At 42.6% G+C, this 68,992-nt stretch overlaps 2 protein-coding genes across 2 annotated transcripts; one reads left to right on the top strand and one right to left on the bottom strand.

Annotated features, from left to right (window-relative positions):
* Window positions 1–1,927: 1,927 nt before the first annotated feature.
* On the bottom strand, window positions 1,928–4,013 carry GPR148 (G protein-coupled receptor 148). The gene has a single exon (XM_079315565.1). It carries the CDS (start codon window positions 3,394–3,396, stop codon window positions 2,341–2,343), a length of 1,056 nt encoding a protein of 351 aa, XP_079171691.1. The 5' UTR covers window positions 3,397–4,013; the 3' UTR covers window positions 1,928–2,340.
* A 19,102-nt stretch (window positions 4,014–23,115) lies between these two features.
* AMER3 (APC membrane recruitment protein 3) lies at window positions 23,116–64,928 on the top strand. The gene is made up of 3 exons (XM_079315552.1): window positions 23,116–23,209; window positions 29,890–32,940; window positions 59,835–64,928. Exon 2 carries the CDS (start codon window positions 29,911–29,913, stop codon window positions 32,920–32,922), a length of 3,012 nt encoding a protein of 1,003 aa, XP_079171678.1. The 5' UTR covers window positions 23,116–23,209; window positions 29,890–29,910; the 3' UTR covers window positions 32,923–32,940; window positions 59,835–64,928.
* Window positions 64,929–68,992: the final 4,064 nt, after the last annotated feature.

Below are 68,992 nucleotides of genomic sequence, written 5' to 3'. Positions count from 1 at the left end.
ACTCTGTAACCTGCTGCACAGTAATATTCCATGGGAAGAAGCTGTTTACAAGCAGTCACTTAAGAAAAACATATCTATCTGATGTTAAATCACTTAAAGAGAATTATCAGCTTGCAATGATCTTTCTTAGAAGACCATTTCCACAGAGCTGTGTTTTGTTTGCCTGGTTCTTGTGATGTCACTGTGGGCAGGCTTTATACCTACATAAACTTGCCACAATCATTGATTCACCTGCTCTGTCTTTCAGCATCCTTCTTTATGTTACCAAACTTCTCATTGTATCTAAATATATCCAGGAGATGTGTATGTAAGAGAGAGTTGCAGAATTGGCAACAGAATCCTGTCCAGGTTATACATTCATAATTTTCAGAGGTCAGCAGGAAGGCCAAGTACTGTTAACCTGCTGTTACACAAAGTCACCTATGGCTCCATATATAATTACCTTACTTTATGCTATTTACAAAGTTATCTTTACTACTTATCATGAATATTTCCAACAGAGGCAAACATGAATGGACTTTGCATGGACAAAACAACCTGTGAGTTACCAGCATCTTTGTCATTGAGCACTGGCGTAAAAATTTGGCCCAGGATATGAAAGCCTGAGGATTCACAGATACCTCTTCCATTCTTGATTTTCCCACATGCCAAAGGGGTTCTGCAGAAATAACCTGATCCAGTTTGCAGATATTTTCCTCATCCTTCCTATGTATTATGGAAGACCCCTGTTACAGGTTGAATATAAAGTATACATAGATAGCTGACAGAGGTCCATGGTACATTCATCTTGGAGAAAAATAAAAGCAGCCAGTAAAAAGCAACTTCTAAATCCTTTTATTGAAGAGGATTGAGAAGCACAGAACCATGGTTAAAGCAAATATGCAATATTGCAGTTGGTTCACTTGCAAGAATTTTACCTTGGAGATACTTCTCATAGAAGAAGTGTCCCTTAGCAGCAAAGCCTCTAAGATGTCCCTGCTCATTCCCCCACCTCTGAACTGAAATTTGTTGCACCCCCAGTTATGCTGATGTAGCTGTTTTCAGAACATCCTGTAAAACAGATCTTTTGGATAATCTCAGTTAAAATGAAAAAAACACTTCTCTTTGAAGAGATATTTTTAACCTGCAACCCCAGAAGCAGTTGCATCAGCAAACAGGAGAGAGCAGACACTGCAATGTGAGAAAGAGTAAGAAGGAGTTTGGGAATGAGGAGAGCAGATCAGCAGGGACTGCTCAAACTCACTTTGATGCCAAAAGCATTTCATGCAACCAGACACCCATCTCCTCCTGGCTCACACTTAGTGGAATTCAGATGAGTGTGAAACAGCCAAAAACCACATTCAGCACTTTCTGTGTATTGCTTTAAGCAAACAGAAGGTGGAGAGAGTCTTCACAAGGAAAGTACTGTACAGAGTGAAATCAAGGACCTTTTTTAAAAGTCCAACATATTTTTACATAAAATGTTACAAATTCTAAAAATATTATCTTTAGAAATACAGAGCTGCTTTCTCAAGTCCAGGAGACAGAACAGCACTTTAAATTTCCCACACTGATGTTTATATCTAATGACATTTTGGTTTCTTCAAAGGTCAGATATATGTTTCGCTTGTCCTCTATAGGTAGGAGGCTGATCTAGAAAACCTAAAAGGCTCTTACAAGATCTCATTTTTCTTACCCCAATACACCAAGCAGCTCTGCAGCCTCTCCTCCTGACCTTCCCCAGGCTTTGGTGGCAGGTACCCAGCAGCAGCTCTGACAGGGTGTAGCTGTAAACTGAGATCATGCTGCTGGAGAAGATTTTTGTGAGGCAGAATGGGAGCTGCCTGGGCAGAGACTCAGAAGAGGTGTTCACACTTAGTCCCTCACCCTGGGTCCTGTCTGAGCCATGGTGTGGGTACCCCTGTAAGAATATACTGTGTGAAAGAAATGGTGGTTGTTTTAGCAGCATGTTTGGTTAAGGATCCTCTGCTGTAGATGCTGTCACTAGACCTGTGGTTACTCCTTTGCTTTGTATTATCTATTTTTAATTTTCTTTTTTCCAGAAAGGCATTTGCAACAGGTGGGTGAAAATGACCTTAATTCAATATCTCCTCCAGAAGATCCTGCCTTTCACATCAGAACAAAGCTTGGAGCCTCATCCAGGGTAGCATTCACTATATTCTCAGCTGTGTTGTGATGAAAGATCTGTGGCCTTTTGGCACGAAGGAGGCAGTGATAAACCCATGTCTTCTTACCATGAGTTGATCACTTCTCCACTTCAGAAGCTGTGTGATTTCCATCAGTCCTGCAGGATAAGGAGGTGAGGACAGCTCCTGTGCTGTGAGTGTGCCCTGTGCTGCCTCAGGATGGTGGTGGAGCAGGGGACACCAGGCGAAGCTGCTTCCTCCTGACAATAGATTTGAGAGAGGCTGAGATCTCTCTGTATCGAAGCCCATACAGAAAAGGGAACAAAACTTTAGGAAGAATTGTGAGGACATTGCAGACTGTCAGGGAGACCAAGATTCCTGTCTGCAGTCTGATGACATTAATGCACAAGAATGATTCTACAAAAATGGCCAAGAGTGGAAAGAAGTAAAAAAATAACACAGTGTTGTGCATCAAGAATGTTACACTGGCTCTGGAGCAGATGCTCTCCCATATACCCGAGTGTTTGGTTTTAAAATACAGAAGAGCATAGCAACAAAATATTACAGCCAGGCAGAGAATGATAAATGTGGTAGAAAGCCAGAAACAGAGTTTCACAACATCAGTCCCATTCAGAACTAATATTAGTATTACTGGAACTGAGCACGTTTCCAGGGCACAGGGCACATAGCTATTGGTAGTCCACAGCACCAAGAACAAAATCGCAGGGAAAGCTCCGGAACACATCCACAGTAAAACAATGATTTTTTTAGTTCGTGAAGGAGGCAAAATAACAATGTAGCGCAAAGGAAACAAAACAGCGATGTAGGTGTCCAAGACAATTGCAACAGCTGTGAACAGCCCTCCGCAGTAAGCCACTGCCAGCAAAAATAGGAGGAGGACACAGGCTTCCTTTGGGAGGTACAGGTATGCTGCATTGAGAGCTGCTAACAGGGTGTAGAACAGCAGGTAGATCAGATCAGAAAGCAGAGCGTTTCCCAGCAGCATGTACCTTGTTTCCTGGCGGATTTTAAACCGAGAGAAGATCACAAATAAGAGGGCAGGGATGATGAGGACACCTGCCACGAGGCACACAACTGGAGAGATTATAAACATCTTCATGTTTGTGCCTGATGGGGTGAGAGACCACTCCTCCAGCAAACGGAGCAAAGTTGTGTAATCCAAATCTGAGGAGCTGTTGAAGTCTGTCTCCCTGAGGCGGAGCACAGTTCCATTCGCTCTCCTTACTGAGGCACAGCCAGGCAGGTCCATTTCCTCTGGATTTTGGGATGGATGTCCGACCTGAAGAATGCAAGATCTTCTATGCTGAGTCCTTAGAAAGGCAAATGAAGCAGAGGATGCAAAAAGCCCATGGAAGCAAAGTGATTTCTGTAGCAAATTCTACCAGCTCTCCTCAAGGACACAAAGTTCAAACTTGCAACTGAATTCTGTGATGCCAAAAGATGGTTTTGCCTGAAAAAGGGGTTTTATTTTCTTTCTGCAAAATCTAGTGTTTAGAAAAGAGAATGAATCTCTGGGTGGCTTAAAATAGACTAAATCCCTCAGCTAGCTCTTTGAACAGAAGTGAATGTGTTGATCAGTTTCAGTAATTTGAGTTTTTTCTCATCACATTATCACTCCAATGAGGCAGATGAAATATTAGCCTGATTAAACAAATATGCGATGATACAGATCAACATTCCACGTGTACTGATGTAGAAGAGTCATAAATGTGATTGGGTGGTTTTGTACCAATTTGCATGCAACAACACAGTTGATTTGAAGTGATCAATAAAAAAGGCTCTCAATCCTGTTGTAAAATTGTAGCACAATCACTCTGGTGAATGAAATTATCTTATTTGCAGACGAAAATAATTTTTGGTTCAGTGAATCAATCCATGTTATTCATGAATAATAAACCTGCCCCTGCTTTTTTTCATGTGTGATATACAAATACTGAATTCTTATCTATTGCAGCCTTCCAGTCAATCTGTGCATTGTCAGGGATGTGTGACATACACTGCCCTGTACCAGCACACCCCAGGGCACACTTGGCACTTTCAATGTCCATTTGGAGACTGATTCCTGGTTTCCTGGCCCACACACTGTTGCTGCACTGTGCTGCTTTTAATGCCAGATCTCAGTATCAGAGCTGGCGGTGCAATGAGAGAATTGTGAAGGATCTGGACTGCAGAGAAGGAACATATTAAGTTATTCCAGACATGGTGTGATTAAAAAAAAAAAAAAAAAAAGCTGATTTTTTTTTTAATAGGTTCACTTAACCTGGCATTATTATATTCATTTTCTTCCCAGTGCTACCAGCACACAGAAGTGCAGCTTCCCTTCACAGGAGCAAGGGCGCAGCTCACCATGCAGAAAGTCAGAAAGCCCTGCTGTGCCATGGACATGCTGCCTCAGGGCATGCCAAGTAACAAAGCAGACAGCTCATGAAACTCAGCATCAGTCATCAAATCTTGTGCACATTTCATTTCCTGTCACACTGATAGCTGGCACCCATGGAACTGGATGCTAAGACAGTTGGCAGGGTGTGCCATATGGAACAAAAAGATAGAAGGAAAAACCAATGATAATTTTAAGCACCACATTTCAGTTGCTATGGTGTCTGGGGTAGGAAAAACAGAAGGTGATTATTTTTGCTCACTCAATGCTGCAACCACTGAAAAATGTGTGAGCAATATTGGTGCAATTATACATTTGGCATCAGTGTCATGCCCTGCATCTATAATTGAGTCACGACACAGTTAATACCTTAAGTAGACAGTAGCACTCAAAAATGCTGAATTATACTTTTGTTGCAAAATAGAAGGCAGGGAATGAAAACTCAGGTGCATAAATCACCTGCAACTGTCATTTCAGATCTCTGTTAATAGTGGGGGTGTTTGCTGCCTCCCAGCTCCTGGCACTCCCAGGATGTCCTGTTAATGGGCAGACTCTCTAATTTCCATATTAAATCACAACTATATTTTCCACCAACTGCTTTGGATTCAATGTGAAAAAACAATAGTTCATTGTCACATCAGCTGCACACCTTTGGCTGATAGAGAAATAAATCACAGAATGGTTTGGGTAGGAAGGGAACTTAAAGTTCTTCCACTTCTAGATGAGTGGCTGAAGGCTCACTCAGCTGACATCCTCCTGACAAAGGGAAGGCACCTCATGGCTTCAGCCCACCAAGAGCACCACAGGGCCCACATGGCAGCACAAGTGCACAGCCCTGTGTGTCCTGTGCTCAGCTACTCCTCTGCCACAGCTGGCAGCCAGCCCTAAGGCATGAGCTTGCTCAGTTTTACCTGTGCTCCTGTAGGAACACAGGAGGGCTTTGGTTGGACAAAAATGGACAACAACAAATAACTGGAAGAGAGATTCAACATCATCAAACCTGGGCAGGTCCAGCCAAAGCCACTCCCCTCAGATTCCCAAAGGGGCTTTTAACTGCTTGGTGGAGTTGTGCTAGATTTAGAAATGTGAAATGTTGGTGTCTTGGCACACTGATATAACCCAGAACAGTTTCTGAAGATTATCTGTTTCATGTCTCCTTTAATATTCTTGACCTCAGGAGGCATTTCCACATCTGGGCATTTGCAAGGGGCTGGCAGCTCTGAGAAGCACTCCTGAGGATTCTGAACTGAGCTCCTTCTGCCATTGCATCTCAGTGTTCAATAGTTTGTGGTGCCAACCTGAATGATCCTTTTGAAATTTCCTGTAAACCTGGCCTTAATGCTCTGGTTATTGATTTTTTAAATGCTCTCTAGTAAATTTATGTTAGGTGGATGCACTTTTTACGTATCTTGCTGATGCAGACACACAGTATTAGCAGCCTTTCTTCTGGCTCTTACTCTGGCTCAATACAGTCTGTATTGATTTTCAAGCTGAACCACACACTGGTAATTACTTTACTCATTTCTGCTTCAATAAGCATCCTGCTGAAAGCTTTGTTAATTGTCTGATGGGTTTGGGAGATCTCAGGTTGCATGCTGAGCACTGTAACTCCTGCAATGACTGCATTACATTGTATTCTGTCACTGACTATAAACAGGCACTGTGGAAATGAGCAGAAAAGGTTAGAAATGTGACTTTGCACACACTTAACTGCATACACAGAGAACACACATTCTTCCTGCTTCACAGACTTTACCAGAGGGATTCAACAAGTCAACAGCCCACTGCTGCTGTGACAGGGAGCACCAGACAAAAGGGAAGCAAGCAGAACAATGCTAGGATTTCCCCAGCCCTTCATCCCAAGAGACTGTGCTAGAAGGGGATACCCAGAGGAATGCTCACATTCATCTCTGAGGCTCCCTGGTGCCATCATGTCTCTGTCTCAGTGTGGTCACAGTGCTTGATGTGGCTGTCCATCCCAGCAGCTCACACCATGTCCCAGCCCAAAAAGTGCATCCTGTGCTGTGGGCCTGCCCCAGAGACTGCTGCTCCTGGCCAGGAACTCAGGGAGAGCAGGGAGAAAGGCTGCCTCACATCGCCTCAAACAGAAGTGTTTTGGATGAGACAGTTTGGTCCAACAAATCAATATTTTTACTGGGATGTTGTTTCATGGGTTTATTTGCAGCTGTGTTTAGTAGCAGAGCCTTGGCCTCAGAGTTTCTTCAGCTTCCTTCCATGAATGCCTCCCACCCTTTCTAGACTTACATAGGGCCAGAAGGCACCTTCCTTGCTGGTGAAGCTTTCCCAATCATGAAGAAGTGCCAAGTGCCCATGAGCAGGCCAACTCCTCCCAGAAGGAAGAAGAAACAGCCAGGTTTCCTGCCTGTATCCGTATTCTCACTTTGGGCAGATTAGCTGCTGCTGTCACTGAAGAAATCAACCAGAGCAGTTTAACTGTGGTGTTTCCCCTTTTCTTCCCCTTTAAACAGAAAGTCAGTTAGAGGACAACGTTTTCTAAACCTTTGAGATTCCCTCTAAACTTTTCTGCAAGTCACAGGGAGAGGTTCAACACGCCTCAGCTATCTGTCCCCACGTGGCTCCAGAAGGATTGTTCAGTGCCTTGCTTGCTATTTGCTGTAGATAAGAGACATACACACTGCTCCTGTAACTGTACAAAGTTCACAAATCAGGCTGAGCAATTACTAAAGTTAAGGAAGTAAAGAAATGGGTGTGAAAACTAAGCTCAGATTACAATGCTTTGAAAGGTCAAAGGAAACCTGGAACAAAAGAAAACAGGGATTAGAAAGTGATGGTTTCAAGACATTTTAATGAGGCTCCCAAACAAAAGAGGACATTGAGAGAGACTGGGAAGACTCAGCATTAAATCCCTACATCATTTTTCTAATTCCAAATACCATCAAACCCTGGTAATCACAAAGTCAAAATAAATTTTGTAGCAAATCAGCCCTGCAGGTGCAATATTGAGGAATAAGCTGGGTGTCAGAAGAACAGAATTCCTAAATATTGGACAAATATTTAAATGAAAGTTTACAGAAGTAACAGTGTAAGCCCCAGACATCTCCTGCTTTCCTGCAGGTCACTGCATGGCCTTGACTGCTGTGAGCTGCAGCCAGCAGAACTCACTCATTTTCATTCCCCAAGCCTGGCAAGGCAAAGAAAGACAGGTTTTCCTCTTTTGTGCTGAAAAGACACATAAACATGTTTTCCTGTCACAAGCTGCAGATGTGACCAGAGATTTATAGCAAACAACTGCTAATTTTCATGGTCACTTATGCACAGACTCACAGGACTCCAAGGAAAGCCACCCTAGACTGTTCCTTTGATTTAATGATCTCTTCTGCCTAGTTTTCATAACAATGCATCAGACAAACAGCCTACTAAATAAGGCCTTTTTGAAAAATATTAGCTTCTTTCCTTGAACAGTTTCATTTATAAGGAGAAATCTTGCTTAAATTTTGAACACTATACAACTACACTGGTGCTAACAGGAGTTATCTGCATAAATCAGTGCTTTAGATAAAGAACAATAACATCATTCTTATCTGAGTATTTAGCAGCTATCAGAAGAGATTAAACCAATATTCAATACCACACAGAGTGGTGAGCAGAAATAAAAATACACATCTGAATTTGTGACTCCTTGACTCTTCCTTTAAGACAGGAGAAAGCTCCTTGAGAGAGGGCTTCTCAGATGGGGGAGATACATCCACCAAATTCCTTAGAGCACCCATCTGTCTCAGGCTGTCTTTCTGGTGGTGGCTGGCACCACAAATTTTATGTTCCTGTCCTGTCTCACCTGCAATGATCTCCAGCATCCCCTAGGAAGGGCTGCTGCAGGCAGCCAAAAGCAGAAGTTATCTGGCCCTGGCTCTGTTTTACTGTGTTTTGTCTCATGTAAAAAGCCAGGCAGCATAGGAGAGGTGTAGCATGATAGTTTCTTGAAGGATGGCTTGCTGAGAAGGGATACAGATGGCTGCAGCATGTTAGGTGCAAGTTAAAATGAATACCTGAGAGGAATGACAGATTTGTCTCTACAAACAAGCTGTGGGTCTGCTGGGAGATAAAACCAGCACTGAGAGATAAAAGAAAATATGGGAAGGATTCCACTGATTGATGAGTAATAAAAAAAAATATTCGCCTTTACAAACAAACTGTAGGTTTGCTGATAAATGAAATTGGATAAAGAAAGAAACAATGGGGAAAAACCATGAATTCTATAAGAATTAAAAATTAAAAGGGAGGGTTATACATTAGAGGGGAATCTCAGGTATCAGGTGTTTGGGAAGTCTGTGCCTCTCAAGTGCCTCAGCCCATGGAGAAAGAGAGAGGGAAATGCAGTCAGGAAATTAGGATAAAAAGGAGGCTGTGTCCTCCAAAAATTTGAGAGATCCCAGGGGAATGCCCTATGGCCTCTCCCTTTACTGGATAAAGTAAAAGGACTCCTCTGTCTCCTTTTTGGACATAAACCTCTGGTGTTTGTGGATTAATTTTCCTGACACACAAAACCAGAGATGGAATTTTAAAAGGGTAGAAGAGACAGGTTGGCATAGACAGGCTGTTTCTTGATGACAGGCTGTGAATGCATGTCCATGGCACAGGGCAGCACAGGACACAGCAGCATCCTGAGAGGAAGGAGCCAAAGGCAAGATGCTCCCTCCCAGTTCCCTGTACCTGGGAACAGCAGCACTGCCCAGCTGGCACAGACACAGAGCCAACACTGATTGTGTGCAATAACTCTGCCCACAGGGAGATGCTGACCTTATCTCACACTGATGGGAGCAGGTGCCAGGCACAGCCACAATATGGCAGAGAGATTAGCTGCCAGCATGTGCTCAACACGGGTCACAGTCCCTAATTAGCCAAGCAGGGAACATGCCGTGGGCTGCACACACAGGGCCATTCACAAGCTCCCTTGTCCCTTCTCAGCAGCTCCTTTGTTACTTATCCAGCACAGGTGCTTAAAAATTAGATTTTCTCCATATGAGGCCTGACTCTGCCATGTTCTTCTAACAATGGCTTTGTACTGCTCCCACTCATTTCTGTAGCAATACCTGGTCCTCTCACACTGGAGGTTCAGCCTACATGATAGGAAAACGCTGTTGGGGTAGGAGTATGAACACAAATGTTCCAAACTTATAAAGAAAAGAGATTTTTGTTTTCCTGAGGGGGAGAGCAAGATGTTGCTTTACTGCTGCTATGTAAGCTCATGTCAGTCTTACTCTTCTGCTGACCTCCACAGGCACAAAGAGGAGGGCACATCACCCTCTGGTATGTCCAGAACTTCTCACCAAACCAGCTCACAACAACGAGAGTTTGAGTTATGGACAGAAGAGCAAGCTGAGATCTTCACTGAAATACACAGTTAATTTCATTTCTAGTTAAATTTTTTTGTTTCTTTCTTCTCCAGTCCAAATTCTTGCCCATTAAAAGATGTTTATTAGAAGCACCAGAGAAGAGGCATCCTGTCTTTTCCTGCACTATTAACCTAAGCAGCACCTAGAGCCAAAAGCAGCTCCAAACTGCCTCCAGGTATCTCAGAGACAGCTCAGCTGTTTCACAGGCAAATACCTGTCTTGTAGGAGTTCATTACATTTACAGCTACTGGGGTGACTAGAAACCAGACTACTTTTCTAATCCATTCTCAGCATTTTCTCAGGAATTCTTGGTCCTTTTAATTGAGCTGTTTTTTCCCCTTCCCAGAAAGCAGCAGCATCTTGCTCCAAAGAAAATATTTCAATGCCAGCCCAGCACAATGGATAGCAACTAGGGGAAATACAAATGTGCACAAAACTGCTAGAGATTACAAAATATTCAAGGCAACATATACAGGAAGAACACTTGAGAGAATTAGCAATCCTTTTCAATAAGCTGTGAGCTGAACCAGCTCAGAAGTGCCCCAGTCTCTCACTGAAGTCCTGCAGTGATGCTCTGAGGCAGTTCAGGGGCACACACTCTTGTGCAGCTCCCATTCCACCATCAGATGTTCTAATACCAGCTGCCCCAGGACTCTTCCCCCTTTCAAACACCTGGTTTCCCTGGGAAGCACACGATATTCTTGTGATTTTGGATCTTGCTTGAGCTGTGTTCAAACCAGCACAGTGACATCAGTGCCAGCTCCAGCACAGCAGCTGTGGAATTATGTGTGCCATTCGCCAGGACACCACCTCAAACCCTGCCACTTGTGTCCCTTCATTCCCTGCTAAGTATCTTGCCAGTAGCTTCCACACCAATTTCTAAGCTTCTCTAGTTATTTTTCTCTCCTGCCTGCTACTGGAGATTGGAATGATGGTGAAAATGAGACTCAGAGAGCCACTTTTTCATCCCCAGCTCTCTGTTCTAAACGTCTTCTACAATGCCTATTTGTGCACCTCTTCAGCTGCTGGGAAGACCCTCTGTGAGGCAGTTTCTGATGTACAGTACTGAGCCTCACTTTTAGTTGAATCCATTGCATGTCTGAGGCTGTTTCTGCTCTTGGCAGCCTGGGAAGCTGAGGAGTCAGTGTAAGGGGAACCCTCTTGCTCCCACAGTCTCAAATCTGCACCAGCAGCCTCCCAGAATCAATGAATGGTTTGGCTTAGAAGGAAGCTTAAAGACCATCTAACGCCCCTGCCATGGGCAGGGACATCTCCCACTGGACAGGTAGCTCAGGGCCCTGTCCTGCATTGTAATTGTCCAAAATCCCTCTTTGATCTCCTCTGGATGCTGGAAGGCTTTATAGGGTATCCTGAAGCCTTCTCCTCCCCAGGCTGAACAGCCTCAGTTCTCTCAGCTTCTCTTCATCAGAGAGGAGCACAGGCTTTTCACACAGGTCAGGAGTTCTTGGACCCTGCTGTGTGCTTGGGCTGACACAGGAGCTGCCTGCCATGAGCTCTGCACAGTTTCACAGCCAGAGTCTCACCCTGACACTGCTAAAAGCATCTCAGCAGCCCTGAACAGAGAGAAAGGTGTGGAAGGACAGACCACAGGAAGGCAGGGGCCCTTGAGGCTACACCCCAAGCTGTTTACTGGCAAGGTTCCAGGCCCTTTCTGTTCCCAAAATAGAGAGAAGTCTGTCCCATTATTAACCATCAATAAACAGCAGCTTGGGGACTTTCCCCCCCACCAGGCAAAGCCTTTCAGCCTGTTGGGGAACAGCTTGCAGTGGGTTAACTCCCTCTTTGTCAGACTCAAGATGGGGCCCTTGGAGCCTCACAGGGTGTCTGCAGGGATGCAGAATTATAAAAATGTATTTGTTTTTGTAAATGAACTGGAAGAGTCAGCTCCTCCTCCCCACCCTTCATGCTGTCCTTTCTGTTTTTAGCACGCTATAAATGACCAGCTTCTCTGATAACTTTTGCATAATTGGGACTGATTTCAGCAAATGGCCCAACAAAAGCTGCTCTGAGCTACTAAGTAATTTACTGAATTTGTTCTCAATTAATATAGCAGCCTTAGGAACAAGAAGTTTGTATTCCTTTTTTTAGGCACAAGGAGATCTCTAGCCTGATGAAGAGACATCCAGAGCTTAAGCAGCATCTAATCAGCTGAACACTGGAAAGAAACATGTTCCTACACTCATATTCTTATCTATTTTTCAGAAGACCCCTCCTAATCTAGAAATTTTTATCCGTTTTCATCTGCTCTGGAATTTCTCTTTTTCTGTCTCCAGACTATCCCTTTCCTCTTCTCATGGAAATACCATTCCTGCTCTGAACTTTTCCTTGGTGTGTTGAGGATTTTTTGGGTGGAGGGAAGGGCTTTTCTGTGCAAACCTGTCCTAGAAGCTGATCAACTGTTTCTATGCAGTCCAATAAAGACAGTAACAAATGCAATATCCCAATGCTGTGCCTTGGATACTGTGCAGGAATCCTTCCAGCCATGAGAGGATGCACAGAGGAGGAGAGAGAGAAGGGATGGCTGTCCAATTCAGTGTGCTCTGAGCAGGCAGAACGTGGGAGGCACCTCCAGCTGATCCAGTTACACACCTACCTTCAAACACTGAAAAGGGTGGCTTGGCCTGGCACAGTTTGTCTTTTCTTTGACAGACCTGGCCTGGGTTTGGCACTGCTACAGTGTGAGAGTGATGACATTTATTATGACAAGCCAAGACTGTGTACAAGAACCCTTCTGCACAGACCAAACTCCCATAATTGCAAATGTTGGATCAACCCCAAAGCTTGCCTTTTCTTTCACAAATTCACATCAGCAGCAGGGCTTAAAATTATTCTATCAGCAATTCACTTGTCCATGTCTATTCTCAGCTTCTGTTTCCAGCCTTGAGGTTGTCCAGATTGTCCCTTTGTCCTTTTAAGACCTCTGCACTAAGCACACTAATCTTCAGTAAGCAGTCAAATCTCCCCATCTGTGCTTTTACTATTTCCCTTGGCACCATGGCATGACTTCTCTATTTTAATTAACTGGAGACGGATGCCTTGTCAGGACTTAGCTGCTCTGATTTCTCATTATGTTATCATAATACCATTTAGCAATGCCACCCTTCTCAGCTAGGAAAACTGACTCCAGCCCCTTGAAGCCAGCAGAGTGAAACACAGAGCACTCACCAAGGCCCACAGCAATATTTGGTCTCATTATTGTTAACCTGCTGTATTTCCTTCCCACTAAATGCACCAGTTCTGCCTACTCACAAAAGCACACTTCAGGATATGTTTTCTTCTTTTGTTTTTGATAGTCATGACCACTTAATTTCAACTTTTAACCCCTCTGAGCACTGCTTGAATGCCAACCACATGCACCTTATTAAAAGCAGTTTTAATTTGCTCATTGCCAGCTGCAGTTGGTGGTACCCCACAACACTGTTTGCCCTTTTCCTGTCAAGCAACTCATTGCTTCAAATTTTCCTGAACCTATTTAATATTTTGCAGCCATTTGAATTCTGAAGTCCTCACAAATGAGAGGGAAGGCTTTTGCTTTCATGTCCTTCCAAACCTGCAACACCTCATCCTCTGTCTCTTCCTCAGGCCTGTTTTGGTCTCTTAAATTGCTGTGTGATTGCTGCAGGTGCTGTGAGTTGCTGTTTGTGCACAAAGCACCAAGTCAGCACCAGGGACCAGTTTCACATGAACTCCTGGTCAGCTCTTTGGTGAAGCTCCCTTTGTCAGCACCTGCACAAGCAGCAGAATTAGACATTCTGTGCTGCACATCCTCCCTCAGGTTCATGTACCCAGCTTTGTAGTGGTTTTAGTGTGACCCTAATGGGCTGTGAGCTGTCCTCTGGGAATAAGGAGTGCTGAAAAGGCTGCTCAGAGCCCAGGCAGGAACGTGAGACTTGTGTCAAGCATCCAGCAATTTGCTGCTAGGCAGCATCAGCAAAATGCAAGGAAGGTGTAATTTGGACAAACAGCTGGGACTTGGAGGAACAAATACAAGGAAGTATTCTCTGGCACACCCCAAGGAAGATGCCTCCAAAAACAGCCTCCTGTGGGCCTGTCATAGGCTGAATAATCAGAAGGGATCTCTCCCAAAATTCCCTGATCAAAATCAACACTGAGATTGTTTGTTGTGGCACTTTAAATGTTAATAATGCTAGTTTACATCCTCTAAAATGTAGTTTTATGTTTCTCCACACTTAGGAAACCCTGCCAGATGTAAATATTTTAGGCAGAATAGGTGCAAGAAGCACCTGAGCAGGATGTAATATCAGTGTTCTCTCTTTTGTTCATGGACTGCATGAGATTCTCACAGCCTAAAGCCTCAGGTCTCATTTTGTGGATGAAAACCACATTCAGCAGTCACTTTTATAGCTCCCACATAGGAGAAGACAGGATTTTAAGCATATATATTCAGGGTACAGGTTGACAGTAAAAAAAGTCGAGCTATTTTAATGTAGGAAGACTGCCCAGTTTCAGGACTTAAGGTGACTTGAGCTTGCCCTATGTGAATAGTGGAAAAGAGGGTTTGTTGACAACACTCAGTGAAATTCAGGGCCAAGAAATGATTTCCCTGTGCTCATGGACACACTTCCAATGTTGGATGTGCAGGGCCATCTAGTGGGAAGTGTCTGTGTGCAACAGCAGCCCAAACACAGGCAGGGTTTCACAACAGCCTAACAAAGACATCTTTGGCTGCTACATCTCAGAATTGCATTTTGCAAGTTTTTCTCTCCCTGCAGCATCCCCAGGAACAAGCAGTCAAGCCTGTCTTGCTGCAGCATCCTGTTCTACAAAAGTGTGCATTTCCTAAAATGAATATTTTTGGACTAATGACTTTGGGAACTTTGCTCAAAAAAAGGAAACAACAACAAGACCAACCCCCTCCCCCCCCAACCCCTCAGTTTCAGTTTTTGTTCTCATTAACAGAAGTGCTAAAAAGGCACTTGTGTGATGGAGCAGAAAGGCATCAGTTTATGTGTAACACTCCATCTCTGGTGTAGAGTTGAATAAATCAGATTGAGGTGCTGGCTGGGACTCAGTAATTTTTCACAGAAATATCAAATATTGTGGGTCAGATTCTCTGGTAAAATGGCTGTCATAACCCAAGGAATATGGGCATCCCTTCAGATTAATTCCCCCATCTGTGCAGTGAGAAGGGTGAGAAGTGGGGGTCTACAGCACTTGCAGGGTTGCCTAAAAATCCCACTGTGATTCAGGAAAACAACTAGGTTTTCCAAAAGCATGGAGAAATCACTCATATTTAAGTTTTTACCATTTTCTCATGTTTTATTTACTACTACATTAAAGCTTATAAAAGCATTGCTGCTTAACAAACAGGTTTTCCCCCCCTCTGATTTATATATGAAGCAATAGTTCAAGCACTGTAACAAAGCCTTCTTCTCTGGGACCTTGTTAATCAGCTGCTTTTGCTAAGATGTTTACCTGCCAGCAATGCAGCTTTTCTGATTCCCAGTTAAATTGGAGTTTCTTTTCCAGCCTTTTTCCCCCATGGAGCCCATTACACAGCCTGTCTCTACCTAGTTTCATGAAACCTTTGAAGAAAGGCAGTGTTTTCTGAGGTCTCTCTCACTATGTCAAGTTAGGCTAAACCTGGCTAATATGCATAGTAGTTATTCAAAGAGTGGGGCAAGTAGGCAGGTACAAATAACAAGATTTCATAAATCTTTCTGATCTGGAAATTTAGCTAAAAAGCAGCTACAATATGAAGATAAATGTTCCTGTTGAAAACTCCTTAATGCTGTGCAACCAATTATTCCATTCCATGAAAGCTAACATTAACTATTTCTTGTTCTTTACTTCAGCTTGGACACTGAAGGGATGTGACAGGCCAGCACCCCAATAATCAGAACTAAATCAGATATTTCACCTGGAAACTGCAGCATACATCAGGTAGATCAGGCAAAAAATGCACAACTTCAAATACCTGTTGTTGAAAAAGGGATAGGGAAAACAAAATGATTGTCAGAGAATCCAGGAGCCCTGATCAGAGTGTCTCAGGAGCACAGTGCCAGGCACACAGACTCAGCTGATGGACAGCAGGTGGTTCCTGCCCTCCTGGCTGCCCCCTCCTCCCCTCTCTGCCACAGGCTGCAGCACCTGTGGAAGGAAGGTCACAGCAGGTCAGAGCTGCCCTCCTCCCTGACTCATGCTTCTCTGCATATTTCCTGGGTTCTTCCACTACTCAGGAATTGCAGCACCTGGTTATTTTAGGTAATTCCCAATTACTGGGGCAATGCTTCCCAATCTGGAGAGGGCTAACCTGGGTTTGACCCATGCTGGCATTAGGGAAATATCTGTAAAAGAGACAAGGGCAGGGAAAGCTGCCTCCTCTGGCTGATGTGCAGGGTTTTGCTCCTCCCCACTGAGCGAGGGGATGCAGCAACATCTCTTGCACAGAACTCCATACTAAAGCAACAAATGAGGAACTCAAGGTCTGTCATCATCGTGCTTTTTCTGTGACAGCACAACAGATGTACCTGTGTGTGAGCCCAGACTTCATTCTTGACTGGGCAACTCATTTAAAGAGCTGAGGAAGAAGTTAACTCATTCTGTGGCTGGCTTCTGTCCACTTTGGGACACCACTCAGTCAGCTGTGAAAGAGCCAGGCTCTTTGAGACACTGCCAAGCTCCAAATGACTTCACAGCTATAACTGTGCAGCCAGCAGCACTCCCCACTTCACTCTCATACACCTCCCATTTGAACTCTGCAAATTCATCAGTCACTGCTGCCTTTTTTCTTTTCCATAGCAAAATCCCAATGTATCAAGTGCTCTGAAGATCCCTAAAATGTCTGATTTTCAAGAAAAGTTGGACTCCCTGTAGACTACCTGTTTCAAACCAGGTACATAGAAACAGAGGTATTGAGAATAAACAACCCTTTTTCAAAGGTGCACGTTCTGGAAGTGCATTTTAAGGCAAGAAATTGCCCTCTCCAAGACCAGGTTGGATGGAGCTTTGAGTAATCTGGTCTAGTGAAAGATGTTTTCACCATGACAGGAAGGTTGGAGTGAGATGATCTTTAAGGTAGTTTCCAACCCAAACCATTCTATCATTCTATAACCTCTGTATTAAAGCTCAAGAATAATTTCTGAATCTCTTTCCCCAAATCTAAAGTGTCCTGTTTCACAGGCTTACCACTCTTTTCAACACAGAGCAACACAGAACAGAGCACCCACCCCACACTAACACAGTCCCACTAGCAGGGCTCAGCTCCTGGCTGTCTGTCCTCCCAACAACAGTTCCCAGCTCCCAGCCCTGCACTTGGCTACTGCCTCAAAAATGGCTCCTGAACATTCATTAGAGAAACATGTAAAAAATGAAGATGCTTGAGTCCTGCCTAGGCCTATCAGCTGGCTTAGAAACATTAATAACCCCTCTGTGAAAAATCAAACCTCTGTGAGAGATTGTTTTGTTGCAGAGTGATGGCAGCAGCCAAAACCATAAAAGGATAAAACCAAAGAATAGTACTCAGCAAATTATCCCTCTCTAAATAGTCTGCCAGCTACAAGACACATAAAATACCATATTTTAAAACCTGTTGGCAATTAGTGTAACTGCAAACCAAATTATGACCTTGGCATTGTCAATGCTCATGATCCATTAATGGAGCATGCTGAGTCCTTTCAGTTTGACTGCTTTATTTACTGTTACTCAAAAATATATTAATGGTTATATTTCACTAGCATAAAAGCCTTGCTTATAATCCATACTCTATCACACACAAACTTTTGATGATTTTGAGGAACACAGTCAGAAGTTTCACCTTCCAGCTGTGATGGCAGCTCAGGCAGCAGCAGGCAGGAGGCTTCTGGAGTTGACCTCTAGTAACCCAGGATGTGGAAGGCAGGAGAACAAGAGCAACTAACACTTCCAAAATTAGCTATCTAACAAACTGCATTTAAAACTGTGTGTTTTGTTCTCTTCTGGGATTTACAACTTGCTGCTTCACAATGAAATCTGGCTGTGACATTGCCACTAACAACATAAATCCAACATACAGATTTATTTCCAAAATGTATTTTCCACTGAGTGAATCAAGCAGAAGCAATGCTAACCACACTGTTACCAACTGCACTGCTGGCAATTTCAAAGGCTTTATCTCTCATCCATCTCTCAAATGTTCTTTTGTTTGCCTGGCAGACCAGTGGGATTTTGCACACAGCATAGGGCTACTGCTCACAGTTTACAAACTGGCTGTAGTGCTCCTCTTCCTCAAGGACTAACCCACTGCTCTCAGCCAAGATGTTTCTTCCCTCAGAACAGGATTTGATTTGGTTCCTGCCCTCCATACCAGCCATGAGGACTCCTGTACAGACCCTGTGACAGGTGTATCTTCTGCAGTGTGAGCAAGTCAGCTTCTAAGCACCATATGATTATTTATTTCACTGGGATATGAAACAAAAGCAGTGAAAGGGAGCAGCAGCCTGTCCTGCTCACAGCTTGATGTGCACTATCCCTGTGTTTAGACCTGAGCCTGCTGTGTTATTGCATTCACCCTCACTAATTTTATCTGACTACTCACTTTTCTCTTATTTAAACCATTTTGCTTTGAGGCCTCCTTTGATCCCAACTTTATTGTTTGAAAGGCTGTCCCCTGAGAGCCACTGGAAGAGTTGCAACTTCACTGATGGACTGGATCTATTATTTGAAGCTGTGTATCTATGGCTACTTACAATCCTATCCCTCTTTTTTCAGCTTCCTGGCTGAGTCTTTAACAAAGTTCTTCAGAGCATTTGATGTACTTAGGCAGAGAGCAATATAAAATTAAGTAGGGAAACCAAGCCAACACAAAACAGTAATAAAATATTTCCTATAACCTTCCCTCAAGGCATCACAACAGCATCTTCCTCAGCAGAGCTGAGAAAATTTTGCTTATAGGTTGCACTGGGACATTTATGGAATAGCACATTTTGCCATCCTCATGCTTTCAGCTGAATACTTATTTTGCCTTCCAGGCAGCAGTGCCTGTTAGTGCAGTTCAATAAACTGGAGGTATTCTTGCCTCATCTGGACAGATGCCAATGACATACAGGCATATCTGGAAGGAAAAAGCTTCTGAAAACATTGTATTTTAACCTTTCTGTAGTCAGGTCCCTGCAGTTTCCTGTCCCTTCCAGGTGTTGTCTTTGGTCTCTAGAGTGTTGGAGTTTCTCATGATTTGGTGAAAAAATTCTTTTGACATAGTTCTTCATAGCATATAATGCAAATAATTTTTCCATGTTGATTTTATAGACAAATTTATATTACTCTAGAGCTTTTTGTTTAAAGCAGAAAGTTTAAGGGCAGCCAAAACTACAGCACAACCAGATGGAGAAATTTCTTCAATACCTTCTTTTTTTCCTTAAAAGCCCTTTAAATTCTTTGGGGCAACAAGCAGTTCACAATCAGTCACCCCCAGCCCCCAGGACAGCAATAATGAGACTGTGATCAGTCTCATTCTGGAGGCACTGGGCACTCCCTCCTGCCCCTGTTGGAATCATTATCAGTGCTGGGAGGCAGCACAGCCAAGCTTTTTAATACCATAATTTGCACTTGTGACCCTATCTGCTGCATTTCATCACCCCCTTGGCTGCAAATATGGCAATGCCAGTGCCTCACAGGGAAGAGAAGCAGGAGATGTTGAGGCTGAGTACCCTTGCAGAATCTGTGGCTAAAAATCTTTTCATTTCCTTTGCTAAGTATTGATGTTATTAACAGCAATTCATGATTCTAAAATTTGCAGCATGCACTAGCTCACCAAGCACTGAGAAGAGAGTGGCAATTAACTTAATGAAAGCCCTGGGATGCAGTCAGATAAGTAGCAAGGACTGCTCCCTTCAACCTAGGGCAGCCTCCTGCTAGCAATCTGGACAGAAAAAGCTCCATATCCCATTACCAATTCTCTTCATTGTGCAAACCCAAGGAATACTGATAAGAATCCATGAATAATTAAGTTTAACCTGATGTTAGCAGAAACTGGATTGGGGATGTTAGACTCTTCATTAGTTCACTGGCAGGAAATAGCCTGGATCAAATTCATTCTGTAAGCAATTCCTTGGACACAAATAGAGCTAGTTCAGCAAACACTTTAGTTCTGAGTCTCAGGGTTGAAGAATCTGCTACATTCTTCCATGGAAGAAAATTAAAAATTCGTATAGATTGCTTTTTGTGGGTTGCTTGTGCTAATAGATGTCCTTAATCACTGCATGCAAACACTTTCTACCACTATGAGGAGACTGAGGTTTCCATGTTTTGGGAGGCTGGCCTTTCTTCATCTAAAACTCTCTCCCAGTGTTTCCATGCTGCCCCCATGAGGATTTTCCTCCTCCTTTCCCCAAGGATCCCTGCCACCCTACTCTTCCCTCACCAGGGACTGTGCATTCCTTAGTCCCTCTTCTCTCAAGGACCCTTTTCCTCCTGGCCATGCCAAGGGCTGTGTGCATCTGCTAAACAGATGGCAGCTGTGCCACGTGCCCCTCATTTACAGGTCTTTGATTTCCCTTCCCTTTTATGCCCACTGATGTCCCAAACAATTCTGGACAGGCTGAATTAATCAGAATTAATCAGAGAGGACGATTAGGTTCTCCAATGGACAGCACTTTGAACCAAGCTGATCAACAGCTGTGGTGAAATAGCTTGAAATGAAGTGAAAGCAGAAAAGGATAGTTGAGGGAACTGCAAGTTGAAGTCTATTTAGGAAGTAAAAAAACCTCTGGTGTAATGCATAAGGGCTGCCATGGATCAGCTGCTGTTTAGCATCCTGTGCATTTACCAGTGCCTGCAGTGACACTGTGGTTCAGGCCTGTGCAGGTTATGGCCATGGACAGCTGTGGCCAGCTGTGGCCATGGATGGCTGGTGGATTTAAGCTACTTCACATGAGGAAGGGAAATAAAAAGCTCTAAAGCTGGAAATTTCTGTCTGAAGTAAACATCCTAAAGCCTGGAGTTCTCTCATCCAGAAGATGCTTTACATCAATCTCCAAGAACAGTTCTGGGTATCTCCAGGTCTAGAGTGATCCCCTCTAACTTCTCCAGCAAAGGGACAACAGCTGCCATTTGCTGGAAATGGGGACACTGCATGAGAGCTTTCCCAGTTCCTGAGGAGCAGCAACAGACTTCTAAAGACTGTATGTATGGAAACTACCTGGAACCATGTTGGAGGTAAAAGCTCCTCCCTGTCTAGATTATTTTCTCCAAATCTTTGTTTTATTGAGCTCAATTTGAACATAAAGTAGGCTGTAAATGTAATTTTAAGTGCTCTCTGTTGCCTACATCCTTCTTCACGTGGCATATTTGGGTGTATCTTTTCTGATGCCTTTACCTTTAAGCCCTTCAGAGTTCAGAAACTCTGTTCCAAAATTGTATGTATGAATAACTTCCAAATAAAAAAATCTAGGCTCCTAGTTTTGCTCAGACATCACCCTAGAATCAGCACCAGAATCACAGAATTATTTAGTCTGGAAAAGAGTTGTAACACCATATAGACCTAGTGATAACCCAGCACCATCACAATGCTCATGGCTAAACTGTATCCCCACATCTGCCTGCTTTTTGGACACTTCCAGAGATTGGCCTCCTCCTATATTAAAATTAATATCTCATGCAGAATAAACCCCATCAAATCTATTTCTAATTAACGTATTTCTTCTCATGATTGTTCTTAATCTACTTGCCAGAACTACTAGGATTCACCCACAACCTGTTCTTTCCTCCCACCAGTCTCTTGGTGAAGACACACAAAGGCTTTCTACGTGTTGCAGGTTGGATTTAACCCAGGGTTTTCCCCCAAGGTGTAATTTTCCAGTCTCTGCCATCAGGGACACCTGAGTGCCTTACTGCCTGACACTCAGAGCAGGAGCACTCTGTTCTGCAGGCTTTTAACTTAACAGAATGATTTTCCAGCTTTAGAAGCTTAGACAGCACAAAAGTTCATGCTCCTTTCCTCCCTTGTCTCCAAGGTTCAGCAAAAGCACACAATGAAAAGGAAGATGAGAACAGGTAGCAGGTTAAGGCTTTTGTTCCCTTTCTGCTGTGATGTGGGGACAGGAGAGATTAGCTCTCTGACTGATGCACCTGCTCCAGTTGTGAGGGAATGCTCATTTTCAGTTTGTGCAGAGCTGGAGATTTCCTAAATGGCTCCATGGACTGGCCTTGCCTGTCTCAGCCATCCAAGAGCTGCCTGTTTGCTGCCTTAGAGCAGCAGTGAAGCAGCCCCTCCACCAGGAGAGCAGCTTCCCTGCAGATACACCAGTCTGCACAGCTGCTGTGCTACCCTGAGTGCAGCTCTGCACTCACAGCAGAGCCACCAAAGTGGATTAAGCCACTGCTCCATGGCACACTCTGGCTTTTAGAGTGCCCCCAGCAGAGGTGTTTCAATGAGCAGGAGGCCTTGAGAAGCTGGTGGAAAGGACTTAGATAGGAATCAATGGGACAATCAAGATATGATCAGTTTGGGAGCCCTTCAGGGGAGACGGCTGGGGGAAGGATGCCAGCTTTACACTTTTGTGAAATTAGAACCCTGGTGTTTGTGATGGTAATAAACTCATCTATATAACAAAGGATGATGTTGTTAACATCAGATGTTGCTTTTGCTGCACACTGAAGCAGAAGTAAGACTGAAAGGAGAATTTGGTAAATGATGCTTGTTGAAGGTAGTACGAGGCTAACACAGGCACTCCAGCCTTGGGCAGCTGAAATAGTCATTCTTTCCCCTCACCCCACTTTGCTTCCACACAAAATCCCTTCTATCTTCAGCTTTTACTCAAGCTCTAAAAGGGTGGCACAGTCCAATAGCCTGCATACCCTGCCAGTGAAGCATCACACTAACCAAAACACATTCAGATCACTTTTCCTGAATCCTAGTGTGAAACAAAGCAACACGTGAGAAATGAAATTAATTTGGATGTATTCCTCCCTTGAATAAGCAGTCATGTAGGGAGGAACCAAAATGCTGGCTCAGAAACTCCCGAGCTTACCTCCTTGCTTTTATTCCTAAAGCAGAGGAGGCATTTCCATGGCATCAAGCAGATGGCTGAAATAAGCATCTTTCCTATATCAAGCTCCATGTGGAAGCTTAGAATCTATGTAAGGTACGAAAAAGCTACAAGCTGGAGAAAGGAGGGGGTGGAGATGAAGGAAGAAGGAGGAGGAAAAGACAGGGGGTGGAGAGTAACACTGGAGAGCAGCAGTGGTCCAGCCCCTCAGAATCTGAAAAGCATCACAGGAGCCTCTGGATAAAGACCAGCTTCAGGAGCAAGGCTAGGAGACAGAGGATTTCTGCTCAGTGATAAAACATGGTGAGTAGAATTTTTGTGATCTGCCTTGTTTGCTCGGGTGCAGTGGCATTTCTTCTGCTCTGACACTCACAGTGACTCTGAGTGAGTATTATTTTGGGATGATGTTTTTTTTAAGCATCGGTTTTTTGCTTCTTTTTCCATACATCTGGCAAGTCTGTATTTATAAAAATGCATGTCCTATCTCCTATTAATGCAATAAATTACTGAGGACAGCCAAAGCTGTCAGTGTTAACACTTTGCTGTCTGTACCAACAGGCTGCTGGTCAGGGCAAAATAAAAAAGCCCTGTTTGTTTCTCAGGTATGCAGTGGAAATATCTGCTGTGCTGCCTTCTCTTGGCAATACAGTGATGACTGGGAAGCTCCCTGTGCAGGAGTTAAAGCTGCCTTTTACATGATGTAATTAGAACATTTCGAGCCAATTACGTTTCTTTCAGCCTCAGGTATAGAAGAAAACTGAGTGAGGGGTGCAGAGGTTTTGTCAGAGGAGCCTCCTTTTGTCATGGGCTCAGCCTCCTTCTGCCCTGTCACACACCCCGTGTGGGGCTGGGGGATGCTGTGGGTACCCAGATGGGGCTGGGGGATGCTGGGGGTGCCCCAGATGGGGCTGGGGGATGCTGGGGGTGCTGCTGTGCCCCCAGGGATCCCTCCTGTCAGCCCACAGCAGGACAGTGTGATGGGAGTAGAAACGTGGTTAATTTTACTATGAAAAATCCCGAGCTCCATGAAATAGTTGTCAGGGCTTAAAGGAAGGTTCAGACTTCCCTATAGCACACTGCTAATAAGATTAAGCATTTAACTACACATCTTCCTAGTATTCTGCTGGGGAGTGTAAGATATTACTTTGTGTGCTCAGTGGAATGAGAGTTGAATAAAAAACACACACACCAATGTGCTTTTTGCTGGTTCTTCATGAGAAAGCCTGACCTAAATGTATATGCAAATAATTAGGCATCCTGGGTTACCCAGAGACAAATGATGAAGGGGAATGATAAGATGCAGGCACTAAGGATGATGAGAGGAGTACTCCTAAGGAGAGGCATGATCTCAATGCAGGTTTGTGTGTCACACAGGCGCCTTTAAAAATAAACATTCTGCTGTTTCCTGAATCACGACTGTCCCTGATTACATCCTCCATCCTTCCCACCCTGTTCTTTTCTTTTCTAATGGAGATGAGACAGTAGCAGGGTAATCAGTTTAAGGGAGAAGATGAGCCCTGCTTTAAAATCCTCTTTGGTTTTCACCAGAAGAACTGTTATGTTTATTTGCTGGCTAGAAACAGTGTTACAATAACTGCAGTGAGAATATCAATACCCTCTGGCAAGGAAGCTGTAGTCTGCTTTGCAATTAAAAATCAAATTAACAGAGTGGAATATACGTTCATGATTATTAGTAAGTATTTCTATTATTAACTTTCATCTTCTCAGATAGAGAGTTAATATTTTTGCCTGTAAATAAACAGCCTTATCCCAAAAATCTCCCCCTGCCACACACTTTACTGGGAGCAGCAGCTGCTCCTTATGCACTGCTAATTGATTAGATACTAAAGATTAAAATTAGTGCTGTTCACTGACTTTAAAAGTAGCTGTGGCTTTCACCACCTCATGCTTACTTGTTTTTGTATTTTGGGACTTCCAACTGGTGGACAGTAAAAATCCTGCTGAGGTTAAGAATTGGGAGAGTCTCCCAGAGTGCTCTGTTCTTTTCCCCTTTCACATTACATGCTTTATCAAGAAATATTTTTTAAAAAATTCATCTTAAAATGCATAGATCTGAAGCTTAATGTCTGTCCATATACCCAAACCAGAGAGATGCTTTCAGGAAATTTAATTATGCTACAATTTCTGATTGAAAAGCAGGGTAAAATTTTCAAAGGTATTTCTGGTACTCAGCATCTTAAGTTTGATTGATATGAAGCCACTTATGGAAAAGGGATTTTGGACTCACTCCAAACTTCTGTCTGAAAACACAAAAGCAGTACAAAGAGAGGTTTTTCCTTATTTTTGAATTAAAATGCCTAAAAGACTATTGAGTGTTTATCAAATTTTTCAAAGGAAAATGCTTGGAGGGAGCTGAAATTCAGGTGCCAAGTGACATGCAGAACTCTGGTTAGCAAGAGACAGCAAGGCACCATCTCCACAACCTGTCAACTGTAAGAGTGATATAAATGTAAAGAAAAACACTACTATCTTCCCTTCAAAACCACTGTATTTCACCTCTTTCTGTCTCCAAAAGAGATGATTATACATAAAATGATATATATATATACATTACACATCAAACAAGCAAGTAAGAGAGGTCCAAGCTGGATAGCTGGTAAGATTCTGAAATAAATGAACCCAAATTACATCTTTTTTACTTGAGCAAAATTATTTTTGAGCCAAACTTGCTGAAGCTGGAGACTTTATCTAAATTTCCTCCTTGTAATGGTATTATTTCTATCCATGCAACCTCACTGAAACAGATACTTCTACCTTCCCAGTAGGATGGTATTCCTAGAATTACATGGAAGAGGACTGATGTTTTACCTTTTCTTTGAAGATAACCTAAACAAACCTTTCTACTGTGTTATAACCTAGCAAAATACAACAACTTTGACCCAGCCAAAAACTCCAAGCAAGGCTGTCTCACATTCCACCACAGAGGGAAAGTTGTAGGTGGCTGGCAGAAACTGCTGGGGCCATGGGCATAGGCAAATGTGACTCCTCTCTTTGACTCACATGATGGAGGAATATCTGGACAGCTTGAATCCTGCCTCCACCCCTTTCCTAATAAATATCTGCTCCATTGTGCCACTCTTTGGCCCTTGTGTGTTGGGCCTAGGGAGGATTTAGGCCACTGAATATGGCTGTTATTAACCAGAACAGTTACCTAACTCAGTCTTGCTCAGGTCCTCATAACCCAGATCCAGAAGCAATTGCTCTGATTGTCCTAAAATCAAGTCTCCTCAGCCCACAGGAATGTGTTCATCTTTCCATTCTAAAACTTTAATTTACTTTTTAGATGAATCACACACATGGTAAAACCTCCTGGTTTTGTGACAAGGCTGTGACACACCCTGCCCAGATGGTATATGTCTGAGCATGAAGTATCTCTGCATTTTATGAGCAATACTATCCAAATTCAGAAGCAAACCTTATTTCCATTATCGTATCAGCCTCAAATCCAGATCTAATTGCCTGCTTAGACACCTGTGAAATTCAAAAAGTGAGCAGCTGGTCTGATCAAGCCACATAAAAGTACTGTTTACTGTGGATGGGAAGCCTCAATGCTGCTGCTACACCCAATCTTATTATAAAGGACAACTAAACTGTAGCCCAGTGTAAGATTTGAGCATGTCCTCTATTCAAACACAATTTTGCAGATACTTAAAAAAACATCTTGTAATTAGTGAAGAAAACATTGACATTCTCAGTACACTGACTGCTAGTTTCCACAGATTTCTGTTCTTTTCAGTGACTTTTAATGGCAAATTCTATTTCCTTTGCAAATATGGAAATTGGGCCCTCATATATCTTTTATCTCTGTGGGAGCAGTGATACCCTGCAAGTCCAAGAGAAGAATGATTGAAAAGGAACAGAGACACACATTAGTGTAGCTGAGTGCATGGATCAAGAAATCCCAGAAAAATGTACTATGTTTTAAATGCTTGTAATATTTTTTCATAGAATTTTGATCTAGTTTTATATAACCGCTGGAGGGTAACTTTCCCTTACAGCTCTTTAATCTGTTTTTAACTTCACTGGTACAGCTTCTGGGGATAGAAAGGTATCATGGTGTAATCTATTACACCAAAAGGGCTTAAAGTATTAATAGATATAGAATGAGAGAATCATCACATAAATATTTCTGGTCTATTTTAGGAAAGAGGTTCATTGAGAGATTACATCACTTGAGTCTGAAGAGGAACTCAGAGTATGGGAAGTTCCAAAACAGCATCTAAGATGAATGTTTTAAAAAATATGCAGACTTTGGAAGTCTGTCCTGAGGAGCCCTCAAAGAGTTGACTTAGGAGGCCCTCCCTTTCTTTTGTTCATATAAATTAACATTTTTAATGGGGAAGTTTTACAAAGATATGACAATCTTAGAATAAGCAGGATGACACAATGAACTAGATACTAAGTTTGGCACAGATCCTGAGAGAGTATTATTTATAGAATATATGGGAATAAGTAGTAACATTAAATAATTAGAATACAAAGTTGATGATTATATATAGTAGATATTAAAAAAACCCAACAAACCAAACCACAAAATCCCCACAAAAACAAAATAACAGCTAACATGTTTTTCCTCATCAGACGAAACTGAAAAGGCAACATCAGCTATCATCAGTGTATCTTACAGTATTATACTGCAGATATTCTCAGTAAAAATGTTACTTGGGCCATTTTAGCTTTCAAGATAAAGCTGTTCATCTATTAAAACAAAACCAAACCAAACCAAACCAAACCAAACCAGAAGAACAAGCCTTGAATTTTTTAGACCCAGTTATCAAACTGGTTATCCATTGTGTTTCTTATCAGGGTGATACAATTCAGATCAAACATTACTTTATTCCAAAGATTACCTAATGTCATCCTAAATCCTTAGCTTTATTGTGTTTCATACTTGACAGTATCCCTAATAGCCTTTTCAATGTATCTGCAGAAAAGTTCCCAAGTCTGCAATATCCTACAAAAGTGACCTTTGCTTAATAGTCAGAATGGGCAGAAACAGCTGCAGGCCTTCAGAGAGTCCTACATAACATTGTTATAAGGCTGGCATTGCCAGTGTCCCAGACCTCTGAGGAGCTTCTCAGCAGCATCAGGGACACAGAACCTATTTCTGCACTTACAAAGGACTGAGGTGTCAGACACTCTGTTTCTGGGTATTAATAACTGGCCTTGCATCAGCTGTTTCTGGTTATTTTCAGAACCCTGCTGGAGTTCTGCATGCTGAATTGCTTGTTGCTCACACCTTGCTTTTCAGAAGAGGAGTAATCGTGTCCCAGTGACCTATTTCTAAATATGCAAAACAAGTTTCCTGCAGCATCAGTGAACTCCAGATACCTGACAGGGTATCTGTAAAATGTTTACTGGCTTTCATTAAGAATGCTCTGTAACACTCACATGTAGTGCCAAGTGCAAATGAATGTGCCAACATCTCAATCACACTGATAGATGCCCATCTATTACAACCCACCACACGTCAAATATTCACACTTTGCCCATATGTTCTCTGCCTTTTGTCACTGACCTACATTTATTTGTAAATATTTCTAATCACCTGTTCATTTGCAGCTTCTGTAAGGAAGGGGCTGTCACTGATCTGCCTGCTGGAGAAGTGCTCCCAAATACACAGTCCCACATCTTGTGGGGTACTGGTTGGTGTGGTTGCTCCAGTAAGGCCTGGCAACTGGAAAGCTTCTGGTGGCTACAGGTGACTGTTATAATTCCAAATAGACTCAAGACTGCACTGAGATCTATTTTAGGAATACAAAGACTAGGCTTGGTGCTGAATTTAAAACCTCATCTCCAGTGTCTCCAATTGTTTAGTTATGTCTAACCAATTCAAAAGAAGATAAACCATTAAAGAGGTTTCATTCAGGAGAAACCCAAGCATGTTTTTTCAAGAACAGGAGTTGGAGTTGTTGTGCTGTTTCCCACCAAATAAAAATCTGGTTGCTCCAACAGCTTTTAGTTAGTTCTTTCTTTTCCATGACCTACCTTCACGGAACTTCATTGACTTAATATTCAAGTTGATGCATGACAGGAAAGGAACAGATCTTTCTAGGAAAGAATTGCCAGAAATCTGAAATGACAAAGCTAGAATAATTAATGACTGATTAGATTTATGAAAACATAAAACAGGTTCAATACTAACCTATATAGGCAGAGCCTGAGACTGGCACTGATACAGGTACTAGAGTATTTTTAGAGATAGCTAATCAATGCACAATGCAGATTCAATGTGGCAATGCCTCTGTGGGCTATACTGGTCTTCGCAAATTTAAGTGCCACTTCTGTTATGACTAACAATGGTTTTCAATGTGGCATGTTTGATTTTTGACAATAAAAGTAGTGGTGTAGAAAATGATATATTATGCTCAGAGGGGAGCAAAATCAGTAATTGAATCTCTACATGTTTCCAGGGTAGTACCAAGGTTTATAGATTTTCTGTTCACAGATAAGGATTATTTTAATATAAAATGAGTGTCATGTGTTAAAAGTTTGATCTGTTTTCTCAGGAGATTTCCCAGGATCCAAATATCCCAGGAGATATTTGTCCTCCTCTAAGGTACAGATCTATGAAGTGCTGTTGAAGTTGCTCAAGCACTGCTTTTTGCTAATGTATTTTCTACCTTCAGAACAGGACCTTTACCTTGTTAAAAGCCATCCTGAAGTCGTAATACTCAATGCAAATATGTTTATTTCTAACAGATATAATATTCTCTGAACCTCAACTACCTACCCATAATGTTCACTGTTTTCTGCATGTTGAATCTTCCAGCCAACACCTTTAGTTTTACTCAATCTGTTTCTCATGTAGTACCATGACTCAAAGATGGAAATGTCTGATGGCAGAGAAGCTCAATTTTACAATGCTTAGTGTCTCTTCCTTTGTTCTCCAGTAGCTTTCAAAATTTACAAGTGCTACCCACCAACCTCACAGTAGTTGTGTTCTAATGTTTTCTTTACAGAAACAGATGTAAGGAAGCAGTATGGAGCTCAAGAGAGGAAAGACCTTCATAAAATCCAGTGTGCAACATGAGAAAGTGCCCCCAGTGCATACAGCTCCTACCAACAAAGATGAGATGGGCAAAGACAAAAAGGCAGCTCTGGAGGGAAACCAAAGTGTGGCTGAAGTCCAGCTGGCATGTTTGGCCACACACAAGAACTACAGATTTTCTACCAGAGCAGCAAGGAATGCAGCTGGTGGTCACAACCTGGAAAAACCATCTAGCTCCTCCTACAAACTCGTAAGGAAGAGCAAAACCCATGACTGTGTTGCTGAGGCAGACAAAGCAGAGCCCTGCAGCCCCAGCAGCAGGGCTTGTGAGGAGGGTTTTCCTGCAAAGGGCAAGGGCAGGCTTGTCAATAGCATCAGCTTTTCAGGGATGTCCAGCTCCAGCAGTAAGAAGGAGTGTGTGGTCAGCCCCAGCCAGTCTGCGTGCAGCAGTCAGATGATTGATTACAGGAATTTTGTGCCACAGATGCCTTTTGTACCAGCTGTCGCAAAAACCATTCCCAGGAAGAGGATTTCCCTCAAGAGGTCTAAGAAAGGGCTCAGAGATATATTTCATATAAGAAAAAGTAAACCAGACAGCCTCTCATTTCTGGTGGAGAAGGACAAGAACCTGTCCTCTCCAGGCTGCAAGAGTGAATTGTCTGGACGTCTTGCAAAGTATCTTTTCAAAACAGGAGAAACTTGTGCAGCTGATTGCTTGTCCCAGGACTGCTCAGACAGTGAACTGCAGTCTGACTCCTCCTACGACTACTGCAATGCCCTGTGTGAAGATGTTGCCTCCCTGAAGAGCTTTGACTCCCTCACTGGCTGTGGGGAGATCTTTGCTGATGAGAGCTCTGCTCACCTGGAGCTGGAGACCAGCAAAGACCTTCTGCTGAGGCGAAGCAAGCACAAAGACAGCCCTGGTGTGGGCTCCTTCCAAGGTGGGGTGGAGCAGCTAGCCTCTCCTGGCCAGAATGAGACAGTGGAGTTTGCAAAGTTTTGGGACAACATCAACAAATCAGTAAGGCTGCATCAGAGTGCTCTGTTTGAAAAGAAGTTGCTGAAGATACCCAGCTCTGACACAGAAAAGGATAGAAGTCAGGCTGCTGTACTGGTCACAGACCCCCAGGTGTCACCTGATAAAGAAGGGGACAATTCCAAAGACAGCTCCACAGAAACAGAAACACCGAAAAGTGAAAACCAGGAATCCACATCCACGAGTGATGAAGGCTACTATGATTCATTCTCTCCTGGACAAGATGATGAGCTGAAGGAAGCTCAGACCCCTAGTGTCCCAGGTAGGTTTCCAAGAGACAGCTACAGTGGAGATGCCCTTTATGAACTCTTCTATGACCCAAACGAAGTCAAAGTAAACCCTATCCTTGATGATGACTTGTGTGCCTCTGAAAGTGTTTCAGAGCAAGCCATAGAAATCCCTTTGTCCATTTACAGCTTTCATGTTGGAGCTGAGGAGAACATGGCTTCCCAGCCAACTCTAGACATCATTAGCCAGGGTTTTTTCCACAGCACATGGAAAGGCAAAGAATGTTTGCTAAAGCTCTGTGACACTGAGCTTTCACTGACTATGGGGATAATAAACTGGCTACGAAAACACTCGGGACTCATCTCATCCCCTGACTCTCTTCCGAGTTCTCAATCGCAGCCAGAAAAGTCTAATGATTCATTGATGCTGCCCAGTGACAGTCCAGGACAGAAAGGGAGCACAGAAGCTCAGCAGGAGACACCAGGCAAGGGAGAATCTAATACTTTTAATGAATGTGTGCCTTTGGAGGAAAGCAAACACACAACCCAGGCCTCTTCAGTAAACATTGCTGGAAGAGACCACAGCCTGGACTGCTGCCTGAGCACATCTGGTCTGGATTGCCAAGGAAGAGAAACTGGTCATCAGAAGGACTTATCTACAGTGCCTGGGACTGTGGAAACCACCAGATCATCAAGTTATGCACCACAATCACAGGCTAACAAAGACAGTCTGCAGGCATCTTCAACTGAGAATGAGAAGGTAGCAGTTTCATTGGGATGTGAGGCATCCAGAGATAAAAACCCACTGCAAGAAAAGCTGAACAGAGAGAGTGGCTCCCAGAGCTCTGAAAATCCTTTGTTAGATGATAACCACGAAGTAGAATCATGTTACTCCTACAAGACTGCTGCAACCTCACTGCAAGACCCCCTTGAGAGGGAAGACAGAAATAAACCAATGCATCCCTCTCTCTCCATTTCCTGTGACAAGCCAGCCCAGCCTCTAACCCTCAATCACCTCCAGAGATACATGAGCTCCACACCAACAGAGAGCAGCACTAACATAGTGCAGCTCTTAGAGCACTGTGTGACACAGGTGGCATCGTTAAAAATCAGCTATGAAAACAAGCACCTGGAAGACAAATACATTGGGAATGAAATGAACAGTATCCTTCATAAGATGTCTCAGTACAAAAACAAATTATTGTTGCAAAATGAATGCAGCTGCATTGCACAAATTCCAGAATATCACAGTATTACTAGCACAAACCAATACAACTATGAAACAAGTTTCCAATCTACCAACCTGTATAATCTGAAGCAAAATGGGGAGCAAATTTGCTCTGAAGAGCAGAAAAGTGGAGCAAAAATCCTAGATGAGGTTACTCAAAGCAAGATGAATTTTGAATATGCCCAGCTGAACAATCAAACACTCTCCTACTTAAAGGACTTTGGTCTCAGTCCAAGTGACTCTGGCCCTGAGACATCTCTTAGCAGACCAACATTTTTACCTCTCTTCAACTCTGTCTGCCCAGACATAGCTGGTCCCTTCTCGCAGGGCTCACATAGCACGGCTGTCTGTCTGTCCGACTCTCTGCAGCTTGAGGAGGCCAAACAGGGCAGCCCAGGGCCCTGGAGCTGTGTAGAGAGCCCCTGCCATGGCCTGGCTGCAGGGACTGCTCTGTCCCCTCTCCTAGAGGCAGTGGCATGGGATACAGCAGTGACAGCCAGGAACCACCAGTGACACACCTGCATGGAGAAGGTGAGTGCTTAGGGGAAGGGTGAAATTTAATGTGAAACAATTCAATCTGTTCCCTTTTCACAGAGGGACACTGACAGCAGTGGAGGTTGAGGGACTCAGGGTCTGTCATTTATGCAGGGGATGACAGAAAACCAAGGATCTGTGTGAAATCACAGTGCAGATTTGTCCTGTCCTGCAGGTGCACTGTCCTGGTTTAGAGCACAGGTGTCTGCCAATAAAAGGCAGAAACTTCTCTTTGAAATGGAGAATGTAAACCCCTTCCCTCCAAATTATTATAATTTTGAAATTAAGGAGCTTTCAGGCAAAGATATGGGAGTTATGAATAACAGTTCTTTACCAGGAAAATTAAAATAGAAATACAGAATTACAAAGAACAATCCCAACCCTGTCAGAGTCAGAATCCAAGCTGACACCCGTCAGTCAGTCAGGGTGTTGGCACAGCCCCATTCAATGGTGGCTGCATCCTCCTGCAGTGGCAGATGTGGTTCAGCTGGAGCAGTGCTCCTGGAGAAGGTGCAGTTTTCCTCTGAAGGTCCAGGGATGATGTGGAAAGGTCTGGCTTTCCTCTGGAATCCAGTGGAAGAGGCTGCTCTGGTGTCCAAAATCTCAGGTTTATCTGGGTAGGAAAGGCTTGGCTGCTCCCCTGGCTGGAGCATCTCCCATGGGATGATGTAATTTTATCAGTCATGCACTGGGACTCAATGGCCATGAACAGGAGATATCTCCTGGAGGGAGGATGGGCTGTGGAAAGATAAAGATGATTGCCCCAGCTGGTTTAAAGATGGCCCATTAGCAGATAATATGTGCCAGGAGATCAGGGGCACTGCCCCAGCCGGCTCCAACAGATGGTGACAGAATACACATTGCTGGTCACATCAACCCAACACATGCACGCATATGGTGTGCTCTCCAGCACAAGGGAAAGGCCACAGAGCTGTGCTGGTGCTCCTAGGTGCACCAAAAGGATGGTCCTGCTTCTTCCAAACCTGAAGTGTTTCTTCAGAAGGTGCAGTTGGTCTCTGGCCAAACTGTGCCATAGCAGAGCAAGGCTGGAAGCCAAGGCATTCTCCACAAGCCATTGACATGCTTCTCAAGAGAGGGATTACAGGGTCTGTGCTGCACCTCAAGCATATTAAAACCCTTTAGCCTTGCTCACATAACATAGGGAGAGCCAGAATCTGCCCTGTGACATAGGGTAAGAAACACCTTTGCTGCAAACCAGAAACTGCTGAAGCACAAAGTGGTTGTGCTGGTTCAGCTTTGCCTGTAATGTGAGGCTTCAGGCCAGAGCAGGCACTGTCTGTACAGAGAGCTCTAACCCTGTGCCAGCTGAGAAATCCTCTGGCCTCCAGCTGCTGAGAGGAACTTGTTGTAGAAGGATGAGACGTGGGTGAATCCTCTGTCATGTGCCCTGTCAATCTGTCAGACTGGCTGAACTCTGCCCAGCCTTAGCCTCTGAGAAGGCCCCTCTGGAGGTGGTGGAAGACAAAAAGGAGGCTGCAGCAAGGGCCAGGACAGAGAACAGCTGTCTATTGTCTGTTAAGGAACAGCTCACTATTGAACAAAAGAATACAGGGAACACAACATTTCTCTGGCTCTTGCTGCTCACAGCAGTGTGACTGCCTTTTGGTCATCTCTAAAGGCTTCCCAAGCAGCACAAACATGAAAGGACAGTGCTTCTCTCTGTGTGAGGCAAGAACACCCTTCCATTTTCAGGTCTGGGTAGATTCAGCCTCCCTATTTGTTTTTCTATTTCCATCATTGTGAAAATGACCTTGCCCACCAAAAAAAGTCTCCCATTGCAGAGAGGGATATTTTTCATGGGTCTTCATGAAATTAAGGGCCAGAGACTGTTAGTCTTCCATACCTTTAACAAACATGTTGTTTAGTTATGATCTGCCCAGCAGTAAATTAAGTCTTTCTCAACTGAAAGAAGTGATCTTGGTTTTTTCCCCATTTTTTGTTGAAAACAATGCTGCATTTGTGGTGGTTCTGCTGATTAGCTACTCACCTTCTTGTGTCACCAGAATTTTTTTTAGCAGAACTTGCCATCCAAGGACACACTATAGTCCTTAGAACTACTCATCTCTTTTGGATATTTCTCAAATAATAAACTGACTACAGATGAGGCAAGGATTGTGCTAAAAGCTAGTATATGTATGAAACCAGGACTAGGCACAGTGTCTTGGGGTTAGAAGAACAGATCAATGTATGCATTGGCCTGATATTTTTATTTTGCTGTGAATATTAATCCACAGGGCACTGCTAGGATTATCCCTGCCTTTGCAGGGAATGCAAAGGGAATCTAATTTTGAGGAATGGAATGGTAGAAGCAGAGAAGGGAGCTGTGTGACTGTCAGGAGTGGTAACAGACTGTATCATTTCACTGAACAAGACATAACACGAGTAGACATTGCTGGACTTGGGGCACATTCTTTGCTTTGTATCAAGTGGCAGCTGCTGTGTGCCACCACTGTGCCAGCACTGATAATACCTGCCATGGCAGGAATGTCACCAGGCCATGCTTTCACCTGAGTCCTAGAGAAAAGACAATTCAAGCTTTTATTTATTTTTTTTTTTTCCAAGAAAGAACTGCTGATTTTTTGGTAGAGGTTTCTCAAGCAGTAAAATAGATGAAATTTTAGAATACAGATGGGATTTACGTATTCATGAAGTGACTTTGCGGACTGGGCTCATTTTAAGGAATCATTTAACAGCAAGGTTGCTATTTGTTACAATTTTTTACAGAAAAAAGAATTAGATAATAGTTCAAATGTCATTTAAAAGAGCTGGCTGTGGGGACAGAAACAAACAGAGGTGTGTGATTGGGTTTTCCTACCTGATATTTTCTTGCCTGCCCACAGAAACAGATGGCCTGCAGGTTTGCCAGAAATTTTAAATGTTAGTGAAGATGAGTCAGGAGCTTTGCCTCAGTCACGGGGGTGGTAATGCAGGAGAGGCAGTGTACAAACACAGCATCACCTCCGAATCCATGGAGACAGACAGCCCTGAGGAACACTCCCACACTGGCCATGACTGTGCAAACTACCAGAGCTTAGACACAAAGGATGCTCTAAGATGACACTCCTGGGAGCTGAGACAAGTGGCAGATCCAGAGGTGGCTCCTGCTTTGTCCCTCAGAACAAATGCAGCCCCTGATCCTGCCATGGACTCCCAGGTCTGACCTGAAGGAGGTGGGAAGATCACCTTTCTTGCCATTTGTCACATGGCAGAGGAAAAGCCTTTATCAAAAGCAATTTAAATCTCCAGGATTAAAATTTGTCAGTCCATCTAAACATATCCCAGGGTCCACAGTAACAAACAACCCCATCCTCTCTGCTCCAAAAGGTGTGCAGGGTTCCCCTGGGCCATGCCTGTTCTCTTGGGCTTTTCTACCCTGATGAGCACAGACACAGACACATGTGATGAAGTATGGTAAAAGAAATTCTAGTCACAGCTCCTCTTCTATTTTTCCCTTCTCTGGCCTTTTAGAGAGAAATTTGAAAATGCCTTGTATCTGAGCTCCCCAGGAACCTCAGGCATCCTCATGTGGGAAAGCATACATAGAAAGTGAGAATTATGGATTAAAAATGCAATGAAAAGTATAATTTTCACTCTTCAGTATCTAAAGTTTAGGACTTAGGAGGTGAATGCAGTCCAACCCCTGAACCCAGAGAGGGTTCCTGGATCTGTACATTCATGCATCATAGGAAACAAGCTGCAGAAGTTTGTGATTTTCAACCACACTTTTTTCATCAGGAAAATTCATCTTCAGAAAGGAGGCACAGCCCTCAAGCAGTGCATAGGGAGGTCATTTCCTGGCTCCTAAAGCCCCTGGAGCCGACCAAACAGACAACACTGCCTGTCATAGCAATTGGACACATGTAGAACAAAACACTCTCTGCAAACAGCAGCATTTCAGACCACTGAGCCATTTCTACCACTTAATGGGGTTTGAACTGCATCTTCCATTAACTGGTAGATGTGGCAGAGCAATAAAACCTCTTGTGCCCCCAACAATATGTGCTCACTTCATTCAAATGCTGAACTGCCACATTATGCACCAGTTGAAGATTTTGGACGTGTTTCAGTGATAGCCCTGAAAGGAGTGCATTGCAATATGCTTGCCCTCAGGTCAGAAAAAAATACATAACTGTCAATCAAACAGGGATTGCTATAATAGATAGGGCAGCTGTAGATAAAAGAGGACAGTATTGCATGTGTGATTGCTGTTATCAAAGAACTGAGATTCAGAAGCAGACAAAATACAGCCTAGGCATTGCAAAGTGACAGAAGAATGTGTATCTGATCCTTACCAGCTGAAGGGCTACTCAGTTGGCAATTCCTGTAATGCTCTTTATTCTCTCTTGGTTCAACTTCACTCCTTCTCTTTTAAATAAGGTTGTATTTCTCCCAGACAGATAATTTCTCAGTATCTGATAGGCACAGAGAAAGCAGACTGCAATATTTGGATTTCATAAAAAGGAAAAGGAGAATAAAGTCTCATCTGCATATAGGTAATTTTCTGCTCAAGTAGGGTATTATTTCTGAAAATGGTCAGAGAGATACCTTAACAGGTGAAAATATAAAGGCATGACCTCTGTGCACACAGCAAGAAAATGTACAGTAGCTCTTGAAGCCTGGTGTAAGAAATCTTCCTGTTTCCATGCTCCCTCCCTGGCAGAGCAAAGGGATGGTTTCTCAAATTGTAACTAAAGTACAGCACAGAGACAGCCAGCACATTTTCTGCTCTGGAAATGCCTCTGGCTCTGAAATACACACCTGTATAAAGTCAGTTACCCAGACCATGCTGCAGTGGATACTGAAATCTCATCTGACAGCCCACTGGCCACACACACACACTCCTGTTCAGACAAATGCATCACAAGGTACGAACGTTCTGTTTGTCACATGTGGTACCACAGAAGCAAAGAGCAGGGAGACAGAGGTGACAGGTCACTGCCTCTGCTAATACATTTGGATGTTAGTCACCATGTGCCCAGATACTTGGGCTAAATGCTAAATTAAACGATTTTCTCCTTCATTAAACACTGTTGCTTCTGGACTTGGCTTTGTCTCACTGCACTGTCTTCATGGTACTTTGTCAGTGCTCATTCTACCCAAAATCCGAATTCTATCAGGAGGAAGAAATGTTATTGCCAGTGTACTTGCTAGAGGAGGGTTTTTCCACACAGTTATCAGCACGAATAATCTCTTAAATGCCAGATGCACTATAATGTGTTTCATTTTGAAACTGAAGAAATTGATTTGCTGCTTTACCCGCTATTGCAGCAGGATGGTTTCCATGGATACAGCCTTATAGGGACTCTATTTTCCCCCTGTTGACAACAGTGCAGAAAGCTAAATTCTCATCTCCACTGCTCCAGCATAAATTTGAAGCTAGGGCGATGATTCCCAGATTTAACCCTGAGAGCAGAAGTTGGCTCCCAGTCTCCTTCAACCTTGAATTTGAGATTTCCAAGGGGATAGCAATGGAAGGAAAAAAGAAAAAGAACAGCAGCATGGTCTGAGGTACAGGACATATGAAAAACACAGTGCCTCTATTTGAGAAGTGGGGAGAAGACAAAGCAGAATGCAAACACACTAACTGCTCATTCGGAGGGTTACTGTTTTGCCTGACATTTAAGTGCATCTTAAGTCAGATCTGGGCTACAGAATTATGAAATTTGGCCCTTTTTGTTTAAATGAATCAGTTGCTACCATTCTGAAGAAAACCTGATTCACTTCAGGTCAGGAAGTCATAAGAGTGGGCAGAAGGGGAAAAGTGAAAGCCTTGTACCCAGAGCTTCTTTCATACAGAGGGAATCTGGCCCCCTCTGGAATACAGTCATGGAGAAACTGAATGCAAGGGAGAACCTCACCTTGAGAATGGGCTGTAAGAGTCTGATGGCTTTTTTTAAAACAGGGCAAATGGAGAATTTAGAAACCTGAAATAATCAATCTCCTATCTTCTGGCAACCTGCTTCTTTGAGCTAGACCATGGCTGCTCCTGGGTGTCCGGGTTAAATGCTCTCTTTTCCAAATGCCCTTAAGCAAAGGAACTTCAAAATATTTTATTTTCTATTATGAACCTTCCATTGTTTAATGTCTTTAAAGCTCCTCTTAAAATCTTGTGTCTTTTGTGCTATACTTAGCAGTTTTGCTTTGCAAAACTTAAAAAAAATATATTCCTTTAGAATTTTCTTCTTTTCTGGCACCTAAAACAGGCATAAAAACTATTGTCATGACCACTGGAGCACTGGGGGCCTGCACTGTTTTAATGGAATGTCCAAAATTAACACAGTTCCCCATCAGGTCTTATGGAAGACTCTCCTGTTTTAAGCAAACTCTCATTTTGGTCATTTCTTCCAGAAAGATTGGACTGTATACATCTGCTCATCTAGCAAATTTCTTCTGTCACTAAAATCATGGGGACTGCATCTCTTTTACATTTGAAGGTGAGAAAGATATTCAGAGTTCTTGGACAGGAATAGAGCTCAGGAAAGAGAGACACAAATAGTGCTGTATGTTGGGATTTTCCTTTGGAGTAAGGCAATATTCTGAGCTTCTCTCTACATTAATGTGTCAGGCCTGCTCAGGGAAAGCTTTAAGAGATTTCGTGGCACTTAATAATAGTGTCAGCCAGGGATGATAACTGCACAAATGGGACCAAGATATTACAGCCAGCAATTTCTCTCTTCTCACAATCAGCTATCCTCCACTTTGGGGTGATTATATTATCCAAGGGGAAACTCAGTCTGCAGGTCAAGATACAGGAAAGATTACTGGAGAACCATATTCAGGATGCCCTCTTTGTCTTACAGAGAGCAAAGAAGGGGTTTTTCTCCATCTCCTCTTCACTAGTCTTCTCCAACTGCAATACTTTCCTTTGCAAATCTATTTCTTTTCCCTTCATAACAATTTTCCATTTAACTTGCTCCAAACAGGCTCAGCTCTTTCCTAGCACATGCTTTACATTACTTCTGCTCTCTCTTTGAGACTGCACCTACCTCAGAACCCTTTTCCCTTTCCCATATGCCTGTGAAGCAGTCACTTTCTGGCAGCTCATTGCCCCTACCAGACAATTCTCCCCACCCTCAAGGGCCTGGAAACTCCTTTTCAGGTAAATCCTGCAAATGCCAGCCAAGCTCTGCTTAATTCCCCAGTTAATTCTGCCTAACTCCCCAGAACTTGATTCTGTGCTTTGCTCACACTGCACAGGTGGAGATGGGCACTGAAGGACATGGGAGGTTCACAACCTATGGCCAGGCAGATCAAGGAATTTTGACACCCACCCAACCCCTTTGTTATTTTTCTCCACCTCACAGCCAACAGGGAGGGGAAAAAATCAAGTCAAGGTGGCTTTGGGTCTGTGATACTCAACCAGGGAGCTGCAGAGAAATCAATGGCAAGAGAAATTCTATCTGACTTCAGCAGGATGGAGAGGGACCCTGATTTACAGCAGGAAACATGAGGCAAAAGACTGCATCAGAAATTTTCACAGCTCCAGCTTTTCAAAGAGACTGTGCCCTCTGCTTTCAGCTGCACTTTCAGGAAAAATCTGATTGGGTGTTAGCCTTAATTAACCCTAGTGCAATTGCATTTCTGAAATAAGGGAAGGTTGTATTTTACTCAAAAAGGATTACTCAGCATCAGAAAAAGCACTGAGGAGAAGGAGCAGCTCTTCCATTTGTGTACTTTAAATAGAGGTTGCTGCAATTTATGGCTCTTGGAGAAATAAAAGCTCAATTTCCCTTCCTTAGCCTTTCTGTCTTCCCTTAAACATACAGGCAAGTAGGGTTTCACTCTGAAAAAAGCACTAAGTAGACTGCTGCTATGGCAACCAACTCCCTGAAACCCATTTGTAATAAAGATGGTGCTCTAACCACCCAAAAATACATCCTGCAAAACCCCCAGGTTTGCTGCTTCCCAAATAACAACTGTGTGTTTTTACAGTGAGTCCATCTGATTAGGGCAAGGTTGGTTAAGTGGCATTGCAGGAGTGATTATGTGTTTGGAAGTAGTTTGATACGGAGATAGCAAAATGCCAGGAAACAGCAGGGTTGCAATGCAAGGTGCTTTTTTTTGGCTAGATTTCTCAAAGCTTCTATCAATAACAAGATAGTACTTGAATCATCTCAGCTCTCAAAATTACTCTTCAACTATAATCTGTAAAATTTTGAATAATACTTAAAAATTTAAAAATGCTCTCAGCTTTTTTCCCCCCCACAATTCAAAACCTCTTTTACATTAAAATCATGCACTCAAATGAATTAATAATTTCTGCCTTAGAAAAAGGTATGTTAGCTTTCCCATTAGTGTTTCTTAAAGGTGATGAGAGCTAAACTGTATGGTTGAATGCAATCCTTGAAACACAAATTAAGAATGAATGAGGTTATTTTATAAATGACATTTGTTGCTGAGGGTCCTATAATGTGAGTGATAGAAACATGAAGGTTTTATGAGATTTTATAGATCTAAATATATGAACAGACACTTAAAAGGAAGTTTTCTCTCTATTGCTCCCTTAACCTCTGAACTTCACATTTTATATTATTAAAGATAAATACACTCTACCTACCAGTCTGTCAAGAAACTGTAATGCTCTTGACCTACAGTGTTTCAATAAAATAGCCCTCCACCTATGCAAATATAAAATGCTGGGGCAGCCTACTGTTTCTAAAGTAAGACTAATGTCTCTTGAAGCATGTTGCAAACGTGCTCAATTAAAGGGTCATTAAGGTCTTAAATATTAAAAATAAATCCAGATGCAAAGCAGGCTTTGAAAAGAAGTCCAGAGCTCAGACAACTTTCATTTAACTGAAATTAAATAAAATTAAGTCTAAATATTGATTGCTTATAATTTACTCCCATTTTCCTACTTTTTGTTTATTTTCTTGAGAGAATATTTTTCCTCTCTGTTTCCTCAATTATTTAATCAACCCTTGTTTAACATTTTATAGTCCAGCACTAACCTCAGAACCACAAACTGCAAACTGATGCTGTGCAGTGTACTTTCAAAAATTCTGGATTTCATGGTCAAAAAACAAAGGTTCTACCTTTCTAATCCCCTTCAAAAAAAAAAAAAAAAAAAATTCTTTCTAGCTTGGTTTTACCCCTTATCAGTCACCACTGTCTGCCACAACACCATTTCTATCCTGTTGCTCCTCCCTGTGCCTTAACTGTGCCCAAATCATGTATCTAATTTTTAGCCTATCAACCAGTAAACACAATTAGCAATTTTTATTGATTGAAACTGATAGGATACTGCTCTCAGTACCTGTGGGATTTGGTCAGAAATCAATTTCACTGACTGCCATCACATGCATGCTCATGTGAGCCACACTGTGTTCTATTTCCCACCAAATCAGCAGGGTGGCATTCTTCCATGCACTGAAATGGGACCTGTCAGGAGGTGTGCTGGCTACCTTAATCTGATAAAGAGAAAATGAAAAAATCTGTAATTGCATTAACTATGATTGGATACTATTATTGCCTTAATCCTGAGTAGAAGAGTGACCTCAGATGTGTTTTGGATTCTCTACAGACAGACAATTGAACTTCCAAATTGCCCACACAGGCAAAACAGCAAACAATCCCCAAAAAACAACACACAAACAAACAAACCCCACAACCCAAAAACAACCCACAGCCCAGTTTCTCCATTCCTTTCTCTGATGTTATACCTTACAGTCTATCAAAAGGAATGGAAGGTGAGGCAACTCAAATGAATGTACATAAATCATCTGGTTGCACATAGACTATAATTACAATTTTTCATCTAGGAAACACAAAAATCTTTAAGCTGAAAGTCAACAGTGTATAATAAATCATTAAATTTACTCATTTTATACACTTCAAGCTCTGGAGATAAATTCTTGTAGGGTACAACCAGTCTTCTGTAGAATTGTACTGTAACAGTAGCTACCTTTAAAAAGCAATTACTTTTCTAAAAGTACCTAATGCCCCCAGACCAGGCTTGAGTATTAAGGGCAGGAGAGCACCAGAACAGCTTTGGATTTTGGTTGGTTGAGGGATTTTGGCAGCAAAGTAAATAAAAGGCATCATAAATTTCAAATGGAAGTGAAACCACAGTTGCAGTCACATATACCAACTGGACTGAGAAACTTAGAATGTTAAAAATGCTGTGATAGACAGGAATATGTGTAGAATTAAATATGTAGTTCTCAAACATCCACACAATTCGGACAAGCAAGGCAGTAAATCCTAATGTCAAAACCCCCTACTCCTTAAATTGTTTTAATGAATTATCCAGGATTCAAGCAAATTAAATATTGGGCTTTTTTGTTTAAATAGCTGTGTTTCTCTTCACCTGTGCTGAGCACCAGGCAAGCCAGCAGAGTGATCAGCAAAGGAGAGACACAGTCCCTGCAAGCCAGCACCCCTTGGCTTGTGCAGAATGCACACTGTCCACCAGCTGGCCCTTTTGGCAAACCAGGAGGCCACATGGAATTTGGACTGAGTTTGGCCACACTGAATTTGGAAATGGAGGTGGTGGCCAGACCTGTGCTAACCTGCAGTTGCTATAGCTGAGCTAAGGCAGGAAGTTAAAGGAAGGTTGCAACCTGTGTAATCTTAAAAAAGGCAGTGATGATTTTTGTGAAGCTCTGGTATCTGGGAAAACTACCAGTGAAACACTGGTGACAATCTAAGCAGCACAGTTTGGCTACAGGCACATCTTTGGTTAGACTTCTCCAGGTCACACACCTCTTTCCTGCCTATGCCCAGGACACACACACAGTGTGTAAGACAGCTGATCCTCCTCAGCCAACAAAACATGTTTTGGGGTTCCACAGATTTCTTCAAGTGCTGACAGCTCTCCATGATTTGGCTTTTCAGTGGGCTGGGATAGTGAAAAAACCACAGAAAATACAGGCTTTTGTGAGGGCACTGCAGTAGGACCAAACATTTTTTGCATGGAAGAGCATCCATCTGGCAGGCCTGCTAGGGCAGCTGAGAACCACAAGCCAACGTTCTGGGAGAGCAGAGCCCAGACACAGCACATTCCCACGGATCTGCATGGTGAGGCACCTCAGGCAGCCCTGGGTCTGCTTAATCCCCGGTGCACGGCTCAGGGAGCACGGGCTGTCACTGCACATCCTCCTCTGACTGCCTGCAGGATTTGCTGGGAAGCATTGTTCCCTGCAGAGCACAGTGTCCTTTCACATCCCCTGCTGACAGTCTGCTTCAGTGCCCAGCCATGCCACTGCTGTCCGTGCTGGGCTGCCTGTGGGCTGGACTGGGCACAGACAGCAGTCCCAGAGCTCCAAGCAGCCCAATTGTTGCATCACTGGGGCCAGCTCTATTAATAACTGCACTGTTAGTCACTGGCATTGCTGATGGGATGCTCCATGTCCTAAAAGAGTGAAATGCTGCGCACAGCTTCCAATTAGCTGGGAAATGTTTTCTGGTTCTTTGCCTAGAAGGACAGAGACAACAGTAGCATTGTTAGCAATGGACTGCCACCTCCTAATGCTGAGTTAGAAGAATTAGTGGGTTACTAAACTACCACTGACCTTGTTTTATTGTTTTTCTTAATTAGTCATGAAGCTTTTGAAAAATGCTATTAAAAGGATACTTAAAATTGGCAGAAATTGGGAGAGTATATATTTAGAATAGATGAGTTTATTTGCACCCCTATGACACCAAACTATTGTTAAGTAAAAAAAGGGGCAAGATTCCTAAATATATTTTAGACTGGCTTCCTTATCGCTCTGTAATAAACCAGTTCAGAAAAACCTGTCTTTTTTTTAAAAAAAAACCTGCCTTTAGGCAGTTGTTGAACCTGAGATCCTCCATCAGGGTATGATACCAAATTTTCTTCCTGCTATTCATCAGACTCAATCTCTTCACAATCCTGTGATACTGCCATGCTTTTGCCTCCTCTTTCAGCTTTCTTAGCCCTGGTTCCTTTCTGCAGGGAGGGGAAGAGATGCAGAGCTGCAGAGAGAGCAGCTTGTTTTCCACCTCCCCTTGTCTTTGTGTGTTGTTTGGATCTAAGCAAGCAACAAGACTTCAGGAAGGGACTTACAGACCATGTTCTGTTGCTGCTGGTGCATCTGCTCTCCTCTACTTTTTCTCTTTGCCTTGAAGCAGAGAGAGTGCCTCACCTCCAACCTGACCAGAGGCGTTGTCACCAACATGGTTTTATGTAATCAACTCAGGAAATCTAAATAAAATATTCTGTCACTGAATGAGAACTTCATATGGGCAATCATGCACAGCAGAGGGATCAATAAACTTCCCCTAGCAGCAATTTATCACTCAGTGTATCACACAGCAATCCACTGGGTGCTATAACTGAAGGCACAATGATTTAAAGTGAGCACAATATAGTGATGAATAATGGCCCAGTACAAACCACTTAATAGGTGGAAAAAAATCGTGCCATGAAGACAGCTTTCTCTGCCACCCAGGAAGAAAAAGCTTAATTCAGTTAAGGACTAGCTATTAATAAAATAAGCGACACAAATACTGAAAACCTTGTTTTACTGTGCTTTCTGAGAGGAGATTCCTGACCTTTTAGAGGAACTAGTTACTTAGTCTACAGCAACATAAATATCCAAATCAACAGAAAAATCTACCAAGTTATTGACACACAGAATATTTCTTTGTGTTTTTGAGGCATACCTAAAAAGTCCACCTCAGCAAAATTAAAAAAAATGTGTGTTCATCCAAAAAACCAGAAAAGTTCATCCCTGTAACCTTTTTTCTTCACATTTCTACTTGTGCAGTTCCAATATTAGAGTATTGAAAAAATAATGGGCAAAGTCCCATTACTAGAACAATTTGCCAATATTTCAGGAATGCTTTCAAATTTCTCTCCCATTAATAGGCAGAACTAGTAATTTCCCCAGGTTTAACTGGGAAGTAGAGATTTCTCCATTGAGTTATTTAGTGGTAGTGGTGTTATTTCTGCTACTTTAGGTAAACTCAGTTCTACTTTCCAGTGACCACTGTTTGATCTCTCTTCTTGAAAGTTTGGGTGTTTAAAATTGTTGTGGGTAAATAGGCTGAACTCCCTTCTACTGAACTGTGCTGAAGATCAACCCAATGACAGGGAAAAGCATAAACTGATTAATGCTGACTGAAAACAGATCTGATTTTGCCTAAAAGAGAGGCTTTTCTTCAAACACAGTCTCTCAAGATGGGAAGAGGTCAGTGGTGGGAATGATTTCTGGTTTGCGCTCTACTGTCAAATACTTCTAATATGGGAGCTCTGAATCAGTTAATAACTTGGCATTATGGCTTAACTGCATTTCTGTGAACATAAATACCTAAGAGTATGAAGCATACTGTATGTATTTCTTCACTGATTTCTCAAAGTCTTGTGTGTTTTATGCCACAGAAGCTAACTAAACCCAAAATCCATCACAGTTCCAAGTCTGGAAAACATCTATCATATCAATGAGGTTCACTTCAAACAATAGCAAAGTATGCAGGCTTAGACTCAATTCGTAGCAAAGAAAAAAGAAACAAAAAAAACCAAACCCCAAAACAAAACAAAACAAAACAACAAGAAAACCCTGTACAGAAATAAAAAACCCAAACAAATAAACCAGAAAAAACACAGAAATGACAAGATTCTGAAAGTCCTTTGTAGCAATTTACAAGGCTGAGCTCACACATTCCATAATTCAAGAGTACTTCTGAGTAATTCTGCTCTCATAGATGAGAGAGAAAGAGACAGAGAGTTATGATCAGACATACAAGATAGATAAGACAGTTATGATCAGACAGATATCTCCACACTCCCCTCAGGGAGTTGTGGAGGGCAAGAAGGTCCCTCTGCACCTCCTTTTCTCCTGGCTGAGCCCCCTCAGCTGCTCCTGATCAGATTTGTGCTCCAGCCCCTTTTCCAGCTCTGTTCCCTTCTCTGGACTCACTCCAGCCACTCGGTGTCTGTCTGGTGAGGGGTCCAGAACTGAACCCAGGACTGGAGGTGCCCTAGCAGGGACACTCACTGCCCTTGTCCTGCTGCCACACTATTTCTGACATGTGAAGGAACTGCAGTAAACCATGTATTGGTGGAACTGAGGTGTCATATGATGTCACCTTCTCCTCCAAGTTTTTATTGGAAATTTTAGCCACAAAATACAGAAAACTTAATCCTGCTTAGTGTGTCCTTTTAACCTCTTAAGTGGCTTTCTGGAGAGGATGCAAATGGAAACTTCAAATAAGACACATGATTCAGTTGATGTCTATCTATTATGATGTCTCAGGAGCCACTTTTCATCTTTAAAATAAAACTGGATGATCACATATTGCATAGATTGGCTTTTACACTGTAGGGCCTTTTAGCTGATTCATCTGCAGGGATACAAATGCTTACTAAACACAAATTATAACTGTGCAAGTACTCTATCAGGTAGAGTTCCCTTCCCCAGAAGGTCAGGAGCAAGAAGAATGCCATATTCATCTGATTGTGTTGCAGCTGGGCACCCTTGGATTTAATTTCCCAGATACTGCAACCCATTCTATATTCACATCATTTAATGGACATGCAAATTTACAATACAATGTGCCCTAATTTTTGGACTTGTGGGGAAGGCTACAGAACAGCCTTTGCTGGGTTATGAGATGAAAATGGGTCAATGATTCAATATTCTCTTACAAAGCAGTGGGTGAGAAACATTAACAGGCAGTAAAGGTGATAGTAAGTGACAGGACAGATTCTTAGGATTGATTAAGGACCATAAATCCACTGGATCCTCTCTTCAAAGACTGCCAGTGTGGCAAGGGAATACTTGGGTGGCCAGGAAAAAACATTCAACAGTATAATCAAAATCTGGCAGCATCTCTGTGTCACACATTCATATTGGCCAATTTCCAGTTGGCAGAGCTATATAGGGTCTATAGGGTCTGAAACAAGAGAGCACAGACAAGCCTACACTGATGACTGAAAAACAGGAATGCAAAGATGACACACAAATACTGTCTTCATTCAGTTCAAGAGCTTCTGAGGAAAACTTGCACTTGTTTTCCTTTCTTTTAATTTCCTTCTGGTTGAGACAGTTTTTAGCAGAACCAGTAACCCCATTAGCAGCTCACATGTTCATCTTTATCCAAGCAGGTCTGCCTGGATCCAAGACCTGTTGCCTCAATACCAGACTCCTGGTAATAACTGTTAATAAAAAGACCTGCCAGACGTCCCACAGAAATGGTGTGCTTAACATTCAGCATGGAGAAACCTTATGGTGTCCCACGAGAAGAATGTTAAACCACAGAATTGTAGAATAACTAATCTAAAAGGAGGTTTTCACCAGGCAGAAAAGCCAAGGATGGCTGAAGTTCTGTGGCACACAGGACTACCAGAGTCTGAAGGAGGCACTCATTTCTCAGCTCATCTCTTGGCACAAATTCTGCCCCACAGTTCACAGCCCTTGTGATCTGTTGTACCCCATCACTGGCAATGCAAACAATTAAATCTGGCAGGAACCTAGAGGTAACAAAGCCCAAGGAAGTAATTTGGGCATTTGCAGTTTGCCTACTCCGAGGTGTTTACCAAGGCACATCCTAGACTGACTCACTGCTTTTCTTTCCTTTCTTTTTTCTTTAAGAGACTTCCATTGCATAAACCCCACAAAACCATACAGGCAGTTCTAAAGAAAAGCATCATAAAACTTACAGAACTTACTACAGCCCAGGAAAATTGCTGTATTTATGTCACGAACACTGCTAAACATAGCACAGGAAGACTTCCTTTTCCCTTCCTCCCCACCCCATGGATGGCTTACAGCTGCATTTGTCAGATTCACAGCTTCATTGTTAAAAAAAGAAGCTAACTTCCAAAATTAAAATCACCTCCTTCAGCAATGTGAAGAGAGTCACTATACTCGTTAAGATGTAATTTATATTCATCTCTCTCATTATGTGTAGGACATATGCTGAACCTAAAGGCAAGTTTTGAAAATAGATCTTTTTAATATATACTAAAAGTGAGACATTCCTAGAATATTTTCATTTTTATCCTATCAGAGGCAACTGAGTTTCTTTAACAATGAAAAACCTGACCCGTTGCTGGAGTTTGACTAACCATTATTAAAAAAAAAAAAAAAAAAGGCAAAGATACAATGCCAATACTTTAGAATCCTGCAGAAACTGTGTTTTAGAAAAACACCCCACAAAAATGGTTCAGTTCTAAACTGCAAGCTTAAAGCACTTAAAGACTTTAGCACCCTCAGTGCTTTTTCTTATATATCTTATCAGACCATGAAAACTAAAATTCACACACAGTCTTGTGTGCCTAAATTTAGCTTTCAAAAGTAGACCCAAAATGTTGACTCAGCTTATATCTTTCAGCTCTACATATTCCATTGGGTTAGACTATCAGGCTATGAAACAGGGAAATTCTAATTACATGAAGAAAAGAAATAGAAGAATAGTCAAAATCATCCTGTTATTGAGCTAACTGCAGGCAACAAGGAGGGCATTAAGTGGATCTGTTCATCAATAATGGAATATGGAGACTTTTATCACAAGTAGGTCAGTGGTACATATTTCTGTTTTACCCTTGGATAGTCACTCAGTAGCCTACTCACAGTGAACTCCCACTGCCTTCCTTCTCTTCTCAACAGACAGTCTTCACAAAATTCACCAAATGCTCCCATCCCTGTAGAGAACTCATGAAAACGTGTGGGGATTGGAGCTGGACAGCTGAGGCTGCCATCCAGGGAGGTTGTATTGGCAGGCACATTGGAATTGTTTATTCTTTGTCAGCTAGAGGTTTGTAAGGAAACTGCCCTGTGTGCTTGGCAACTGGTACAATTCTGCACAAATCCAATCCTGATTTCTGTATTTAATGGAATGCTTCCCATGTTGCAAAGACTGTCACAAATCCATGAGATTTTTCCAGAGATTTGAGTGGGTTCTAAATCAATACCTAACATGACTAAACCATAACTTTTTTTTGGTATTTATATGAAGCAATATTGATGGCTGTGTTACTTTTGGTTCTTTGGCTAAGAAAGTGCCAGCAGAAGAATGGAGATGCACTACTTTGAAAGTCTCACTTTTCCTTAGAGGCTGCAATAAATTATTTTTCATTGTTTCAGTTAAAGGAAATTTGCTTTTACTTCCTCTTTTTCAAATTGTTGCCACAGGGATAGAAGTAGAAAACTGCCCAGCCAGCCTACCTGATACTTGCTGAGTCAGTGCTGAAATTATTTCAAAGTTGACACAAGAGGAGCTGTCCAGTTCAAAGCCAACATCATCCAGCCCTGCAGGAGAATAGCACAAGTGGAAATGCAGAAGCAAATGTCTATTCCAAATTGTAGGCAACCATGACATCTAATACCTTCTATAAGAATTGGCTATCAGAAATCTGAGAAAGATCCTTGCTGGCCACAGAAATAATCAGCCAGGAGAGCCAAAGGCTGTGTAGAAAGCCAAACAGATTATTAATCCCTGAAAAGATTTAATAGGCAATATTTTTACTGACACCAAACTAAATAGGAAAAAAAAAAAACAAACAAGGTTGTCATTTCTCTACGACTACATAGATGGTGACAGCTCAGTGTGGCACACCACATATAGGAAAACTGAGTGATTCAATAACATCGTAATTCTAAAGAGCAGGTATTAGTCTGGTAATTTCAACGGTTAAATAACACTTCTGATTTGGGTTAGCAGGGGCACCAGTTAATGCAGAACACATTAGTTGTTCTCCATTAATAAATTTCACTGAGAGTATCATAAAAAAAAGTCTATTCCTATCTCCTAAACTCTATAAAACATTCCTTATTACTTCTGTTAAATCAAAACATTTATTTGAAGATACATCTCAAATTAATAAATATTCTTGAACATAAAATCTCAAGTCTAATGTGTTTACCACCCCAGGGTGCTTTTCATTTGTTCTCCTCACTCTTCTTGACTGAACAAGTAATTTATGTGAGTAGTGAAAATTATCTTATTGTGCAGCTTTTAATCTATTATTCAATAGCTAAAAGGAGAGTAAAAGTCACCCTTTCTATCAATAATTCAGCCTTGGTGCTAATGCAGCCATTCAGCTGCCCCCCTCACAAGGGCTTCATGCATTTTTAATGTGTTGGCTCTTTGTTAGGAGGTCAAAGATGTGAACTGTGGTTAGAAACACAGTTACCAGGTGAGGGAAGGTCAACTGAAGAAAATATTCCAAGTGAAACAAATTTAACTGTCAGGAGTGTAAAGGAAAACTGCCACAGTAGTGTCCTCAGTGCCTGACTTTGCTGAGGACCAGAAAGATAAAGCCCAGCTGCCAAGGCTGCCCTGGCTGGTAAAGAGCCAGAAGGTCTCAGCCGTGCCAGTGGAGCTGAACAAACTTCAGCCAGGTTGGTCTGATGGGGTCATACAGGATGTGCTCCAATCCAGCATCTCCTCAGGTACTGCTTGTTACCCTACCTGGAGCCAAACCTACATCCTGGGACAGAGACTCTCTCCAGAGCACCACAGACAGATGTCAAGGCTCTGATGACAGCAGTTATTTCCCTCAGAGCCAAATTTCCACTGGTTTGGATGGTACTGTAATTTGGATACCTCCCACTAAACTTCAAACTTGGGCTGCCTGGACCAGATCTCACCATCTAACAAATCCACCTGATCTCTTTAGCTTTACTTCCACTGAGGCATTTTTTGAGAACTGCTCCTTAAACACCACAAGAGAAATCCCTAGGGCATGGATGGCTTCCCTGGTCTACCTTTCTTGCAATGTGTAAATCAAGCACCTGCAAAGAAAATAACTTAGTTAGTAAGACTTTTTTGGTTGTTATAACTCACTCTGAGAGTGTAATTGTCTCTAATAGTATGATTGTCTTCTTCAGAAAAGATTAGTATGTCAAGAAAACCTCTTCAGAAGGGCTCCACAACCTCTGAGCACCTCTCAAGGGTGGCATAGAACACTCCTGAACTGACACTAGAGAGACAGATGAACTTTTAGATGTCTCCTAAAACGGGGTGCATTTGACCCTGACACCAAGCAGCTGTTGCTATCTTTGCATGCCTTCCCATTCTGTCAGACTGAGGAGTTCTGGTAGAGGTTGAACCCTGCTCACATGTGTATTGAATAAATCATTCTTTCCCCAGTATGAGAGGCTGCCCCACTCAATAGTACTCCTCTGCTAAAGGGTTGACAAGTCAGCTGAAGTTCTGTACTGGAAATGGTTCAATTTTATTTTTACCTCTTTAGGTTTAAACTCTGCATGACCCAGAATGTTTTAAGTCAAAAAAAAAAAAAAAAAAAAAAAAAAAGAAGTAAAGGATTTGCCTTTATTCATCATGGCTCAAAATGAAGCCAATAAATTTTTATGTAACATTTGGCAATTTCTCTCTAGCTCCATCTATTGCTGTCTAGCCTTCTTCAATAAGATGAAGTTCTATTAATTTGTTTCTGTGAGTGGAAGCATTCATTTTATATTTGGAGTTGCTCCAGGTGGAAAATAGGGCTTGTTCCCTGTGTGTCACATCACTGCTTCATGCAGATTTCCATTCCAGTGGGGCTCAGCAAAAACTTATACAGACCTATATAGCAGTTGTTTACAAAACACACTATTAGCCTTACAAATGCACTAAAGAGGTAAAAATAAGCAGGATTTGTAAGCTCTAGCACCAAGCTGACCACAGAAAACCTTCAGGCTAAAGTCAATTGCAATTTCATTTTGCAGGAGCAAAGAATAAACATCATGTAACCATTTCTCTTGCTGCCATGACCACATATTCCAGACCTGGATGTCTGACTGCCTACCCCTTTACTCTCCTTCTTCTCACATGTTAATTGCTGTATAAATCAGGATTAAGTTTTGGGGCTGTACTCCAATGGGCTGGATATGATGTCTAGAAATAACAAAGACCCACAAATAGATACAGTCAGATGGAACAATACAAGGAAAATGAGAACATTCATTGGCCCTTCAGAAATGTATCATCAAGGTTTTCACACTTTTAGGAATGGGCTTCCAGACACAAGAAGACCCATGGAACAAAACATTACTTTTTTTTTTTTTTTTTTTTTTTTCATTGGAAGCATAACAAGAAGACAGTGCAGACTCTAATTGTTGACTAATCATAAACAAGAATCAGTATTTAAGTAGACTAGGATACAACTGACAGGCAGAGATTGGCCCTCAGAAGCCTGGGAAGGGGTGTCAGTCACCAAATCATGGATCTTACAGTGTAAGATAAATGAGGGAAAATACACAAAGCAACATGTATTTGGGTTTACATAATCAGATAGAAAAACACTGATTTCAAATGACAGTATTCTGAGTAGATGTGAAAAGGACTGTGCTTGTCAAGGCCAGAGGAAAGGCAAATTTTGATACCTTAGAAGTAATACAAACAGAACATGAGCTACAGCCTCAGACATATGGATAAAAGGATTTTATGCATAGAATAAAACAGATGCAGACACAGCCTGGATATGAGAACAGACAGAGAAATTTGAGTCAAAGAGCAGTACAGTGACTTGCAAGATAGTGGGCTGTACCAGCAAAAGAATGAGTTGGCTCAGAAAAATTATTTTCAAACATACTTCAGGCAGTTTGCTACTTATTCTTGGTTGCTGGGAGCTGGTTTGCTGACCCTAACTTTAGCAAGTCAGCAAATACACCATAGCTGTGCAGCACAAAGATGACATAGGGCTCATTGCAGCCAGACTGACTGTGCCCTGCAGACACAGCCAGCTTGTGCTTGGTAATCAATGAGCCAGATGCAATCGGAGCACTGCTAACTGCCTGTAAATGACGCATTTTAAAAACCTCAACCATTTGAGAGACTGTATTGCATTCATTACCATTTCAATCAACAGCAGCACAATGCAGCACGATGAGATTTTAATGACTACCCAATATAAATAATCTGAAAGGCTCACAATAGCTGGGGCAGAGATTATTTACAGATTATTTCATTATAGGCTTCCTATTTGGCTAAGATTTTGTGCATGTCCCATGTTTCAGCCTTGGCTGTGTAGGCAGGTCTTTCAGTGAGAGAGATAAGAAAAGAAATAAGGTTGAGGGAGGCATAATGGAGGCATGGAAAATTGATTTTCAGACTGACTGTGACCTTGACTCAGAGGTTGAATACGAGCTGTGAAGCAGACAATGACAGAAACAAGCTGCAGACAGCAAAACAGCAAACTTTGTTTGGAATTAGAGATTACAGACAAATTCTGACGGCCTGTCCCTGCCACCATAATCAAATGCAGTAAGCATGTGATGAGATTTTAACTTGCAGAGATCAGTGGGTGCTTATGAAAGCACAACAGAACTCACTATTTCTCTCAGAGATAGCATTTCAGAAGGATGTTATCCAAGACACTTGAGATGAAGATAAAATTAAGAGAAATTTCTATACAATGCATCACTTATTTTATCACATTCTGGTAATTTCATTTGTTCACATGTTCATGAAATATTTAATCTAACTCATTTTCTGCTCTGAATTTTTTTATGATGGGTCTGAAGTAATGCAAAGTTTTACAGAAAGAATATAGTAATGAACAAAGAGAAAAACATTGGTTTCTGATAAACCACATATGCTGTAGTTGAAAAAAGCAGGGAAGAGTGGCTAGAGAAGTTTAAAATCTGCAGTTTGTCACTGAGTTACAGGGTCAGACCCAAACTGTTCAGAGCTAGAGAACAACCAAGAACCACATTGCTACTGAAGGTCTGTTTCTCCAGCAAGAAGCCATGAAAGAGACCCTGTTGTTATTTTCTTTTTGTGCCTTTTCTATTATGTAGCTCAGGGAAAGAAGGAGCTAGCAAGTTAGGCTAGGTCCACACTCAGAATGCTTTCTCAGCAGAGGATCATGTATTATTATAATATTATGCAGTACATTATGCTGGCACAGCACTCCAAGCCAGATGCTTATAACAGCAGAAAAAAGATTTTTACAGTGTAACTTCTCGATTACTTGGGAGTGACAAGTTGGTTTTTATGCACAAGTGGCTTCTGGCAACATCACTATTTGTTGGGTCACACGGACCAGCCAGGTGCTGGTCTGTACATAACTGTGCCATCACAAAATCTGTGGAACAGTCCTGGCCTTTGAGCTGTGGGGGAACCTCTACTCTATCTAGAAAACACTGCTTTAGCTTCTTAAGACCTCTAGAGTGGCATATAAATGTTGGAAAAGGACAGGCAGTATGAAGTAGGTTTTTTCCCTGTCTAAAGCTCATTCTGACACAGACTAAGAATTTGAGTTCCACAATCAAACAAAACTGCACAGTGTTCAGAGATATAATATAGCAGCATCAAGGTCCTCTGGCCCTTGCACAGAGATCTTCTGAGCTCACAGGGCATCAGCACAGCTGCACTGATTTTATGTGGGTGGTGGGAATTTCCTACAAAATGCGTTTCTGAATGGAAATCAGAGTACTTATTTTTCTTAGTGTGTAGCAGTGTGCTCAAGGCGCCATTCTGAAATGGTACGTGCCCTGAAACTGAAGTGACTGGAAAATAAGACTCCTCAATTAAAAAAAAAAAAATCAGGCGAATTCATGATTACAGTTTTTAAAACAACACCTTTTTATCAAAGGTGTTGTTTTATCAAATATCAAATATTGTTTTATCAATATCAAAAGGTGTTTTTATCAAAATTTTTTACATAGCTCCATGGCAGACCATTGAGGTAGAATATCTGCCTGTTCTGTGCATGCTCTTTATGATCAATTCTGTTCTACTGTAAAATCTTCTAGGTAGTAACACACTAGTCCTATTTTCCTGGAAGCGTTTTTTTAATGTTCCAGTAAAATCCAGTTTTCACAAATAATAATTAAATGTTTGAAAAGCAGCATATCTGAAAATCATTCCATCATAAAAATCTCAGCTAACTGTGAATCTACACAACCAGACAGAGCAATTAGCCTGGCGTGATGGCAGAGCTATCAAATAACCTTGGCATCAAGGTTACAGCAGTTCAATAGCCAGGCTAGACAAAGAATGCTTCAGGGCATTCCCTCATGGTAGAAACAGCTCTTGCAAAGGCCCTGCCTCAATTTCCCATTCCCAATATCTACTTAAGTTAATCAGGTGTTTTGTTTTTTGGTTTTTTTTAGGGGGGGTGGCGGTGGTGGAAAGGCAGAGGTGAGGGGACACTGAAATGTCTGTTCATCTCTTAACTGATGCTGTTATTAAGTTTCCTGTTCAGATTTCTTGCCTTAGAATCAGCTTATGCTTCTCTTCAACAGCAATCAGCAGGCTATTTTCCATCTTGGAGAGTCCATATTAGCCCGAACTTCCACCAGATACATGTTCAGCTTCACTCATCCGATGACTCTCAAGTCTCAGGCTGACATAACAGGCATATCTTTGTCCCATATGAGAGAAGGAGAAATCTTACAATGCAAGATTCTGCATCCCAAGCCCTTCAGGGGACAGTGGTCCCACATTCTAACTTGCTCCTGACATTAATAACTCCCAAGACACTCTTTTCTCTAGCAAAGGTTACATCAAATATTTTTAAAACAGATTTCCTTAGGCACATGGGCAATAGATCTTGCAAAATATCCCTCCTGGCCTTAAAGGCCCAGTGTTCAAAGTATGTCCAACAAAGCTTATAAATTCAACTGAGAAAAGTCACACCAGAAAAAAAAGAGATAAACCACCAAATGGGATTGAAGGAGGAAGGAACTCAGAGTTGGAACATCACTGGGTCTATCATACAGTTTTAATTTAGAGGTAGAGTGGAGATGTTGTGAAAACTTCATCATGAAAGGGCACCAATTCAGGAACTGAGTCATTTAATAATGCCAGTAAGGACTGAGCTGATATTCACTCATAAACTCTAGGGAATCTGCAGACTGTGCTGCTGCCAAGGAAATACTAAAAAGTCGGGCGTTTTGTGAGAGAACTGGACTTAGTAGGGATGATGGTATCAGAAGTTACAGGCTGCAATTGCCAGACACAGCCAGGACCCAAAAATCCAGCTACCAGCCCTACCCATGACCCTGCTGCAGCCCTCTCCTCACTGTGACTGCTCTGCTGTGCCTCCTCGTGCTCACCAGCTGACACTGCTGCATGGAACGGGACCCCTGCACGCCATAAAGTCCTTCATGGTGGATTTTGAGACCAGAGCAACGCACACCTGTGCCTGGTGACACAGCTGTGAACTGGACACAGGGACATGGAATGCTGGGCTGTCAAAAGCCTTTCGATATTCTTGCATATGAAGGCTGAGACACTCACAGATGTGTTCAGACTTTCAGTGGTTACAGGCAGAGCTTTGAGCTCTTTGCTTATTAGGTAAGGTCTGCCTGGTGGACATTTCTCACAATTGCTACCAGAGCCATTGCACTGTCTGCTGTTCCTGTCCTCTGGGCAGTCAAGCAGCATGTCCCAGGGGCCAGAGCAGGGAACACACATTAAGAAATTCCCTCTCCATTACCAATTTTGATGCTGGCATGTAGTATTTTGAATAATCACATGACCACCTCATGTTTTTTACTTACCTCACTGTAAAATGGATGACACTTGTTTATTTCACCAGGGTGACAGAGCTTTGGCATAATTTTCACAGCAGATGGGGCTTTAGAGAACTGCAAACAACATTGCTTTAACAAACTGGCAGAAACACCTTTCTGACAACAGGGTACACACTGGGAGCTTTGCAGAGTACATTCAACAGAAGGAAGCACAGCGATCCAAACAGCTGAAGCAGGCCTTTCCACTAATCAGATTTTCATTTAATTTCTCATGACATACTCTAAACCTCTTTGATTTTCTCAGGAGCTGCCAACATTCAGGTTACTTGGGGACTTTCAGGTGCAAACCCCTCGCTTTAGGCAAGCATCCTGAATGACTAGGGCATGGTGAAGAAACTCTTCCTCTAAGCAAAAAAAAAAAACCTGTAGAAATTGTACAACTTTGGGAGTCAACCTGATAAACTCCTCACTGCAGTCGACCTGACCTCATCAATCCTGCCACAGAAAGCCAAATGAGAAAATACACCTGTGTGTTGGGTTGATGTGGCCAGAAATGTGTATTCTATCACCATCTGTTGAAGCCAGGTGAGGTAATGATTCCTTATCTCTGTGGCACATATTATCTGCTAATGGGCCATCTTTAAAAACAGGTGGGGCAATCATCTTTATCTTTTCCACAACCCATCCTCTCTCCAGGAAGATATCATCCGCTGCTGGGGCATTGAGTCCCATTGTGTGACTGATAAAATTACATCATCCCATGGGAGATGCTCCAGCCAGGGAAGGAACCAAACCTTTCCTACCCAGATAAAACCTGAGATTTTGAACTGCAAGTTATCCATCTTTCCACTGGATTCCAGAGGAAAGCCAGACCTTTCCACATCATCCCTGGACCTTCAGAGGAAAACTGCACCTTCTCCAGGAGCACTGCTCCAGCTGAACCACATCTGCCACTGCAGGAGGATGCAGCCACCATTGAATGGGGCTGTGCCAACACCCTGACTGACTGATGGGTGTCGGCTTGGATTCTGACTCTGGCAGGGTTGGGATTGTTCTTTGTAATTTTGAATTTCTATTTTAATTTTCCTAGTAAAGAATTATTATTCCTAATTCCCATATGTTTGCCTGAGAGCCCCTCATTTTCAAAATTATAATAATAATGTGAAGAAAGGGGGTTTACATTCTCCATTTCAAAGAGAAGCTTCTGCCTTTATTGGCAGACACCTGTCCTTCAAACCAGGACAATCTGTTATGTAAAAACGCTGCAGACAGCAGCCTGAGGAGGACGGAAGGGACATGCCCAGGGCTAGAGCTGGAGGCAGCCACGAGGGGTCAGTGCTCCACCAGCAGTGCTGCCCTGGGGCTCCGCAGGGAAAATCCGCCAGCACCGCGCAGTGCGAGACGGGGAAACTGCTTCATCAGTGCCTTCTAAGCCGTGGAAAAACAGCCTCCAGGTCAAGGAAAACAAACTGCAGCAAGCTTATGGATATCACAAATTCCTGAGCTGGCCTGCCAAATACCGCTGCAGTGTTTGTGTTTGGGATTCTCAAAGGATTAGGGCTCCTCGTTGCTTGGGAAGTGTGCCTGGGTCAGCAGAGCAGGCAGGAATGCAGCTATTCCCAGCACTCTGAGCACGGGTACAAACTGGGGAGTCCTTTCTGCTGCTGCCTAGGGACACTGACGAGCTCATTGTGTTCAGGAGACCCTAAACATCAGCTTCTGAGTATATTGTTTTCTCTACTGCCTCATTCAACCTGGACTTCTTCACATTAGTGCCTTCCAACCTATGAAGAGAGTCATTTAGATGAGCTCAAGAAAAGGACTCTGCCTGCAAGAGGTCACAAATGACAGCAGAAACAGATTGATCTGTCCAAATGCATTTGCACTGTTTTAGTGTCATTGCTGCCTGTGACAGCAGCAGAGACAGAGATGTCACAGGAAAGGAAGAGAACAACAACACAAAGGGAGAGCTGAGAGGTCTGGGCTGGGTAGGAGGGGCAATGGGAGAGCTGCTGTTGTTAGGACAATATTAAATCAAAACAGAACTGATTGTAGCTTTCCACCTTTGGCTCTTTAAGTGAGGTTCCTCTTCAAAAAGCGTGGGAAACCATCACACTGCATCACTGGAAAGAATCACAAAAACTATAACCACATTATTAGAAACAGTGAGGGATTAGGGGATTGCTTTACTTATCTCATGAAAATTCAAAAGCTGAATGACAAAACCCCTGCTAAAAAAACACTTGCAGAAAGATGCAGAAGGCATATATTTACTGCTGACAAGTTACTCTAGACTAGTTTGTCCAAACAACAGGAAATTCTCATGTCATAGCTAATCTGACCCTGGTTGCATTCTGGTGGTAGTTAGGTTTTATTTCTGGTTTTAGTTATTTTTCATTATTTACTCACCAATATATTTTAAATAAAAATCTGAAAAAAAAAAAAAAGTGAAATAAGATGGTTTTGCTTATGTTGCAGGTGCAGCACTGAAGAATCTGTTTGTAGATATGGATGCACCCCCAACACAGCATAGCATGACAGTTCCATGATGTTATACCAAGACCAGAATCAACAAGGATTTCTCTCTGGAGTTCTCACCAGAGTGCTGCAGCAGAAAATCACGCCAGGCTGTTGGAATGACAGGCATGGTTAGGAGTTCTGGACAACCACATACCCATGAAGCCACAATTGCAGATGGCTGGTAACTAATACTACTTTTTAAAAACCAAACTAAACCCAAATTTTGAAAAAAATCATGCCATAATAAGGTTTAAGAAAAAAATGACAACATATTTCTGTCCCATTGTGCCACATGACAATTGAAAATATCACTATGTTTTTAAAACACAGGTATGTGCAGAATAAGCTTTCACTTGGGAAGCTGTTATGAGGATCTAAAATTGTTTTCTGTTGTACTAATTTTTCTTTAATTTTAGAGAGAAGCTTTATATATTTTATGGCAATCAAGCCACGAGGTTCTGATTACACTGGTATGGCAAGATGTACTGCCTAGGAGAAGGTATTTTTTAAACAAAAATATCAGAATGCTGAATATAGTACACCCTATATTGTCTAAAGACGTGCCTATCATAGCAGAAATTGTGAGTAGAATAATGAGTTATATATGAAAAATAACCATCAAAATTGTTTGATTTCATTTTAAAGGAGAGAAAACATGCTCTTAATATCCATGATAACAAGCTGCACTTAACCTTATATGAAGTCTTCCTTTATTAATTGAAAAAACTGTTCTCAAAATACTAGATAAGATACATTGTTAAACCAGTTTTCATTTTTTTTGTGGCATTCTTGGAGTTACTTTAACAGAACAGTCATTTTCATACCTCAGTTCAAATCTGGTTTTGGCTGTCTTATATTTTGAGAATAAATTGAAAAAAACAACTATGCTTTGTAGATGAAACCTGATGATTACATGGTGCCCTGAGGCCATGGTGTGTTTGTAGAGATCTTTAAAACCTCCTTTTCAGTATCTTGTCTTGGATAGTATTTAGGGGCAGTACCTTTGCCCTGAGATTTGCTGTCACGGGGAAAAGTGGAAGGAGGACATGAGGCTGCAGGGAGGAAAAATGCAGCAAGGGAAAAACACCTTAGATTAGATGCCTGAATTTTGATGTCAAGAGTTAATTTCTACCTTTGATCATGAATAATATAAATAATATATAACCACAGTATTTAAGAGATGTCTGCATTTTGCAGAATCTGAGTTATAAAATGCATGATATAGCGGGACTATGAAGCTATAAAGTGAAATCACATCCCCTAGCTATGGAACTTTCTCAGTATTACTCAACATTTAAGGAGAGGAGAGCTTCTCTCTCCAACACTCCAAGACTGCCAGCACAAATCAACTTTGAGAATGCAGTCATTTTACCACAAATATCTCCTGAAAATATAGATTATAAATGTCTAGGACCCTCTTTCATGGCACACAATGGTATTTCTGAAGACTACTTTGAAGTTGCCATTTAACCTACAAAAGCCTGAAATGCCAAGGAGTTTGTCATACAGGCATTTTCCCCCCAAATACTAAGTGAAACATTAGAATTGAGCTAACCAAATAATAATAATAAACATAAGGCTTAATATTCCAGCAACAGACAGTGTGTACAAAAACTAGTTGTTCCTCACCCAAGTAATCCCTTTCCTTTTGCAAGTACCACAGTTGCCTGCTTTGCTGCCTTCAGCTCACCAACATCTCTTTTAATGAAGAGCCCAGAAACTTGAGGGAGCAGAGGCAGAATTTTTCATCCTTGTATCACACTGCACATCTTTTCCCTGGATTTCAGATTGAGTAACTGACTTCATGGAGGAAAACAAAGGCAACAGAAAAAAAAAGTCATCTTGCTAGCAAAGGAGACAGCATTTCAGTGGAGACTATTATTTCTCCCACCCTGCAGGCACAGAGCAACAAATGATTTGTCTAACTTTGTTTACCTCCCTGGTGTCTTTCTCCTGCTGCTGCTGCTCTTCTCACTCTAACAGCTAACCAGTCCTACAGCTGTCTGCAAACCAGAGGGAGCAAATGCAGACAAGACAGATGGGCTTTTACTTCTCTTATATAGGTCCAGAATTGACATAAGTGGCCTGTCCATGTCCCTGTGGATGGCATCACTTCCCTCCAGCATGTTGACTGCTCCACATGTCTTGGTGTCACTGGCAAATTTGCTGAGGTGCACTTGGTCCCACTGTTGTGTTAAACAAACAGGGCCAGTCCCAAAGCCAGTCCTGCAGGAATGTCACTTGTTGCTCTCCAATTGTACATTGAGCAGTTGACCACAACACTTTGAGTGTGACCATCCAGCTACTTCCTCACCCACTGAGTGGTCCTTCCACTCTCTGGTTAAGAGCCAAGGATGTCATGTGGGACAGTGTCAAATGCTTTGCACAGGTCCATGTAGATGCGAGTTGCTCTCCCCTTGTCCACTAGTGCTGTAACACCACCAAATTTGTCAGGCATGATTTGCCCTCAGTGAAGCCATGTTGGTTGTCCTAATAATTTCCAATATTTTCCAAGTGCCTTAGCACAGTTCCCACAATAATCTGCACCCATGAGCTTGATGGGAACAGAGGTGAGACCGACTGGTCTGTAGTTCTCCAGGTCTTCCATTTTTCCCTTTTTAAGGATGGAGGTTATGTTTCCTGTTTTCCAGGCATTGGGAGCTTCACTGGACTGCTGTGACTTCTCAAATATGATTGATAGTGGCTCAGCCACTTCATCCACTACTTCCTTTGAGACCTGCCAATGCATCTCATCAGATTCCACAGACCTTTGCACCTTCAAGTTGCTTAGATGTACTTGAACCTCATCTTCTCCTACAGAGCACAGCTCTTCGTTTTCCCAGTCCCTGCCTTTGCCTTCTGTGACTCAGCCAGTGTGTCTGGAGCACTTGTTGGTGAAAACCAATGGAAAAAAATCTTGGTGAAATTCAGCCTTCTCTGTAACCTGAGTAACCAGGTCTAATGTTTCCTTCCAGACAGAGCTCATAGCTACTCTAATCTTTCTTTTATCACTAACATACCTATGGAAGTTATTCTTGGTGCCCATGATGTCCCTGATCAGATTTAATTCTATCAGAGCTTTAGCTTTCCTCATCTAATCCCTGTCTGCTTGGACAATGCTGATGAGGACAACTTCTGTGTATTCCTACCAGACTACCTGTTCTTGCTTCCATCCTCATTGACTTATTTTTTTGTGTATTTGCTCAGGAGCTTCTTATTCATCTGTGCAGGCTTCCTGGCTTTTTTGCCTCATTTCCTCTTTCTTGGGATGCATTTCTCCTGAGCTTGGAAGAGATGATCCTTGAGTATCAACCAGCTTTCTTGGACCCCTCTTCCCCCCAAGGTTTTACCTCATGGTATTCTACCAAGCAGATCCCTTAAGAGGCCAAAATCTGCTCTCCTGAAGCCCAGGGTAGTGATCTGGCTGTGCAGCCTCCCCACACTTGCACTCTGACAGTCAAATATCATGGGTTTGGTCCATGTTGCCAAAAGAACAACTGTGGATCTGCATTACACACCATGGAAAAAATGTTTGTGGGTAGTCTGTTCTTGTTCTCCCTGTGGAGTTGCATGGCTGTTGATGCAATGTTGGGGAAAGCTCAAAAATCTTTGGGGCTTAATCAATCTCCATATAAAGAGTCCACAAAAATTTTCCCTTCTTGTGGTCATGTTAAATAAGGTGTTTACTAAGACTGGCTGACCATGAGTTTAAAGAAGAATCTTCAAATTAAACTTATTATATTATCCAAGCAACATCTCTTTAACAAATGAAGACAGGATGGTGAAATTATTGTGAATGTTAAATATTCACTGCTTGTAAGTATTCAATTACTCATGCAGTATGTATCTCTGAGAACAGCTCTCTTCTGACTAACATATTGTCATTGCCCTTTGGTGTTAGATGGATTTTTAAACATTTCAATGGATGTAGCAGAAAATGAAGATAAAATATGAAAACTTTCTCAGATTTTTGTGGGTGCAAAACTTCAGAGCAGCTTGTTTGAAATTTTTCACCTACTTCCTGTGCTGTTTTTGCAAGAATGGAAGCAGTGACCGGTTGTGTCCAGACCAAGATCAGAATAATAATTAAAAGAACAATACCTTTGTGCTGAAGACAACCTCCAAAAAGGAAAAAAGGGTTTCCCCCCCTCCCCCTCTCATCTTATGGTTCAATAAAAAGAAAAAAAAATGTTCTGGAAAAATTATTTAAAAAACCCAAATTCTCCTCAAGACGTCAGTTCTTAACATTCTTTCCTTTAATGCAGAGTTCAGTGGAATTTCAGAGGTATTTTTGGAACTCCCAGCACAAAGACCAGGTATCTGAGTACCCTTAAAAACCCATGTTTACTGCTATGAGTGGAGAGAGCAGTCACCCCTTTAAATACTGAAGTGCAAATGATCTCGTAAAAATGTCTGTAAAAGTGTAGGAAGTAAAACCTACAATACAATGAATTGTGCATTAAAATGGCAGTCAGCTATCCCAGTCAGATGCAAGGGGTGGGAATTTAGACACAAGTCCCAGAGCAATACTTTGCTTCATTCACAAAATTCCATTGTTCTAACTAAGTCGGAGCATTAGGTGGCAGGATATTGTAAAGGCTGACACTTTACAGCAAATGCACAAGAAGCACAATAAAGCTGCAGGTGAAAGGAGGCTTATTTAAGAGAGAACAATGTTACATATTCTGACTTCTACTTAAGGAAAAGAATAAAACTCCTGAGTCAACAATGTATATGCATAGTACATAAATATATATAAATATATATAAAATAACAAGTGGGTATGCACACATTTAAAAAAAGGATTTGTGGAAACTTAAGTTCAAGAATAGGGAAGAAATCTGAAGCAGGTACCTTTTAAAAATTGGTGTAGCAGATTTTAAAAATTTCAGTACAAATATGATTTATTATGTAACTAAGATACACACATTTATATGCTGTTTAACGTATTTTGTTAACTATTTTTCATATATGTCATATCTAATGTACATATGCTTTATGTATTATATTTTAGTTACCATATTCTACATTACATATTAAAGTCACTTGTATTCAATGTTGTTTGGTCTCTAGTCAATATCACATTATTGTTTTATATGACATTATTGAATTGTTTTTCAGCTCTCCAAATTCTTTCTTCTGAAAAAACAAAAAACCCTACTGCTTATGAATAATTTATTTTCTTTAAATTCTCAGCCTATATCAAAGGCTTATAGAGGCAAAATTCATTTCTTCTATAATTCTTCTCTGTGTAGGACAACCTGCATTATCAGTCAATCAGCACTGGGAGAAAAAGAATATCAAGATCAAAATACTCTAATCTTATCATGATAATCTTATACTGAATATTTAAATTGTTTCAGTCATTAGCATCTGTCACACATTTACAAGGATTTTAAAAGTCCTTTTTAACAATTTACTTAATGCTATGATAATTGTAACTCTGCATTAGTGCTTCTAAGTAGAAAATTGAAGAAAAGGAAGGAACAAGAGTGGTTTGTCCATGGTGGAACACCAATATACTGGAAGCTGGCACAATCTGAAATGCAACAGCAGTATAAAAATGCAAGAAAGTACTAACCCACATCTTCCCATCAGGGGTCCTTCAGAAGGTGCACCTTGAGTAATGAGGAAGGTAATGATAACGAAAATGAAAGGAACATGACTCAGTTGATGATGCATTAAAAAGGAGCACTTTATTTAACACACATGGAACAAAGAGAGGCATGCTGCTGTCATTGCAGAAATTAACAAACCACCATGAAACACACACCAGGCGCTGTGCTAAAGGTGTGCCAGACAACAGCCCACGGTGCTCCTCGGTACCTTCTGGCTGAGCAGATGCTGGCACAGGCCAAGGGAGGCTGGAGCGCTCACCTGACACTGCAGAGCCCTGTTCTGCCCTCCAACGTGTGTGATTCCTGCCCACGGGGCAAACACCTGACCACACACAAACAGCTTCGACCTCAGTCACACCATTCCTGCAAACAAACAGCCCTGAGCTGCTTCCAGCTGAGCAGCTTGTGCCCCAGGTTCCAGCTTCTACCATGCCACCCAGTAAGCATGAAGAGCACACCTGAACCTGTGGGATTGAACACAGCAACTCAAGAGGCTCTGCCAAGCTGGAGAGAGCAGGGCTCACACCTGGCTGCTCACCTGCATGTGGGGATGCTCCTCCAAGGCAGCCCTGGATCCTTGGGCTGCCACCTCCTGTCTTCAACCAAACCACCCAGGTCTATTCCACTACGGGGATTTACCTGCTAGGCACCTGTGCCCACCCACCCCTCATGGCACCTGTGCCCACTCTCCCCTCATGGCGCCTGTGCCCACCCACCCCTCATGGCACCGGTGCCCACCCACCCCTCACAGTACCTGTGCCCACCCTCCCCTCATGGCATCTGTGTCCACTCGCCCCTCATGGCACCTGAGCTCCCCAGCCCCTCATGGCACCTGAGCTCCAGCCCCTCACACACTCTCCACTTAGGCACTGCTCACAGCCATCTCACCCCACGAAGCCCCCAAATCCCTCGACGCAGGACAGGTTAAGCAGGAAGTGTTGTATTTCACCAATGTGGTTTATGTTGCACTGATGTTGGTTTTTCCCTGGAGCCCCCTTTAGCCTGTCTCGTGGTTTGGTCCCTTCCCGTCCCACGATCCATTCCTGCCCTTGGCCTCCTCACCCCCTCCCTCCTCCAAGTGCCCGCCTCACGATGGGCTCACTGCTGTGGTTATCTGGGTGTCCTGGTAGGAGGGATTGGTGCTGCTGCAGGATGGGGCTGGGAAGGAGCCTGAGGGCGCTCCCTGGAGAGCGGCGGGAACAGCAGCTGCAGCCGAGCCGGGCCTCTCTCACCTCCCTCAGCGCTGGGGAGGCAGCTCCCTGCAGTACTGAGGGGAGATGACTTGGCTCTTCCACTGCTGGAGGATAAAAAGGCTCTGAAGAAAGATCTGCATGGGCTGGATTGATGGGCCAAGGTCAACAGCATGAGATACAAGATGGCCAAGTGCCACACATTCCCACAGCAGCCCCCTGCAGCACTACAGTCTGCAAAGTGGCAGGAAAAGGCCCTGGGGGTGCTGGTCAATAGTGGCTGAACATGAGCCCAGGTGTGCCAAGGTGGCCAAGAAGGCCAAAGGCACCTTGTTTGTGTCAACAATGGTGTGGCCAGCACGATCAGGGCAGTGGTGAGGCCACAGCTCACATTCTGTGTCCCATTCTGGGCCCCTCAATTCAGAAAGGACAGTGAGATGTTTGAGATAGTCCAGAGAGGGGAATGGAGCTGGGGAAGGGTCTGGAGCACAGGTCCTGTGAGGAGCAGCTGAGGGAACTGGGGGTGTTTAGCCTGGATGAGAAAAGGGGGCTCAGGGGGGACCTTATGGCTGTTTATGAGGTTGTAGCCAGGAGGGGGCCAGCCCTGCTCTCAGGGAACAAGGGACAGGATGAGAGCACATCGCCTTAAGCTGTGCTGGAGGTTTAAGTTGTAAACATTGGGAAAAAATTCTTCACAGAAGGGATGCTTGGACTTTGTAATGGACTTCTCAGAGAGGTTGTGGAGTCACTCTTCCTGAAGGTGTTTAAGACTGGATGTGGCACTGAGTGGCATGGTTGAGTTGATAAGGCTCTATTAGGCCATAGGTTGGACTCAATCATCTCAGGTCTTTTCCAACGTAATTAATTCTATGACTCCCAGGGCACCACTGGGGAGTGAGTTCACCCCACAGCCCCTCTGGAAGGTTGCACAGGGACCCCTCAGGAGGGCAGTGGGGGATTGCTCTGGAATGGGCCATGAGAGCAGAGCATGGGCTGGGGTAAGGCTCTTGGGTGCCAGCAGCATCTGTAAGAATATATGTTCTTCTGAGATGCTGGGGGTCTGCCAGCAAACCTCAGGGCCCTGCTGTGGCTGGGACACGAGGGCTGTGTGGGGTAGCTGGGGGTGGGAGAGGCAAAAGGGCATGAGGCCCTCGGGCAGAGACCCAGCAGCATGTGTGAAAACGTGCTCACTTTCCCCCTCTCTCATGGCACATATAGCAGTGATTTCAAAGCTATCTTAAACAGTGAAAAAAACATGTATTTGCTGCCACTCCTCCACACCAAATCCCAGGGCACTTGTAATAGTTTTGGAGTAAGGATGAATGCTTGAGCAGGTGGCCAGAGGTCTCCCAAAGAAGAGTAATGCTCACCCAGGGTGTTTACATCCTGCTATGAACTAGAATAGTCTCTTTCATGCCAAACCACAAGCTGCTGGTTGAAACCTGAGCTGAACTTCCTTGATCATCAGAGGAGCCTGGATAACTTTTCAGCACAGCCAGTTTTCATTTTCACACCTCTCCAAACTTGCTGGGACAAGAACCAAATGTACAAGCACAGAGTGATCTCCTGCTCCTGGGACATTGCTGACCCAAACTCAAGCAGCATGTGTCAGAATATGCTAAAAAAAGGGTTTTTTCTTTCAAAAGTTTTTCCAATTTGGCTTTTTGAGGCTTATGTGGTTTCTGCTGTTCACATAAACTACAGTTTTGGCCATCTGCATGTAGTTAAGCCATGGTTTAAGCTCCTAGAGGCTTTGATCTGAGAAAGCCTCACATCATTCATGGCAAGTTAAGTTTCTTCCCTTAATTGAGAGGAAAATGTTGTTTCAATGCAAACAGAGGCTGCACATTCCTCAGAGCACTGGAGATCTGCTCATCCTGGCTTTTCACCTGCTGATATTGCTGATGTATCTGCGTGCATGTTGGCTACCAGATTAATTCCAGTGGGTTTTGCACAGCCTGAGCTAAGTCTGGAGCTTTACTGCTCTGGGCACACACACCTGTTAACCAGCACCCTCTTGGGTGTTTTTACGTCTCACCTTCAGTTCCATGCAGACAGATGTCTGCTCTTTATATCCCAGTGGAGGTTTTATTGGATGGCCATCCAGCAATGACTAACTCATGCAAGAAATGGCTCTAAATACTCCTGTGCATTTGTGAATAAGTATAAAATGATACAAAGCTCAGAGTAGTATGCTGGGAAATAGTCCAGCCAGATGGAAACAGTCCATCAAATACCACAAGAAGCCCAGTAACCTACACTGCATCTCTTCCCTGTGCACATTAGGGAGGCTTTTCTGCTTTCTTAG

The sequence above is a fragment of the Erithacus rubecula genome (assembly GCF_903797595.1).
Source record: "Erithacus rubecula genome assembly, chromosome: 11".
In the NCBI taxonomy this organism is placed as follows: Eukaryota; Metazoa; Chordata; class Aves; order Passeriformes; family Muscicapidae; genus Erithacus; species Erithacus rubecula.
This window is presented reverse-complemented; position numbering and strand designations above follow the sequence as displayed.

What these genes read in the sequence shown, in the direction of transcription:
- AMER3 (XM_079315552.1), top strand. Translation starts at nt 29,911, where the DNA reads ATGGAGCTCAAGAGAGGAAAGACCTTCATAAAATCCAGTGTGCAACAT.
- GPR148 (XM_079315565.1), bottom strand. Translation starts at nt 3,396, where the DNA reads ATGGACCTGCCTGGCTGTGCCTCAGTAAGGAGAGCGAATGGAACTGTG.